General features: G+C 35.1%; 1 protein-coding gene and 4 pseudogenes across 1 annotated transcript; 2 read left to right on the forward strand and 3 right to left on the reverse strand.

Moving 5' to 3' along the window:
- Positions 1-9,393: 9,393 nt before the first annotated feature.
- On the reverse strand, positions 9,394-10,335 carry LOC130831804 (putative olfactory receptor 2B3). Its single transcript, XM_057700210.1, has one exon. It carries the CDS (start codon positions 10,333-10,335, stop codon positions 9,394-9,396), a length of 942 nt encoding a protein of 313 aa, XP_057556193.1.
- Positions 10,336-14,407: 4,072 nt separating this feature from the next.
- Positions 14,408-15,204, forward strand: LOC130832097 (developmental pluripotency-associated protein 4-like; annotated as a pseudogene).
- A 6,030-nt stretch (positions 15,205-21,234) lies between these two features.
- Positions 21,235-22,181, forward strand: LOC130830833 (olfactory receptor 2H2-like; annotated as a pseudogene).
- Positions 22,182-27,184: 5,003 nt separating this feature from the next.
- Positions 27,185-28,121, reverse strand: LOC130831597 (olfactory receptor 2W1-like; annotated as a pseudogene).
- A 6,860-nt stretch (positions 28,122-34,981) lies between these two features.
- Positions 34,982-35,923, reverse strand: LOC130830795 (olfactory receptor 2W1-like; annotated as a pseudogene).
- Positions 35,924-60,064: the final 24,141 nt, after the last annotated feature.

Raw genomic sequence — 60,064 nt, forward strand, 5'->3', positions numbered from 1 at the left:
CTTCTTGCCTCAGTATGTCCTTTGTTGATGTGTAATGTGCCTAGGAATCCCCAGTGCAACAGTGTTTGCCAAGCAGAGGTCCACACTTACTGCTCCCTGGTGCTGCTGCTCTACGATCCTGTGTCCAAGTTTCTTAGTTTGAGCTCCAATATTCTGGGCCCCCAATTACAAGAATAGGCTTTGTTTTTTTTCCTTCATTCTGAGTCCCTGTTTTAAAGAATTGGCTTTCTTCTTATCAGATCCAATTCTTATTCATTTGTCTTGTAGATATTCATTGATTTTTTTATTAGGTGTCTACTATGTAATAGATTCTGAGTATATAATGATACATAAGACCTATAAAATCAACATGATGGCACTTACAGTCAAATGGTGGATAGAGATAATAACCAAAATATTTTTAAATTATAATCTTAATGGAGAGAGACTTGCTCTTCAACTCCTGCCTAGGGCTGATTTTAATGCCACATGCCTTTTGACTTTTGAATGTCATCCACCAAAGGTTTATTTATTGATGCTTTTTAGCTATTGCTTATAAGTGTGCACTGCTGTAGTTTGTTTCACTGAAATCAGGGATATAAATTTTTGACTCTCTTGTATAAATTGTCTAATCATATGTGTCTCCCATCTGCTGATGCCTATTTCATGTATAGATGGAACTAGTATCAGCCCCTATTCCCTCACATTTTCCTCCACTGATGAACTGTATCACTTGTTTCTGATTTGGAGATTTCATACCAAAACTTTTTAAACTTGAATTTTTATTTGGAAAGTTAAAAAAGTGTTTAGTAACTCAAACCAACACTAAACTAGTCAGAAATATTAACAACACAGTTACTTTGAGGATGTAAACATAATTTCTCACTGTCAATAACAGAACAATGGTTATATAATCATTTTGTTGTCCTTCCACTCAATTCAAGGATTAAAGTGAGTAATTGAGAATAAGTCTAAAAGGATAGAGGTTGTTTTGTGACATTTTACTTTAAGATTGTAGAGCTGGAGCTGCTCTAGGGAATGACTAAGTTCATGGTGTAGACATAGTAATGAGTACCCGAGGTTGAGAGTTGGTAACTACATTGGAGATAGAAACAGAGATGCTGGCATACTCAAAAATTCATCTTACTTTTGACACAGGTTGGAATGATACCAGGGACTTTAGTATAGAGGAAAACTGTGCACCTGATGCCAAAATGTAAATGCATGAGAGGGAGAGAGGTCATGATAACAGTAAATGACTGCAGTAAGAAGGGAAGCAACACAATTCCTCAGACTTTAGAATTCATAAGATTCACATGATGTACTTGTTAAAAATTAAAATACTTGTGTTTAATACTCAGGATTTCTGATTGAAAACATCTAATTGTGCTCTATGATGGGCATTTTAAATAACACTGTAGGTGATTCTGATGCAGGCTGTCTAGGACCGCATTGTGGGAAACTCCAGTCTAGATAGTTGCTCAGCCAAAATGACATAAGTGACAAACAAAGCCATGTATTTTAAAAATAGGAGCAAAGGGAAGAATGGTCTAGAAGTAGAATAAAGACAATAGCTCAAATCCCACATTATGAAGTATTGAGTGTGAAGTATTATGTTCTCATAAGGGAATTGAGGATGAAATAGTGTCTTCAGGAGAGGGTCTCAATTCAGTTACTGCTAGGAAATACAGAAGATTTTAAATAAACCCTTTGAGGATATAGGTGACTTTATTAATTATGGAACAGGGGATTCCAATGGTATACTGGAAGGTTTGGGGAGGGATAAAGGCAGGTATGTGGGAAAGGAAAGGGATTCTACAATGGGAATAATAGCATGGAGAAATAGATGACTAAGACATTTATTTGGGGAGATGACTAAAGAAAGTGATGAGAGGCACTGTGGACTTAGCTATGCACTTATTTTTAGACACTCATTTTTTTCACTCTAATCACACATTTTTATGGAATGTATACTAAGAGCCAGTTATAAAATCATAAACAAATCTGAAAAAATTGATGCCTTCATAGACATTCTAGATAATAGTCAACATTTCCTTGGATAAATAACTAATTCAGGAAAAGGCTGACTATATTACGGATTCAGGCATTCTGTTCCTTTGAAATTTCTAGAATGGGGTGTGGCCAGCACCTGAAATATAGCATCATTTTCTTTTTCTTTAAAGATGTATTTATTTATTACTGTTTTTATTTTTGGCTGCTTTGGTCTTTGATGCTGCTCACAAGCTTTCTCTAGTTATGGCTAGCGGGGGCTACTCTTCATTGCAGTCCAAGGGCTTCTCATTGTGGTGGCTTCTCTTGTTGCAGAGCACGGGCTCTTGGCATGAAGGCTTCAGGAGTTGTGGTGCAAGGGCTCAGTAGTTGTGGCTCAAGGGCTCTAGAGCACAGTAGTTATGGTGCATGGGCTTAGTTGCTCCATGGCATACAGGATCTTCCCAGCTCAGGGACTAAACCCATGTCCCCTGCATTGGCAGGCAGATTCTTAACCACCAGGGAAGTCCTAGCATCATTTTCTGGCACACGTGTTGTAGATGATAGCAGATTGAACCTTCTGATGGTTGCCATGATAAATTTTGAGAATATGTTGGCCTGTAACCCACCTGAGGTCATGAACATAGGACTATGTATTTGCCACAGGGCAGGAATACACGTTTTTGTAAAGTTCAGCTGTGAGAGGCTCTTGGCGGGTGAAAATGTGTCAAAGTCTGACATGACTACTAATCACCACCAACCTAAAACCCATCATCAGTGGTGTGTGCATGTGTGTGTGCCTGTGTGTGTTTGCATGACTGCCTTTTTTGTGGGTAACTATGGAAATGCAAATATATATGAAAGATGTAGCAGTTAAAAACATGGCTATTATAAAAATTATAACACTATTTTGCCCCTTTTCAGCCTATCCTTCAACAACAATAAAATCATTCCACAAATACAGTCAAGTACATATTCCATCTGCCTTTGAATGTTTTTGGAGTTTAATATCTGTTAATATCTTGTTCATACTTAAAACCAGATTCAACTGTTAACAACTCTTACACTCTCCCTGTTATTTCTTCTCCAATAACATATCATGTCTTCCTCAATGCATTTTATTCTTTTATCAGTGTGCTACCTAGATAATTGTATCAAAATTGTCATTTCTGTGTCACTAGCCCTTGAGAATAGAGGCATCTTACTCATACAGTGTGACCAGTGACAAAATGTTTCAACCTATTGATAAAGATTTTGAATTGAACTATAAGGAAAATGTAAAATCCATAAAGATAGGAAGATGACTTCATTGAATAGGAGTGATGAATGAGGATTCTGCAGTTCACAGAACTCTATATTTGAATCAGAGAGGAGGATAAAAATTTGAGCCTGTTGCTAAGTCTGGAAATAACTTTGCCTAAATGTTTCTATGTCATGTTTGGTATGTTCCAAATGCAGGTATCTAGTAAAGAATAATGACAGGTAAATTAGGGGAAAAATAGATGGTGATACCAAAACCCCCCAAAACTTAAATTTCAGTGATGAAGAAAAATTTAAAGATAGCGTGAAGGAAAAAGTGTGTGAAATCATGAAGTTATGTCAATTTTTACCTGTCTCATGTGTAATCTTCAGTCAGGTTCTGAAAATTAACTTCTCATACAGTGTCTAAGAGACATGATAGTCCCCTGAGGGCACAGTTTTTAACTCTTTATTTGAGATAATTTATACATAATTAAATTCTCAGATATTAAGTGCAGCTTGCAATCAATTTTGACAAATCCATATCGAAACAGAACATTTCTAATACCCTCCCAAATTCTACTGTACTCTCTCCCAGTCCCTCCTAACCTCATAAAAACCAATAATATAATTTCTATTACTATAAGTTAATTTTATCTATTCTAGAGCCTCATAAAAATTGAATCACACCTTATGTTTAGTTTGTGTTTTTTTTCCTTTCACTTAGTATAATACTCTTGAGACTCATTCATGTTGATCAGATCATTTCTTTCACTGCTGAGTAATAAAGTATTCCATATATCCCACCATTAATTTATCCTGTTGATGAACATCTGGGTTGTTTTCTGTTTTTGATATTATAAATGAAGCTCAAATGAACATTCTTTTTAAAGAAGTTTTTAGAGAAGTTCTATGTTTACAGAAATTGAGAGGAAGATACAGAGATTTCCCATATACCCCTTGCCCCCACTCATGCATAGCCTCCCTCATTATCAATGTGACTTATCAGAATGGTACATTTTTTTTTAACAGGGATAAACTTACATTCATACATCATAATTGCCCAAATCCAAAGCTTACCATAGGGTTCACTCTTGGGGGATGTACATTCTATGGTTTGGACAAGTGTTTGGTGATATATACCCATCATTATAGTATCACACAAACTATTTTCATAGCCCTAAAAACTCTTTTCATCTCTGTCTCCACCACACCCCTGGCAACCACTGATTTTATTTTGTCCCCATAGTTTTGCCTTTTCCAGAATGTCATATAGTTAGAATAATACAATATGTACTAAACATTCTCATTTAACATATTTTTTGGTCAACACATATTTTCCTTTCTTTTTTTAAAAAATTAATTTTGGATTTATTTCACGGTAGCTGTAAGCTGAGTTCTTATAACCTGGCATTTTAGTATACAGAGGATATGCTGTGCTACAAAACAAGATGGTTTAAGATTAAAACAAAACAAAACAAGACTAAGGAAAGCAGAAAACCCATGTGATTTGTGATTTAAAAATAAAAGGATCTTAAATCGCTCACGCAGCCAAAGCTGTAGCTTCTCAGCTTGAATTTTTCCTGACAGCTATGCTTTTATGTATTATCAGATTACTTTAATTTTTTCTTATTTTGAAGTCTTGTTGATTCAATATTATGTAGTTTCAAGTGTGCAACATAGAGATTCAATATTTTGTAAGATATATTCCATTTAAAGTTATTATAAAATATTGACTATGTTCCCTGTGCTGTACAATATATCCTTTTGGCTTATTTATTTTTTGCAAAGTAGTTTGTACTTCTTAATTCCTCACCCCTACCTTGCCCCTCCCCTGTCCCCACTCCCCATTGGTAACTAGTTTTTTCTCTACATCTGTGGGTCTGTTTCTGTTGTGTTATATTCATACTTTACTTTTATTCTTTAGATTCTGCATATAAGTAAAAAAATACAGTATTTGTCTTTCTCCAACATTTCGCTAAACATAGGAAGAAACACACACACTCCAGGTATGGCTTACCTCTTCTGATCAGCCAGTGCTGCTGTCTGAGGGTTTTTACAGTGTTTCATTCAGCAGCTTGAGCTCCCACATACCTTGTGTCAAAGGACCCAAGTATTAGCAAAGGACGTGTGGAAGTAAACACATGACCATGGAAACCACTGGCCATATAATATACTGCACCTTCATGAAGTAACCTATTAAAGTCGTGGAGTGACATGTTGAAGACACACCTAAAATGTCAGCTCAGATGCCATGCCATTCTTCAGGAGCCAGTGCATACTTTAAGTATATTTATATAGTTCTGTGTTCTCATTAGGAGTCACGTGGGCTAGGAACCAAGGAGTGGAAGCAGCATTTTCCCCACTTACCGTGACTTCTAGTGACTCACTTGAAAATGTGTGTTTCTTATCTCCACAATTATGAGCTCTGCAAGAAGACATACAGAGGACCAAAAAGCACATGAAAAGATTCTCAGTATCACTAATTATTAGGGAAATGCAGGTCAAAACTATGAGACATCACCTCACACCAGTCAGAATGGCCATCATCAAAAAATCTACAGACAATAAATGCTAGAGAGGGTGTGGACAGAAGGGCACCCTCCTATACTGTTGGTGGGAATGTAAACAACTGGTATAGCTGCTATGGAGAACAGTATGGATATTCCTTAAAAAACTAAAAATAGAGCTACCATATGATCCAGCAATCCCACTACTGGGCATATATTTAGAGAAAACCATAATTATAAAAGATGCGTGCACCCCAATGCTCATTGCAGCACTATTTACAATAGCCAGGACATGGAAGCAACCTAAATGTCCATTAACAGAGGCATGGATAAAGGAGATGTGGTACATATATACAATGGAATATTACTCAGCCATGAAAAGGAATGAAGTGATGCCATTTGTAGCAACATGGATGGACCTATAGATTGTCATACTGAGTGAAGTAAGTCAGACAAAGGCAAATATCATATGATATCACTTATATGTGGAATCTAAAAAAAGGGTACAAATGAACTTATCTACAAAACAGAAATATAATTATAGATGTAGAAAACAAACTTATGGTTACCAGGGGGTTGGTGGGGGAGGGATAAATTGGAAGATTGGCCTTGACATATACATACTACTATATATAAAGCAGATAACTAATAAGGACCTACTGTATAGCACAAGGAACTCTACTCTGTACTCTGTAATGACCTATATGGAAAAGAATCTTTAAAAAAGTGGATGTATGTACATGTATAACTGGTTCATTTTGCTGTACACCTGAAACTAACACAACATTGTAAACCAACTATATGCCAATAAAAATTAAAAAAAAAAAGAAGCACAGAAAGTACACTAAGAAATATACCTTTTTATCCAATTATAATGGTAAATGACCAAGTGCAATGAGCTTGACTTAAGAAAAGGATAGTGATCAGGGGCTCAGACACCTCTAAATCATCCACAGGGTTAACCACAGAGACCAGTAGCAGTTCTCACTAAGGCTGAAGGGAATACAGAATAGATAGTAGAAGAAGGAGATGATGAATCTAGTTCGTGGACATAAGACCAGCTGCCGTGGTGGTAAGATCATGCAGTGTTGGTCCTCTTCTAAGTTTCCCCAAGATATAGAGGCCCACTTGAATCTCATAGGAGCTTCTCCCAGAGCGCATACAAAGAACTGGATCTGAGCAGTGAAAGGAATAGATCGTGTTGGAAGTCATAATACATTGCTCAGATCCTTGATAATATAGTACCCCTACAACACAGAAAGATGTGGTCTTAGATAAGAGTACTGGGAGATGGTCAAACTTGAAATTAATAAAAGTACTATTTTTTTTAGGCAAAGAGCCTAAGGAATTTTAGTGGCACAGAAATGTGGAAATTAGGTCTACATGAAGAATCAGTAATCCTGAAATACAAGTATAACAAAATATTAAAGCTATATTGGATAATGCATAAATGTAGAAATTTTTTTTTTAATGTGACTAAGTAATCTATGAATTAAAGAAGACACTGGCAGAACTTGAAGGACTTATATTGGCCAAACAATGGACAATTTGGGCATAAAAATAAAATTGCAATATCAAATAGGAATTTATAAGTACATAGTGATATAAAAAAGTGAATAAATAAAGAAGGGCAATGGAAAAAGTGTATTGAAGAAACTTGACAGGAGTGCATAAAGATAGATGAGATAATAAGTTAGGTATAGATTAATGATGGTGGTACCAGGAACGTGAAGATGGAAAGGACTGGAGAGGTGGGAGGTAGCAAAGAGGAATAATTGATATGACTTGGTAATGGTTTTGATATGAAAAATTTTGGTCTAAGATATGGTTAATGGTTTCTGATTTGCATATGTAAACAACAGATGAATCCATTTACTAAAATAGCGAGCTTTAGAAGAGGGCTTTGTGGCAAAGGGAGAGCAGGTGTCAGCGTTTGGATGTGTTAAATTTGAAATACTTATCATATATTCAAGAATAGATGGCAATAGTACATATAGGTTTGGAAAATTTTAAAAGGCACATATACTAGAGATGTAATTGTTTCCATTTTTTTTTAGTATCTTGAATTTCTTATTACTTCTGTTGAGAAAAACAACTTTTAAAACACCATATATTTAAAGTCTTTCCCCTTCTCATTTATTTGAAGTGTCACATTTAGTAAATACATGATTATTATATGAGCCGTATTCTGTACTTGAGTTTTTAGTTATTTTTTACTGCTTCTGTTAGCCTTTGTGCTAAGATTATTATGCTTTCAATTCTGGATAAAGTCAAAACTTTTCAGTTATTGTCTCCAGGCCCTTTTTGTATGTGTTTTGTACTCTATGTTTTAACCATTTTAAATTACTTGTATTGGGACTTCCTAGGTGGCGCAGTGGCTAAGCATCCACCTGCCAATGCTGAGAACATGGGTTTGATGCCTGCTCCAGGAAGATCCCACATGCCGCGGAGCAACTAAGCCCGCAACACCACAACTATTGAGCCTGTGCTTTAGAGCCCATAAGCCACAACTATTGAGCCCATGTGCCGCAACTACTGAAGCCCACGTATCTAGAGCCCATGCTCCGCAACAAGAGAAGCTACGGCAATGAGGAGCCCGCACACTGCAATGAAGAGTAGCCCCTGCTCGTTGCAACTAGACAAAGCCCGTGTGCAGAAACAAAGACCCAACACAGCCAATAAAAAAAAAATTAATTAAATTACTTGTATTTTCTGAAAAGCTTTGTTTTGTAACCCTTTCTCTGTTGGCGAAAATGTTGTCCCATCTGTGTCCTTACATTACTAACTGCAAGTAATCATTTAAGTGTCTGAGTTTAAGGGTTGTTTCATCCAGGAACTAGAATATTTCTTCAGTAGAGGAGCTGTGATTTTTTCCCCCTCTGGTCTAGTGCTATCTAGTTATCAATAAATAGCTATTAAGTGACTGCCCAATTAAAACATAAATACAGAAAAATTTGAAAATGTTTCCTACTAGTATTTCTATAAATAGACAGCATTATTATTTAGAGGAGATCCTGCAAGCTTGGGACAAATAAAGATTTGACAAAAGGAGAAAAAAAAAAGGAAAATTTCAATCCATAGGGAATAAAGGGATGAATTAAAAATACAGTTGGAAATGAAACTCAACTGACATGTCAAGTTTCTAGCATGAGGTGTACACCTTAGTGTAAAGCCAGTTAGATTTGAGACAGACTACATGCTTCGAACAGTTCTGAAAGGTGCATATAATGGATTTTAGCAAGAAGTGTAAAGGTGTGAAGTGATTGAGGACTTGGGTGCTGATGGGAAAATTTTTGGCTTTGGATCACTGGTTGTTTAATTACAAAGATGGGGAAATCCTCAACTAAAGTGGGAGACAAAATGATTGTAGAACAAGTAGTATACAATGGGAAGGTAAAGCATTCAAGTGTCCTGGCTAATCTGACATTGATAGGAGCAATCAGCATGACTTGACCTCCAGGAACAGAGTGCATTGACAGAACTCCTGGAAAGCAAAGTTTTTAATTTAGAAAAGATATCTTATGGTCTCAGCTTTGCTCCTGGGACAGAGGAAGATTTTTCTAACCATTGGTAGAAGTCGATGAAATCATAAAAACCTAACCAGTACAAGAATCAATACAAACATTATAACCATTCAAAGTGAGTTAGTCTCAGAAGTTTCTCACAACATTACTTTCTATTTCTTATAGAAAAAGATTATTGGCATCACCCTCTTGAAGGCATCCTTCATATCTTTATTTCTGAGGCTATAGATGAGGGGGTTCAAAGTGGGTGTGATGATTCCATAGAAGAGGGAAACCATCTTTCCCCAGTCCTTAGAAGTGGATGAAGGTGGTTGTAGATACATGTAGATGCTTGTTCCAAAAAAGAGAGACACCACAACCATGTGGGACCCACATGTCCCAAAAGCTTTTTGCCGTCCTTCCGCTGATCTGATTCTCAATACTGTTTGAGCTATGAAGCCATAGGAGATGAGGATCAATGTCACTGGAATTAGCAGAATTAATACACTGAAGAAAAAGAGCTCAGCAACAATAGGCTTTGTGTCAGCACATGACAACTTGAGAAGGGCAGGAACCTCACAGAAAAAGTGGTCCACTTCTTGATGACCACAGCGTGGCATGTTAAGGGTCAAGGAGGACTGCAACACCGAGTTGCTGAAGCCAGTGATCCAGGAGAAGGCTATCATCCTCAAGCAGAACCAAGGATTCATGATGACTACATAGTGGAGGGGTCTGCAAATCGCCACATACCTGTCAAAGGACATAACAGCAAGGAGGAGACACTCAGTAGCACCCAGGGCCAGGAAGATGATGAGCTGGGCTACACAGCCAGCATAGCTGATGGTCTTTTTGTTGAGACTAATGTTTGTCAACATATGAGGGACTGTACTTGTGGTATAACAGAGATCTAAGGTGGACAGATTAGTGAGAAAGAAATACATAGGAGTATGAAGCTTGGAATCCAGAATGCACACCACCATGATGGACACATTGCCAAAGATGGTGGTTGTGTATGATATTAATAGAAGCACAAAAAGGGGCATTTGTAGCCAGGGCTTGTCTGAAAATCCAAGCAGTATAAACTCTTTTGGGGAGCTCTCATTTGCCCAATTCATGATGGCATACTTGTTTTTCATTCCTAAAAAAATATAAAATAGAAAAGTGGTCAATAGATAATTATTGATTACTGTTACTGTAACAGAACTGAATTTAGGATAATTATGGTGAATGATTCAATGCCAAATGTAATTTATAGTCAATTAAATAGAACCCTGTGAAATACAATATGGTTATCACATGGTTAGAAAGTGGATCTAATTTTAGTAGTTATGTTTGACTTTATGAATTAAATCATCACATTTAAATGCCAAGAATATAAACTTGTATGCATAAAACAGGGGCAGTTGTATGTGCTCAATACATTTCAATTCCTCTCCCTTTTCTTACCCTTCTAAATTATCTTAATAAGCATTTTGAGAATAAATGCTGTTTTTAATCCAATAACTTTTAATTCAAACTAAAATGCTGAGTAATATAGAGGTTATAAGGGTATCATGTAAATCTGAACTTGATCTAAAGAAATTCTGGTTATTTTAGTAGTATGTTCTTGGGACATTTTGCGTTCTCTCTTTCTCTTAAATGACATGTATGGACATCCATTCCCACAAAGAGCTATCATGAATCTTAGATACTTTGTTTCATGGTAAAAAAATTATGGCTTACTTGTGATTTATAATGATGATCACAGGTGACATCTTCCCGCATCTTAAAATATCTTGATGAAAATTGTAAAATGAATAATCTAATTGGTGGCTTTAACATGTCACAGACACTGCTAAGTGTCTGAAATGATTCTTTCTCATTCTCAGCAAAACCCTGATAAATAGGTATGATCTAAATTTTATTGCTACTGTGACTTATTGAGAATAAATAATTTCCACATTCAGTAATCTTGAAGCCAAGACTCAAAACCAAGATTTAAAGGCCATTCTTTTTTTTGTATATACCTTAATTCCACCTAAATATACAGATAGCACAAGAGGAGGACACAAAAGTGGTTATCAATGGAAACAGGAACCAAAAATCAAATAAAGTTGATTTTATTCAGTCTGGAAATCAGTTATTTAGTTATGTGACCTAAGGGCACCTAAATTCCTTCAGTCTACTTTACATGTTTAAATGCAAGGTCTTTGGTTAGACTTAGCCCATTTGAATTTACAAGCATAAAAATAGAGAGTGCTGCTAGATTGTCTTAAGAAAGAAGACAAAATAAGGATTAACATATTTTATACCAGAGTGGAATGCTGTTTTCCCTGAGTGAGAAATGCTGGTATATGAACTATAACTTTAGCATGAGATGGCTACATGAGAATAATAGAGATGGTTCTAAGATTTGTAGTTCTTTCCATTATATGTAGTTGTAATTTTGGCTTTTTAGCTACAGATATACATTATTATTTAGTAAATACCAATAATTTACTTCTAGTTGAAAAATGGAAAAGGATGTAAGATTTGACTTATTTGTGTGTACATATAAATTTTAAATTTCCACATGAAAATATTCATGTACATCGATAAAGAATAAATGCAAGATCAAAAAATGTGCAGTGTTTATGGAAAAATGGTTGATGTATTAAAATATAAATAATTATTACCAAATAATTATGAGAAAAGACCAAAACTCAACAAAAAGAGAGCAATGGGTATAAAAAAACAGATTGGGGAAGAAAAAAATATGAAGCAAAGATGAAAGTAGAAAAGATATGCAACTTTCTCATCATTAAAGAAATAAATCAAAACAGGGAAGTATAATAGTACATTTATATCTCTTCACTAGGTAATGTTTAAAAGTATCACCTTAAAAGTTAGTTTTTCAGAACACTGCCTCTGTAGCTAGAATATCCCAGCATTTAGTATCTGAGCTGTATGATTCTGGGCAAATTGCTGAACATCCTTGCATTCAAAATTCAAAAATTCTGTATTGATAGTAAGAGAGTTATTGTATAGCTTTAATCTAGCAGTTCAGCACATCTGAACTTAGGACAGTGCTGGAAACATAGCAAGCATTTAACGAATGTGAACTAGTTATCACTAATAGCGTCAATAGTATTAATCATTATCAGTAAAAATTAATAGTAATAATGTATCATTATCTCTGCTTGCTATGTTTATGAAAAAACAGACAATCAAATTATTATTGGTGGTGCCAAAGCTTATTAAAATTTTATAATATTATAGTATGAAATGATTAAATGTACATATCCTTTTATCTTTGTTTCTAGCATAATACTGAGAACATATTTTCCCAGTAAATGATAGTGAAGTCAATGATTAGTGAGAGATACTGAGTTGCCTGAAGGGCATGAGAGATAAGAACACTTTACTCAGCAGATATCTTTTTCCTACCTCTATTTTTTTCACATCTCTCCTCTTTCCCACATTTTGTATGGCTCTGGTGTCAGCTCATTCATCAGTTCCTCTTTTACATTATCACATCAGTTCCTCTTTTACATTATCAGGAAAATGAACTTACCCTTTGAAAAGGACATGTTCATTCCACTGTCATCATAATTCTTCTCCTATTTCTATAGCCTCTACTAATCAAATGAAATCTTAAATATGCCTAATTATTATTATTATTTTTGCTTAAAAAAAACCCACTGACTTTTTTTTAAAAATGTTTTTTGTATGGTGATATAATGGGCCAACATTCATTCAAAGGAGTGAAATGACAACAAGGATTTTTGGAATCACTGAAAATATTTGACATTTATTTCAAGATTCCCAGGAAACAAATTGAACTCTGGTTACTTAATGTGATGCAACCCAGAGGCAGGGATGTGTATGAAATGATCTTGAGAGACCCTTCCCACTCATGGTAATAACATAATTCTCTGCAGTAGACATCACTCACCTTTTTTCCCTAGTGTCAAAAAGATGTCCACACCATTCTTTGTGCCATGTTTTGAAGGAAGTTTGGTCCAAAGACAGGATGAAAAATGCAATGACTTTTTGAGATTTCACCCCTTGTGAAATTCTTATTCAGCTACATTTTGCCCCTTGAGAATGAAATTAGCACAGAACTGGACTGCATCAAAAACATATAATATGAGAAAAGTCCATATGATGAGGAAAAAGTGTGTTATAGACGTCTTCAGTCACGAGGTGTTTTTGATTGACACTAGCTCTTTTCACCAAGTTCCTAACACAATGAGAAACTGATTTTATAGATATCAGCAACATTGGTCAAGTCATGGAGAGAGGGTTGTACCTTTAAATAAAGGGCTTACCATTCATACAATGCTGTGTACTCTTGGAGCCCTAGGGATTCCAGAGTCTCTCAAGTTTAATTGGTCATTGTGTCCAGAGTGGAAATATGTGAACTCTATTCCCAACTGTACTGGTAGCATAATACTGGCACATAGGTGGTTCACAAATTTTAAAAACTAGATTGAAAATAATAGTCATGAAACATGAGCCATGAAAAATAAGTTTGGAATTGTTTAATCAGGAAAGCATAAGGTTGAATGAACTTACAGAACCCATTCTTTTAAATGGTCTCAGGGTCAAATACTGAGTCCACTGACAGTATATATGGGAAAATAGTATTTCTATTGTTCATTGATTTTGTGATGAATGTGTTTGGACTAAACCTACTAGAGATCTGCAGGTTAAAACTATATCATACCAAGTCACAGCATATGTTAGCACATAAATTTAAGGTTAGCATGAAATCACTGGGGCAGAACTACAGCTGACTTTTGAACAACATGGGTTTGAACTGCAAGGTCGACTTATACACAGATATTTTTCAATAAATATATAAAAATATATGTATAGAACATCATGTGAAAGATTTGTGTTGAAGAGGATAACCTATCATGTAGGCATGAGTGATATTTAATATAAAAGTAATAATACATTAATTTTCTTATTGTTTATAACTTTGCTTTAAAAGAATTACATTACCATACAGTTTGCCTCTTTTTCTCTTTCATAATCAGAGAAACTATGTTTCAGCCTATCATCACAGGTAAGTAGTTTTTTAAAAAAAAGTAACCATGTTCCCAATACTGTATTATGAATACGACTGTAATAATGTATGCCATAAAAAAGAGCAATCTTGGGCCAGGGACCATTTCAGAAATAAGGAGAGTCTTCATTTTATCAACCTTGAGCTTTCTGAGCATGGAGAATGCAAACAACAACAAGTGCAACTCCACAAAGAAGTCAGAGGAAGAATATATGAGCTGCAAATTCAAACTTACATCAGTAGAAGCCAAAGAGGGACAGGGGGCTTCTGGTGAACCAGATATACCAGAAAAAGAAGACACTGATTCATCCTGTAGCTTCTATACTGCCACCTGTCAACCTGATTTATAGGCACATTGTGCCCACTTGATGCTAGCAATTAAAACTGAGCATCAAAGGCCTGAAACTAGATGGGTATAAACGACCCTGTGAATGTGCTTACCCTCGTCAAAAAAACATCCCCGCCAAAGCAGAGGAGGCCAGGATCCTATCACCATCGAGAAGTAAATTAGAGATGGACAAGGGGAAACTACCTCTGGAATGTTCTGATAAAAAGATATCTTCTGAAGAGGCTAGTCCTCCTGAGGAGGGAGCACCTGCCCTTGAAGGAGCTCCTGCTCTTGAGGGAGTTGTCTCAACTACTGCCCCTGAATGGGAAGCTGTGTTTGCCTCCAGGAGCAGAATGACAGTTGGGGCCGTGAAGATGGAGTCAGTGTAATCACTGTGGTGTCCAGTGGTAGGTGGTCCATGGGAGAAGTCTCCCTGCTAACACAGAGGGATGGGTTCATTTACAATTTCATGCCGGACAAGCTTGGGTACCTGAAAAACAAAGGAGGGTGTCTGCACTCTTCTTGCTACCTGCCAGCAATTTTTCACCCCCACACCTGGAGGACAATATGCTGTGCCCTGAGTGTGTACACAGGAATAAGGTATTAATGAAAAACCTGCAGTGAGATCACAATACCAGTTAAAGGGATACAGCTATGATTATAATTGATGACAGAGAAGTGACTACAATCACCTCCACACTGCCATTTGATGGCTGCACTCTGGGCTGCTCTACACTCTCCATGCTTCCTGCTTACAGGGTGCACAGCTTACAGAGCTGAGTGAAAAAAAGCCTGTGAACTGACGGGAAACAAAAGTGGAAGTGGCTATCTCTGCAAAGATTCCCAGCCCTGAGGGAGCAGAGGAGAAAGGAGATGGGGACATTTTAAAAATACTATTTCACTGAATGGAATTAATTTACTTGAAAGTGCCTCAAGTAAATTTCTACATTGGGCAAGATGGGGCTTACAGGCAAAAGTTGAAATTTGGTTATGTACACCTTAACCAAGTATTCAAACTTATCATCGCCAGGAATGGTACAAGCAGAAGTGTGTTTCCTGATGTGATACAATATATCACTGATAATATTCTTGCCCAAAAGAATCTATTCTCAAGGAAGCAATCAGTCCTGATTAAGTGAGCTTACCTTGTTTTGGGTAGCAGTTACTAAGATGCACCCATATGTAAATATTCACAGAGCTATGCACTTAAGATGTCTGTATTTTACTTATACGAGGGTGAGTCAAAAATTATCTGCATTCTGGATGTAGAATTTATAGAAGTTTTAATATAATCAGAGTGCAGATATTTTTTGACTCACCCTCGTATGTAAGTTATATATAATTTTTTTGAGTGTCCTGGATTGAGTGATAAATTAGAGTGCCTCTGGTAAAAAGGCAACTAGAGGCACTTCCTAGATGGTGCAGTAGTTAAGAATCCACCTGCCAATGCAGGGGACATGGGTTCGATCCCTGCTGCAGGAAGATCCCACATGCCATGGAGCAACTAAGCCCGTGAGCCACAACTATTGAGCCCATGTGTTGCAACTACTGAAGCCCACACGCCTAGAGCCCATGCTCTGCAACAAGAGAAGCCATGGCAATGAGGAGCCTGTGCACGACAATGAAGAGTAGCCCCCACTCACTGAAACCAAAAGAAAGCCCACGCACAGCAAAAAAAAAAAAAAGACCCAACACAGCCAATAAAACAAATTAATTAATTAATTAATTAAAAAAAGGCAACTAGAAAATTTTGAAATTAAATCTTTTATTTTAAAATAAAATAATTGTGTATGTGAAAAAAAATAAATGTGCCATAAATGTTTTATAATGATTCATTTACTAACGTATAGGCTGGGCTACTGTGAAGCAATTGTATCAATTATACTAGGCTAACATAAATCCATTATCTAGCTCCATTTTTGTTATCAATGCATGAGTCATTATACCTTTAAATAAATATGAATTTATTTTTAACATTATCTTTTTAATTTTTTATTTCTAGTAATATATATATCTACAGTGTTTTGTATCACATAAGATATTAATGTAGATACTGACAGACAGATGATTCACTTTGTAAACAGAGGATGTAAACTTATGGTATCGACACAGTACAGTACTGTAAATGTATTTTCTCTTCCTTATGATTTTCTTAAAAACATTTTCTTTTCTCTAGCTTCCTTTATTGTAAGAATACATTACATAATACATAAAATGTGTTAATAAACTGTTTATATTCTCAGTAAGGCTTCTGGTCAACAGTAGGCTAGTCATAGTTAAGTATGGGGAGTCAAAAGCCATGGATTTTTGAGTGAGTGAGGGGGTCAGCACTGCTAACCTCTGCATTTTTCAAGGGTCAGACAGGATGTGAGAATCTCTTTAAATGCTTCCATGGAAGCTTACTTGCTTTTATAGCATTCCCTAGTTAGTGGTTCTCAAAGTTGCTCCCTGGACCTGCTTCATCATCATCAACTAGGACTTTATTAGAAATGTCAATTCTTGGGCCTCACTCCAGACCTAGGGAATCATAAACTCTGGGTGTAGGGCCAGAAATCTACATTTTAACAAGCAGTTTGAGAACCTTAGCCCTAGGTTGATAATTGGCTGGCTAATTGGAGCATACTATTCTATTTTACAGGGCTTCCAGGATAGTCAAGGAAAGCCAGCAATGTTGACAATTATCTAAGTATCATTACCCTCATATCTTTCAAGGGCCAGATGTACCACATACCCCAATGCTTCTCCTTCTACCTGTTTAGTATGCCAAACCACAATAGGTAAGACTATTAGTAATAGTGATTTTAGAACATGTTGAGTTACCACTATTCCATTTACCCCATCAGTGGAGGGCTTGTCACAATTTGACTGGTGAATGATTTATTTTCTGAATACATTTCTAAGCTTCTGCTTTCAAAGACTGCTTCCAGGCCAATTCTATTTAGGTTGCCTAGAAAGCAGAGCTTGAGAATGGAAATTAGATTCAAACAACTGACTTGGGGAGTAATTTCAAGAATAATGAGCGAGGGACAGGAAAAGGGAGACAGATAAGAAAAAAGACAATATAAGGGTGTATTAGTCATGTTGTGTGCAATGGGAGATCAGTACTCCTGGGACCTCTTGGAAAACATATAAGATTTTTTCACATGAAGGGAGGTTTGCTGAAACACTTATCCACTTGCTACCATCCTCCCTTGTTTGAAGTGCATTTCGGGGCAGCACTTGTCTTTGTGCCAAGTGGGCTCCCACAGTATTAGACAAGGCCTTGGGGCAAAGCAGGAAGACACATACAGCATGCTTGAGCTAAGTCACTGTCAGGGTGTGTGAAATGAATCTGAGTTCACACAGAACTGTCCATGGAAGCTCTGCTAAAATCAGTGGTGGACTGTGGAGTTGAGATACACTTCACTAGAGGCATCTATTTTAGAAGGTGAGATGTAAATATTGTATCCCACATTTGCAGGCACAAGAATTGGGATGAACTGACTTTCCACAAAAATGTCTCTAGATACTGTTCTGAGAAGCAGAAAAGGTGAGCTAAAAGAAAAGCACAGAGAAAATTGATGTTTGTGAGAAGACAATCTCAACAGAAGTAGAGATGAAGAGAGTTCTTATAGTATTTTTCATAGTGAATATCAGCTAAACAGTAAATCTCTCCTCCTACCCAAGAATCTTTTGAGAATAGTTGATCCAGGACAGGGCAGGGGATACACCTCTTCCAATGATTTGTAATTAGAAAGGAGCTTAGAAGATAGATGCAGAAAATACAAATATATAGATACAAATATAGGTAGATATGTACATATAGGACATAGTTTTTAAAAAAGAAAGAAAAACCAGGGAAGGTAGAACCATCCAGCTTTATACAAAGAAAACAAACCAAAAGTTACTGAAAGTGGATAAAAGTCACAGGATGGAATAGGAGGCATCCTGATTTTGAAGATGAGAAAATCTACAAGACTCTGAGATTCTTTAAAACATCAACTTGTTTCTCCTAATAAACATTGAACTCAAATTCATAATCAAAGTGCTAACATTTCAACTCTAATTTGCAAAAGTTTACAGAAAATAAAGGAACAATGGCACAGTAAAGAGAATAGACTCAGAGAGTATACGTGGATTTTCTAAAATACATGTCATTGTAAAGAAAAACTCTAAGTAAAATAAAAATATGAGACATGAAAGAGCTTGTGCATCTTAATCTCCTTCAAAATATTTGTGCTTCTGAGTTCTTATAGACTAATATCCTGTAAGCATGAGAACTATTGATTGAGAGAACTTCAAATAAGTCTATTTCTAGTGTTTAGATAAAGTCAAATGTGATTCATGATAGGTGGGTAAGAGTAGGGTGGATAGATAGAAAACAATAGGACCAGAATATTCAGAAAGTATCTTCCAGCAAGCTGTATAAAAGCAAGAACATATACTGATGTAAAAAGCTGCATGATATCATCATGTTGTTGAAACTGCATTAGACTAAGATTAAGAATTCACCCCATGACTATATAATAGGTTGTAAATATCAGGTCATGTCAAAATTTTTCTTAGAATCTTGGCTTGAGTGGTCCATTTAACACAATGAATTATTTTTCTATGATTTTAAATGTTTCCAACGCTATTTCCAAGCATTTGATTTTCTCTAGTTCCCATTATATTTTAGGATTCTTTAAAATGATAAAAAATGTATAGCATAATTGTTGATAAAATATAGGAAGATGACTCAGGCATACTTTACCACCTGATAATTTTTTTTTGTGAGGATTAAATAAGCTAATCCACTTAGCCAATTGTCAGCTGCAGGATAAGAACTCAGTCAAGCATAGCAATGCTGCTGCTGCTTATTACCAATGTCAGTTTCATTTATGGATCTCTAAATAAAATTTCTTTCTATTCATTGATTATATGTACATTTTCTTAAATCTACGTTTGTGGAATGATTTGGTAAATAAGGGATAGATTATAAATAAAATGCTGGAAATAGCATCTGGAATTTGCCATCAGAATTTTGATAATTTAGTCCAGTTCTCTAGTGTTTGGTAAACTGGAAAATGTTTTGGAAAAGGAATATTTTTATTTAAGTGTTGGCATAAGTAAGACTTTATCAAACATATTGATTTGGATGAGAGAAAGAAGCCCAAGAGTTTACATTTCTTGGAAGGATATGCAGTTAAAGGAGTCACTGAAGGGCATAGATTTGTAAAATCTTTTTCAAATCATTAATGTTGATTATTTTCCTTCAGTGAGTCTTGTTGGGAGATTCTCTTGGCAAAAGCTTATTGCAAATGAAAATGCTTGGAAATGTAAAAAGTACTGTATAAAAGTTGAAGAGCTGACTGATTTTCATTATGCTACATAAGTAGGAAAACTGGTAGGGAACAGAGAGGCAGGAAATTAAAAGAATAAAGTACAGAATTTAAAAAAAATTAACAACAGAAAAAAGGGGAAAGAAGAAGGAAAAGGAACTATGGTGCCACTTTTCTTTAGTATGTTAAGAAAATATTGCCAGTGATTGAGTAGAAATAATATTTCCTCAAATCTTTTTTAATCTACTGGAAAAATAAATAGTAGATGGCACATGTTTCAAATTTGTTTTGTAAACTCAGGTTTAATGGGAAGAAAAAGATTTTAAAAGCAGATATGTCTGCACTGTAATATAAAGACAGATAAACTGGTGAGAAGTGGGTACAATTACCTTTCAATTCTTTGCAAAGAAGAAAATATAGACATATGACATTTCTTTTTTCTAAATGATATAATATACTCTCTGTAAAACTTTGCTCCTACATTTTGAGGTTTTGCACCTAGAACAATCAATTTAACAGTATCCTCATCAGGATCATGATAAGTAACAAACATTGAGCAGTTACTATGGGCCAGGAACTCTCTTCATATTTAGTCTTTTCAGCAAGCATGGGTAGGTTGTGTGATTCCCCACCTTCCCTCCTTTTTTCAAACAGATAATCTAAGGAAAGAACTAAGATAAGAACAGCAAGTTTAAATAACTTCCTTAGATCACATACCATAAAGTGGCCGAGAAAGAATTCAAGCTCAGAAATCAAGAGAGATAGTGGAAAAGTGGAATGAAGAAGAGAAAGGGAGGAGAAGGAGAGAGGAATGAAAACCGAAAGACTGGAGAAGTTAAGGGGAGAGGGAGAAACATGGGAGAAAGATATTCAGATAAATTGAGATACAATGACACAGAGAAATAAGAGAACAAAATAAATAGACAGAAAGAGAATATGATTAAACAGTAGTTTATATTAAAAAATCTATGCAATAAATGTGGTAAATGTATAATCTTTGAGAGCAAAGGTAAAATGATCTCATATTTAGCAAAGATAGTTTGACTAGTAGGTGTTCAGTATGTTTTTAAATAATATTTATAATGCAGAGTCCTAATCAGATACAAAATATGAAGAAGATGAGAAAGAGGAATAGAAAAATAGAGAAAATGAATGATGGGTATGAAAGGTTAAAATGGGTTACTAAATCTTGTATTACTTTTAAATATAAGAGGCAAAAATCTCACCCTTGAGTAGAAAGGAATCAAATAATTCATACTGACCCTCTCCTGTCTCTGTACTGGAACCATCACAGGACTTTGAGCAACTACTTTTGAACCATCCCCTGAAGAGACGATTGCTCCAGAAGCTATCTATGTTCACAATTTGCAATGACAGCCACAGCCTCCTTTCATCCTACTGGGCTTCTCTGACAAGCCGTATTTGGAGGAGATACTTTCTTGGGTAATTCCGATCTTTTATTGCTTCACTGTTACAGGCAATTTGGTCATAATTCTTGTCTCCTTGAAGGATCCAAAACTACATATCCCAATGTATTTCTTTCTTTCCAACCTTTCCCTGCTAGATCTCTGTTTCACCAGCAGCTGTGTTCCACAGATGTTGGTTAATTTCTGGGGTCCAGAGAAGACCATCAGCTACATTGGCTGTGCCATTCAGCTCTATGTCTTCTTGTGGCTTGGGACCACTGAATGTGTCCTTCTTGTGGTCATGGCTCTGGACCGCTATGTAGCGGTGTGTCACCCACTACAGTACACCACTTTCATGCACCCAAAACTTTGTCTGCAGCTGGCCATGCTTGCATGGGGGACTGGCCTCATTCAGTCTGTGATCCAGTCTCCTTCTACTCTCCAGTTACCCTTCTGTTCCCACCAGAGGGTGGATGACATTGTGTGTGAAGTCCCAGCCCTCATTCAGGTCTCCAGTGCAGACACCATCTACATTGAAATCCAGATACTCATAGCCAGTATCGTTCTCCTGGTGGTGCCCTTGGTCATTATCCTTTCCTCTTATGGTGCTATTGCTAAGGCTGTGCTGAGAATCAAGTCAACTGCAGGGAAGAAGAAAGCATTTGGCACCTGTACTTCTCATCTTCTTGTGGTCTCCCTCTTCTATGGCACTGTCACAGCTGTCTATCTTCAACCCAAGAGTCGCTATGCTCATGAACAGGGCAAGTTTCTCACCCTTTTCTACACAGTTGTAACCCCAACTCTTAACCCACTCATCTACAGTCTAAGGAACAAGGAGGTAAAGGGGGCACTAATAAGACTCGGGAGGAGGACCTGGCATATTCAGAATAACTAAAGATGTCAACATATGTAGGACTTCTGCTTAACCTGAGAAGAGAGGATAACCTCATCATAAAAATATTAAGATATACCCCCCAACCCTAAAGTAGTAGAGAAAGAGCTGCCTTTTGTTCAAGCTGATATTTCAGTTCCATTCATCAACCATTGATTAAGCCTTTTCTTCATGGTACTTATCTAGGCACAGTATGGTATAGAAATGAATATATTTCATAGTCATATTAAAGAGCACATAATATAGTTGAATTGGGGCAACAAAAGAAACACAAATGTACAAAATAAAAGACTAAGTAATATGTTCATACCTTTCCACTTATTTTTCCTTCGTTCTCTCTATTTTCCTCCAAACCCAACCACTATTTTCATCCAAACGTTAGTCCCAACAAGGCTCCTAACATTTTCAGAGACTTTTTAAGAAATACTCATGTAATCTAATTGATGGCTCTTGATTCTGAGTTAGTCTTGCCTCCTTGACTCAGTATGTCCTTTGCTGATGTGTAATATGCCTAGAAATCCCCAGTGCAACAGTGTTTGCCAAGCAGAAGTTCACACTTATTGCTCCCTGGTGTTGCTGCTCTACAATCCTGTGTCCAAATTTCTTAGTTTGAGCCCCAATATTCTGAGCCTCCAATTATAGGAATAGACTTCTTTTTTTTCCCCTTCATTCTGAGTCTCTGTCATAATGAAATGGCTTTATTTTTATCAGATCCAATTCCTATTCATCCATCTTATAGATATTTATTGATTTTTTATTGGGCATCTATTTTGTACCAGATCCTGGGTATGTAATGGTAGATAAGACGCAAAAAATCATCAACATCATGGAGCTTATTGTCAAATGGTGCATCGAGATATTAACCAAAATATTTTTAATTTATCATTTTAATGGAGAGAGACTTGTTCTTCAGCTCCTGCCTAGGGCTGATTACTATGCCACATGCCATTTGACTTTTGAATGTCATCCACCAAAGATTTATTTATTGATGCTTTTTAGCTACTGCTTATCAGTGTTTACTACTCCAGTTTATTTCACTGAAATTATGGATATAAATGGTTGACTCTCCTGTATGATTGTCTAATCAACTGGGCCTCCCATCTGCTGATGCCTATTTCATGTGTAGGTGGAATTAGTATGACAACCTATTCCATCCCATTTTCCTGTGCTGATGAGCTGTATTACTTGTTTCTGATTTGGAGATTTCATATCAAAAATTTTTTAAACTTGAATTCTTATTTGCAAACTTAGAAAAATATTGGGTTACTCCAACCAACATTAAACTGGTCAGAAATATTAACAGCAAAATTACTTTGAGGTTGTAACTTAATTTCTCACTGTCAATAACAGAACAATGGTTATATAATCATTTTGTTATCCATCCACTCAATTCAAGGATTAAAGGGAGTAATCGAGAATAAGTCTAAAAGGACAGAGGTTGTTTTGTGACATTTTACTTTAAGATTGTAGAGCTGGAGCAGCTCTAGGGAATGATGAAATTTATGATGTGGACATAGTAATGAGTATCTGAGGTTGAAAGGTGTAACTACTTTGAAGATAGAAACAGGGATGCTGGCATATTCAAAAGTTCATCTTACTTTTGACATAGACTGCAATGATAACAGGGCCTTTAGTATAGAGGAAAACTGTGCATCTAATTCCAAAATGTAAATGCATAAGAGGGAGAGAGGCTATGATACCAGTAGACGATATCAGCACAAAGGGAACACAGTTTCTCAAACTTTAGAATTCATAAGATTCACTTGGCGTACTTGTTAAAAATTAAAGTACTTGTATTTAATACTCAGAATTTCTGATTTAAAACATATGATTGTGCCCTGGGATGAGCATTTTAAATAGCATCATAGGTGAATCTGATACAGGCTGTCTAGGACCATATCATGGGAAATTCCAGTCTAAATAGTTGCTCAGTCAAATTGACACAAACTTCAAATGAACCCATGTATTTTAAAAATAGAAGTGAAGGGAAGAATGATCTAGAAGTAGAATAAAACCAATAGCTCAAATCCCACATTCTCAAGTATTGAGGATGGGATTATTTTTTCATAAGGGAGTTGTGGTTGAAACAGAGTCTTCAAGAGGTGGTTTCTGGAGTTTCCCTGGTGGCACAGTGGTTAAGAATCCTCCTGCCAATGCAGGGGACATGGGTTCGATCCCTGAGCCAGGAAGATTCCCACATGCCATGGAACAACTAAACCCGTGCACCACAACTACTGAGCCTGTGCTCTAGAGTGCACAGGCCACAACTATTGAGCCCAAGTGCCGCAACTACTGAAGCCAAGAGAAGCCACTGCAATGAGAAGCCCTCACACCTCAATGAAAGGTAGCCCCCACTCTCCCCAACTATAGAAAGCCTGCATGCAGCAATGAAGACCCAATGCAGCCAATAAATAAAAAATAAAATAAGTAAATAAATTAAAAAAAGAGATGGTTTCAATTCCGTTAATGCTGGGAGGTATAGAAAATGTTAAGTAAATCATTTGAGGATAGAGATGAATTATTAATTATGGAACAGGAGATCCCAATGGTACATTGGAAGGTTTGGGAAGGGATAAGGGCAGGTATGTGGGAAAGGAAAGGGATTTCACTTTGGGAATAACACCATGGAAAAATATAGATGACCGAAATACATTTACATTTTGGGATATGGCTGAAGAAACTGTAGTGAGAGGCACTGTGGACTTGGCTATGTACCTACTTATTTGTTGACATCAATTTTTTTCACCTGAATCACAAATTTTTATGAAATGTGTACTGAGAGCCAGCACTGTTATTAAGTCATAAACAAGTCAGAAAATATTAACTTCTTCATAGATATTCTACATAATAGTCAAGATTTCCTTGGATAAGTGACTAATTCAGGAAAGGCTGACTATATTACGGATTCAGGCATTCTGTCCTTTGAAATTTCTAGAATGGGGTGCAGCCAGTACCTGAATTATAGCATCATTTTCTGGCGCATGTGTTGTAGATGACAGCAGATTGAGCCTTCTGATGGTTGCCATGATAAATTTTGAGTATATATTGGCCTGTAACCCACCTGAGGTCATGAACATAGGATTATGTATTTGCTGCAGGGCAGGAATACACGTTTTTGTGAAGTTCAGCTGTGAGAGGCTGTTGTCAGGTAAAAGAAAGTCTCAAAATCTGTTATGGGTACTAATTACCACTAGTCTGAAATGCATCATCAGTGGTGTGTATTATGTGTGTGCCTGTGTGTGTTTGCACGTCTGCCTTTTTTGTCTGTAGCCATGGAAATGCAAATATATATGGAAAAAGCACTTAAAAATGTGGCTATTATAAAAGTTATGACTATTTTCAGATGGACAGTAGGAGAATTCAAAAAGAGCAGCATTTGAAAGAGCAATAAGAACAATAACAGCAAAAGTTACTACTGATCAGAGAAGTATTTATGAGCATAGAATCCACAGCTTTCTAACAATTGGGCTTAAATTTACCTTTTGGATTTCTACTCTCTTACCAAGATAGCTTATACTTTAACAATGATATAATCATTCCACAAATACACTAAAGTGCATATTCCATCTGCCTCTGAATGTTATTGGATCTTTGTATCTGTTAATATATTGTTCATACTTAAAGCAAGATTCAACTGTTAAAAACTCTCCCATGCTCTTATTTCTCCCCCAATAAAATGTATTATGCCCTCCTCAGTGTATTTTATTCTTTTATCAATGTGCTGCCTAGATACTTTCATCAAAATTCACATGCTTCTGTGACACTAGCACTTGAGAATAGAGGCATTTTACTCATACTGTGTGGCCAGTGCCAAAATGTTTCAACCTATCAATAGACCTATTGAACTATAAGGAAAATCCTTAAAGAATGGAAGATTACTTCATTGAATAGGAATGATGAATGAAGATTTTTGTTTTACTTTTTAACTATTTTTAAAATTGAAGTATAGTTAATTTACAATGCCGTGTTAGTTTCAGGTATACAGCCTAGTGATTCAAATATATATATATACACACACACACATACACACATATGTTTTTTAGGTTCTTTTCCATTATAATTATTACAAGATATTGAATATAGTTCCCTGTGCTGTATAGCAAGTCCCTGTTTATCTATTTTACATATAGTAGTGTGTATATGTTAATCTCAAACTCCTATTTTCTCTCTTCCCCCATCCCCTTTGGTAACCAAAAGTTTGTTTTCTATGTCTATGAGTATATTTCTATTTTGTAAATAAGTTCATTTGTATCATTTTTTAAGATTTCACATTAAAGTAATGTCATATGATATTTGTCTTTGTCTGACTTACTTCACTTAGTATGATAATCTCCAGGCCCATCCACATTGCTGCAAATGGAATCACTTCATTCTTTTTTTTATGGCTGAGTAATAACAACTGTGTGTGTGTGTGTGTGTGTGTGTGTACCACAGCTTCTTCATTCATCTGTTGAACATTTAGGTTGCTTCCATGTCTTGGCTATTGTAAATAATGCTGCTGTGAACATTGGGGTGCACATATCTTTTCAAATTTGAGTTTTCTCCAGGAACATGCCCAGATTATATGGTAGCTCAATTTTTAGTTTTTTAAGGAACACTTCATACTGATTTCCATAGTGGCTGCACCAATTTACTTTCCCAGTGTAGGAGGGCTCCTTTTGCTCCTCATTCTCTCTGACATTATTTGTAGACTTTTAAATGATGGCCATTCTGACTGGTATGCCGTGATACCTCATTGTAATTTTGATTTGCATTCCTCTAATAATTGGTGATGTTGAGCTTCTTTTCATGTGCCTGTTGGCCATTAGCTAGTGATTTTGAAAGACATTTTTAGTTTGGAATCAACTTTTGGTGATACAGGACACAGACACCAAAATATAAGCAAACATTTTAGGTATTATTTTCACTTTCAGGTAATGACGGCTACTAAATATGTTCACAATGATTTAAAGATTACAGGGGACAAATTTCTTTATTGGAAATGCTTTGCGAGTAGAATTAGTGTCCTATTGTTTCTCAGAACCTTTTTCTTTTCCAATCAGCCTCTTCATGGCCCCCTTGAACTCCTGATTTCTTAGTGTATAGATCAGTGGGTTCAAGCTGGGAGTAACAATGGAATAAAAGATACTGAGAAGTTTACCCTCATCCTGATTTGGACTGTTTCCTGGCTGGATGTACATGTAGATAACAGTCTCATAGAAGATGGATACCACAATGAGATGGGATGAACAGGTCCCAAATGCTTTTTGTCTCCCTGTTGCAGACTTGATCTTGAGCACAGCCACAGCAATGAAACCATATGAAACCAGAATGAGAAGAAGAGGAACAAGAACTATAATCAGGCACATGGCAAATGTGGTTACCTCCATGGCTGTGGTGTCCACACATGCAACTTTGACCATTGCAGATATTTCACAGAAATAGTGATCCAGATGGTGGTGTCCACATCAAGGAAGACTCATAACATAGGGAGAAAGTATCATGCAATTGATGATACCAATTAGCCAGGTCATGGCCACCAGGCCTTGACAGAGTTGGGGATTCATTATGGTCATATAGTGTAGAAGCTTGCAGATAGCATTGAATCTGTCATAAGACATCACAGCCAGAAGCATGCATTCAACTGTGTATAGTCACATCAATGAAAAGTTGAAAGGCACAGCCACCAAAAGAGATTTTTTTGCCTTTACCCCAAACGTTGACCAACATCTGTGGGACTATATTTGTGGTGTAACAGAGATCCACGATGGACAAATTTCTAAGGAAGAAGTACACAGTAGTTTGGAGATATTCATCTAGTAATGGAAGCAGGATGATGGCAATATTTCCTATCAAGGCAAAGGTGTAGAAGAAAAAGACAACCCCAGAGATCATCATCTCCAGCTGAGGCTGCCCAGGGAATCCAAGGAGCATAAATCCACCAAAGTAGCTATCATTGACCATTTTCCTATTTTCTTAATATTAGCTGTGAAAATAAAATATCGTACTGGAAGACATAGTGAGTATAATTTTATACAATATTACTGGTATATATTGCTAAGAAAAACATTGCGCAATAAAAAGTTGGTATTTTATATCTCATAATTATTCTATTTTTTCCTATTTATCCAATTAGTTATAACATTTATTTCAAGGGTAATTTGTCTATAGTGTCCCTATCCTCAATTTCTTTGTATACTTCTATATCAAGGCAAAAAACTGCAAAAGTCTCAGCGGAAAATCCTGAGAAAAATGGTTGAATGAAACCAGACGGACTTCCCGTTATAAATCATGATGCTGGAAAGTGTGTTAGGAATATGTAATAAATTATTGCCTCCTTCATCCAAGGGTTCACAGAAAATTAAGGTTTCATAACTTTTATGCCTTTTTTTCTAATACTCAAGCTGCAAAGTTTCAATACTTCTATCCATTTTCACCCTGCTATATAAATCTCCTGATCTTATATTTTAAAATGCAAACTCTTTCAACTAAAAACTTGTATTTTCAAATGTTATTTGCCTTTTCCCACCCCTCCCTGGAACCAGCATTCTCCTTCTTTCATTGCAGATACCAGTTTTTTCATCCATACTTTTGACTTCATCTTCTATCATTCCCTATGGAGTACTTCTTTTAAAATGTGTCCACTTCTTAATTTTATTCCCAATCTCTAATATTCATTTGCGTCCTTTCGTTCATTTTACAAAAGCTCCAGTTCTATTACTCATGCACTTAAGATGTTAAAACACTTCAGCAAAGGGAACTGTGTTATTTTTGTGTTTATATCCCTAGTGACTTTTCTCAGGATTAGAACAGAAAAAAAAATCTGTAAACATTCTATTTTTGTTCAAAGAAACTTTGATGACCACACATGGACCTTTCTTTTCATATCCAAAAAAAAAAACTACTGTCTTTTTTCAAATGCAGTCCAAATACTCTACTAAATAAAGTTCTCTCAAGCACACAAATGAATTCCTAGTCTCTAAACCAGTGGTCTCTCCTAATTATTTTTCTGCTTGAATTCTCTGTGACAGGTTAATACTCATATCTTCTATATTAGTGCTGTCCTCTGCCTTCACAAATAGTTTTTTTCAGTTTTTCACTAGCATTTCCCCCACTGCAACTTCCACTCCTTTCCTCCTTTCTCCCTGCATCTGTATTCAGAGTTCTATAATGGGATCCCCTTTCTCCCATATTTGCTCTATCTGTATTGCTTCACTTACTTATTTTACACACATAACTAAGAATTCTATTTTTTCTGGTCCATTTATCTTTTGTAGCTTCAAATATACACTTTTAGCTAATTTGTGAGCATTTCCACTGGGTTTTACTCCCATATCGATCATTTATGCAATATTGAATTCATTATATTTTATCACTTAAAACAAATGTTAACTCTTTCACAGACTTAAAAACTTTTTATTCCTGTAGCTGTCTCAAGGTATCTCCTAGGTTCTTAACAAACGTTTGTTAAAATGAATTTATGAATTTTGGGGGTAGAAATTAAAAACACAAATACTCATTTTCATGTGAAATAAACTTAGGGTTTAATGTATGTCTCAAACTTAGAAGGAAAGAAAATTGATATAAAAGCCAGAAGCTTTTTTGCAAATTTCTTTAAATTGGAGAATCTTGTAAAATATTTTAAAGACAACATAATGTCTTTCCCCACTTACCCTAATTAAGCTTAGTGAGCTTTTCTGTGGTGGTGATTTAACCAAGGATTTTCTGGAGAAAAAAAAATCTAACTTTTCTAAAGTAGGAAGTGTTTCTTTCTCTCTTTATCTAAATAAGACTGAATATGTAATTCTTCATTACTTAAGCATTATACCATTCTTCTCACTTGCTGTTGGGATCCTACACGATTGTGGCAGGAGGCAGTCCCTGCCTGTCATCTTTTGCAGTTCATGTACTCATTCAAAAAGAATCTTCTTATTAATATGTTTCAAGAAAAAGAAATCTTCAGTGTGAAACATAGCAAGTAGTTTTCTCTGAACAGCAATGATAAAATTTGTTGAGACTGGCAAGACTGTGGGGACACTGGGTTACTCATTAGCAATTCATGTGTATTGAAAATTATCCAAGGAATAAGATTATTAAAAAAAATCTCCGAGGAGAAGTTCCCATAGTTAACCAACTCCTTTTCAACTTTGTGTGGGAATTAAAATCATCATACTTATTATAAATAATATTAATACAAGATCAAATAAGTAACTACAACAGTTTTACAAGGCAAATACATTTCTATATGTGGTTTCATTAATGAAATACTTTTATTGATGGCATTATTACTCCACTTTATGTGGAAGAACATTGCTTGTCTAGAAGTTATAGATTATAACAGGTAACAGAGATGATGAACAATACGGACAAGACACACAAACCTACATATAATAATTATGTTTTATCTTTTCTATTACCTCAAATTTGTATAAGAAGGACATGTCTAAAAACTGAAAAAGACCACCATTTTGGAGTTACTTAACTTCAATGAAGTATTAGTTAATCAGGTAAAATTATCAGCCATCTATGAAAGAAATCCTATGATATGTAGCAGAGAAAATGTATCATGATAAAGTTGTGTTTATTCCAGAAAAGCAGGAGAAGGCTTAATATTTGAAATCAGGTAATATGACTCACCACACTAATTGAATAAAATCAGAAAAAAATTCATATGATCATCTTTATAGATGAAGATAATACATAATAAAATTATCATCTTACAAAAATCTATAATTTTGGATGAGTAAGTGTTTTATTCACAATTTAAATTATAATTCACATTTAATTGCATGAAGAAACAAGGATCTTATAGTGAGATAATTCAGGATTACTAAAAATCTATTTTTTTATAAAAATTCCTTTTAACACAAACGCAGCAAATCATTAAATTCAGTTGAAATATTAAATGCTTTCCTCTTGGGTCAGTGAATGGGAAAAAGATAATCACTTCTAATTATTATTCTACTGGACTATTCTACTGGAGAACCTGACCAATGCAATAAGAAAATAAAACTATAAAAAAAGTATTAGAAAGGAAGAAATAATTTGTCATTACTTGCAGATAGCATGATAAAATATCTTAAAAGATCTAAAGGATCTATGATAAATTATTAGAATTAATAAATTTGCTTAGCAAAGACATTTGATATGAGGTGAAAGTAATCTTTGAATGTAAGGAACATAAGGCATACACAGCTGATAAAGAGTAGCAACATAAAACCTATCACATTGATAAGAAGACAGCCCTCAGAATGGGAGAAAATATTTGCCAATGAAGTAACTGACAAAGGATTAATCTCCAAAATATACAAGCAGCTCATGCAGCTTCATACCAAAAAAGCAAATAACCCAATCCACAAATGAGTGGAAGACCTAAATAGACATTTCTCCAAAGAAGACATGCAGATGGCTAACAAACACATGAAAAGATGCTCAACATCACTCATCATTAGAGAAATGCAAGTCAAAGCTACGAGGTATCACCTCACTCCGGTCAGAATGGCCATCATCAAAAAATCTAGAAACAATAAATGTTGGAGAGGGTGTGGAGAAAAGGGAACCCTCCTGCACTGTTGGTGGGAATGTAAGTTGGTAGAGCCACTATGGAAAACAGTATGGAGGTGCCTTAAAAAACTAAAAATAGAGCTACCATATGACCCAGCAATCCCACTACTGGGCATATACCCTGAGAAAATCATAATCCAAAAAGAAACATGTACCACAATGTTCATGGCAGCACTATTTACAATAACCAGGACATGGAAGCAACCTAAATGCCCATCAACAGATGAATGGATAAAGAAGATGTGGCGTATATATACAATGGAATATTACTCAGCCATAAAAAGGAATGAAATAAGTTATTTGTAATGAGGTGGATGGACCTAGAGTCTGTCATGCAGAGCTAAGTGAGCCAGAAAGAGAAAGACAATACCATATGCTAACTCATATACATGGTATCTAAAAAAATGGTACTGATGAACCCAGTGATAGGGCAAGAATAAAGATGCAGTTGTAGAGAATGGACTTGAGGACATGGGGTTGGGGACGAAGGGGAAGCTGGGATGAAGTGAGAGAGTAGTATTGACATATATACACTACCAAATGTAAAACAGATAGCTAGTGGGAAACTGCTGCATAACACAGGGAGATCAACTTGATGATGGGTGATGACTTGGAGGGATGGGATAGGGAGGGTGGGAGGGAGTCGTGGGAGGGAGGGGATATGGGAATATATGTATAAATACAGCTGATTCACTTTGTTATACAGCAAAAACTGGCACCACAGCATAAAGCAAATATATTCCAATAAATAACTTTAAAATGTGAAAAAAACCTATCACATTTTTTATACAGTAATAGCGAAATAATGAAAACTCTCCCTTTGATATTAAGAACAAGACAAGCATGCTCACAAATGCTCTTTTTTCATCAATCACAGATCTAACTCTACAGTAATTTAAGTAAAAGAAATGGAAGTTATGAAAGTTGAAAAGGAAAAAAATAAAATAATGTTTACTGATAACATTGTGTATATGTAGATAACCTAAAATACTCTACGGATAAATTCTTAGAATTAGTAAGTATATTTGGTAAAACCTAAATACAGTGTCAATAAGTGAAGTTTATTTTATTTTGCCAGTAGTTAAAATAAAAATTAACATTTAAAGGTGCAACTTATGATAGAATTAAAAAAATGCATGAAATATTTAGGAATAAAACTATAAAAAGAGCTTTGGAACATATATATTAACATTAATACATATATAATTATGTTATTCAGACTATAATTTTTATGAACAGAAAGTACTGAAATGCTTATATATGGATGAATCTTTTTTTTTAAAGCTCTTTATTGGAATATAATTGCTTTACACTCTTGTACCAGTTTTTGAGGTACACCAAAGTGAATCAGCTATATTTATACATATATCCCCATATCCCTTTCCTCTCGTGACTCCCTCCCACTGTCCCTATCCCACCCCTCTAAGTCATCACCTATGTGGGTGAATCTTAAAAATATGATGTTATTTGAAAGAAGTCAGGCACAAGAAAACCCAATTATACAAAATTTTTAAAGCATTAAAATTATAGCATTGTTTAAAGATGCATACTTAGGTAAACCACACATAAAGCAAAGGAAGAAACGGAGGTCTGCATATGCATGATGATGATTACCGCTAGGCGGGGGGGGGGGGGGCGGGGGGGTGAGGGTTATAGTCAGAAAGGGACACCTCGGGCATCTCTCAGTGGATTTTTCTAAAACTTGATCCAGCCTTTACATCAAAGTTTATTGCACAACAGTTTTTTAAGCTGTACATTCATGTTCTTTCAGTCTGAAAAATTTCCTTCTATACTTTTAGTAACTTCCTGCCTTCTGCGTTTTATTCCTCTTCTCTCTTTTGTATTGTTGAAGATTTATTCTTTGGATGTTGGAATTCCTGGAAAACGTGGCATTCTTCACAGTCCTAAACGTACTAAATATATATTTCAAGATGCTCGATGTCTCCTTCCTCAAGAGATTTAGAAAAAAACTTCTGAAAGCAGTGCCATTAGCTGGGAAATTGATGAAAAGTGACTGCAGAACTTAAATAGTTACTCTTAATGTCTCAGAATTCATGATGCTTCAAAACAGCTATTGAACCAGTTTTACTTTAGCTATCCCAATGGGAATGTATAGACTTCAGAAATCTATTAAATTCATTTCCCATGCTCACGACTACTAAGACAACAAAATAAAATATTCTTAATTGTTCACTGTATTTAAACCTTAACCTCTCTCTCTCTCTCAAGGGAGAGGGTGGTATGAGAAGTAGAATAAATTGTTCTAGCTTTTTTTTTTTTAAAACAAAACCTCTTTGGTATGAGTAGAATTGTATGACTGTGTACTTACCATGGTATGATTAGAGATGCAGCAAGAAAATGTGATATTGGATAGTGGATGAGAAATAAAAAGGAAGTGATCCAAGAAATCTTAACTTTCTCCCTAAATATGGAAAGAATTATAATTTAATCAAAATGATGGAGAAATTATTTTTAACACTTTCAAGAAAGACAAAGAGAAGGGGAGATTTCAGTGGTCATTAAAAATCACCTTTCCATGTGCCAGTTTTTCCCAAGCACCCAGAGCAGGAATTTCTGTTTTTCTCTAAACAAGGCATCCATGCTGGCCCCCAAAATAAGTGATGTCCATGCTGGCCCCCAAAATAAGTGGTAAAGATTTGGAAAACCAGTGGCAAAGATAAAAGCATTAGTATCTTAAAGATGGTTACTGGCATGTGACATAAAATGTCTTTCTCCTTGTGATCACAAGAATTGGGTTCTTTTTGAGTAATTATATGGGCAGAGGAAAATATCAGAGGAAAGAAATTTTTGATGTAGTCAATTAACACTGTATCACAGTTAAGGTGATTGATAACTAGAACTCGGTCTTCTTGGTTAACAGTGGTTTTATTGTTGTCAGTAAAGTACTACTTTTAGGCCCTTAAAATCATGAGAATATTTAGTTAGCATCATCAAAGGAAAATATTACAATTAATTGAGGAATGTCAGTAAAATTTGAACATATATAATCTAAAAGAATCAGTGCATAATGTAAGTTAATTTGTGTGTTGGAATCTCAGTTTGAAACATTTAAAATATGGATTTTTGTATATGTATCATGTGTTAGTCGTTCAATAAATGCATTGGATTTGATGATAATTTTTATTGTATGTTTCCTGAGTATTTCCCTCAGGTGATGACCAGAAAATAATTTTCTACATTTAAAGGTTGTAAAGGACATATTTCCATATTGGAAATTTCCGGGAGGAAGGATCAGTCTACTATTGTTTCCACAGAACTTTTTGTTTTCCCAATAAGCCTCTTCATAGCCCCCTTGAATTCCTTATTCCTTAGTGTATAGATCAGTGGGTTCATGCCAGGAATAACAATGGAATAAAAGATACTGAGAAGTTTACCCTCATCTTGAGATGGACTTTTTCCTGGCTGTATGTACATGTAGATAACAGTCCCGTAGAAGATGGATACCACAATGAGATGGGATGAACAGGTCCCAAATGCTTTTTGTCTCCCTGTTGCAGACTTGATCTTGAGCACAGCCACAGCAATGAAACCATAAGAAACCAGAATGAGAAGAAGCGGTGTGAGGAAAATTAAAAAACACAATGCAAATAAGGTTTCTTCCATGGCTGTGGTATCCACACATGCAATTTTGACCATTGCAGATATTTCACAGAAATAGTGATCCAGGTGGTGGTTTCCACATCGAGGAAGACTCATAGCATAGGGAGAAAGTATCATACAATTGATGATACCAATTAGCCAGGTCATGGCCACCAGGCCTCGACAGAGTTGGGGATTCATTATGGTCATATAGTGTAGAGGCTTGCAGACAGCACTGAACCTGTCATAAGGCATCACAGCCAGAAGCATGCATTCGCCTGTGCATAATGTCACATCAATGAAAAGTTGAAAGGCACATGGCTGTCAAAAGAGATTTTTTTGTCTTTACCCCAAACATTAACCAACATCTGCAGGACTATATTTGTGGTATAAGAGAGGTCCAAAATGGACAGACTTCTAAGGAAGAAGTACATGGGAGTTTGAAGATGGTCATCCAGGAAAGACAGCAGGATAATGGCCATATTTCCCAGGAGGGCAATGGTGTAGAAGAAAAATACAACCCAAGAAATAGTCATCTCCAGCTGAGGCTGTCCTGTGAATCCAAAGAATATAAATCCACCAACGTAGCTGTTGTTGATCATTCTTTTTCTTTTTTTCTTAATAGCAATTTTGAAGGTAGAGTAATCAACATAATAGGAATCATATGAGTATATTCAGAAACTTCACTACCAGATTCCAATCATGAATTACATAATGACATGGATAACAGTTTTATTGTCAAACGTAAATGTGATTTTTACAAAGGTAAAGATAATATAAAATTTAAGGAATGATAGCAAAAGTGATAGATTGTTGAATATCAAATGAAATGTCCAAATGTGGATTATATGGGAAAGATTGATTGATAAAACCTAGAAACTACATCAATTACTAGAGCGTATAGAAGAGAACTTTGTTCAATTTAAATATTTATATGATCTTACAGACAAAGTTGGCCTTAATTTCTAAAGCCAATATGTATTCTCAATTATCTTAACTCCTTGAGTTTATCTGTCATTCAGTAATACTATTTCATTTTTTAAATCATTCTACTTTCTTCTAAAGCAAGATATTACTTTTATCACTATTATATATATCACTATATTACTTCTTTTAAGTTCACTCTTTACCTTCACTTTCCTTCACTGCATCTTCTCATCCATTTCTCCTCCCCTCCAACCATCTCCCATGTTCTCTAACCAATTTCTGCTTTTCTCTTTGCTTCATTGATCTTCATTCTGATAGCTCCGGTCACTAGCTCTGGAAAGATAACTCTGCCATGTATCTTTACTAATTCAACTTTCCTTTTCTACTTTCAGATAGGCAGTTTTACCAGTGTACTCAACATCAACAAATAGGTTGAGATCAACACCTCACAGGTTTACAACTCATTTCACATGTCATAGTTCAAAACTGAGTTCATGATTTTTACTCCTGCAACAAATCACATTGCCTCTTTTAATGTGGTACACATTTATTTTATTAGATGTATCTTCCTTAAAGTATATAGTAGGTGCTTAATAAATGTTTGTTAAAGATTATGAAATAGATTATGAGATAAATATTTAATCACAAACACGAGAGTTGAGAGGTATAACTACTTTTATTTTTAGGGTCTCCACTTCAACAGATATTAACTTAAAGATCAGTACATGTCCTAGATGACATGGTAAGAAGAACAATTGGTATGAAAGCCAGAAGGTTGTATCCAAATCATTTTGATTTTGAGAAACTCCTAGTAATATTACCCAAGACAACTTAATTTCCCCTCCACTTACCTTTATTCAGTTAAGTAAAGTTTTCAGTACTGATGATTCAGCCAAGAAAACAATTGGAAAAAAACGTTATTTTCTAAAATACAAGATTAATATTTTTTAATTAAATGTAAACAGAGTAGAACTATCACTTGATTTCCACTGCTTCTGCCCAATTATCACTATGAACCTTCATGCTTGTGGAAGGAGGCTGCCCCTGCCTCTCACCATTCCCAGTTCATAGGCCCAGTTAATAAGAATAGTTTTGTCTCCTCCAGTGTAAAAGAATCCAACGAGACACACCTGCACTGTGAATGAAAGCTAATTAGTTTTCCCTTAAGAGAAATGATGAAATTTGTTGAACAATGATGAAATACCTTGGGATCCTGAGTATCTCAAGCAATTAATGTGTATTGATAATTGCTCAGAAACACAAAAGCAAAGCAAAGCAGAGCAAAGCAAAACAAAACAAAATAAATATCCCTAAGAGAAGTTCTCAGTTTCCAAAGTCAGCTACCTTTCTTAATTTTGGATTGAGACTAAAACCATCATTTCTATTATTCTTATAAATTAGGCTAATGAGTAAAAACAATTACAGTGGTTTTGTATTGTGTTTTATTAGTCACACACATTTTTTGTATATCATGTCATTCACTGATCCTTAAAACCTTTTGAATGGATGTTATTATTTCTTTTTTTATGTGGATCAAAACCAGGTATCATACAAGTTTTGTGACGAGACCTGCATGACCAAGTAATAAATAGGTGAAGCACTCAAGTCTACATTTTCTGACTCCATGACTTGTTTTTTAGTTGAACATATCTTAAAAGTAATCTAAAGTTTTGAAATAAATGTAATGGACAAAGATATTTATGATTTCAGCATAGAATAGCAGTTGATGACCCTAGCAGCAATATACCAAATGAATGAGAGGAGAAATAAATAATGAATATAAGAGTAACAGACATACCAGTGATAATGATTTGATAGAGGTAAGCTTAGAAACATAGTGTCAAATTTAGAAATGTTGCCTCTTCCATTCATAACACATTATACAATGTAACCTATTGTAACTAACACTAGACATGGATTCCAAAAACTGCTTTGGTTAGTTTCCCTTCCTGGAGGTTTATTTTATGGGTGCATAGGCATCAGTTCTGTAATGATCTTAGAGACCCATCATAAATAAAAGTACAAATTTCAGTGCTCTTATAGTTGAATAAAATAACTGTCTTACCAGTTCTCCTCTCAGAAATAAGCCCAAAATTAATAAGTAGAACAAAAACACAATAATCTAAGACACATTTGAAAATCAGAATCATTAAATAGTATTTTCTGAAACTAGAATAATCAATGTCCATCACAACTGAACTCTAACTGAAAAAGCCAACTTCTTCTAAGCAAGTGGGAAGCCCTGGAGACAAAAACAACAAAACAACAACAGTAAAGAAGAGAAGAAGGAGAAGGAGGCAGAGGCAGAGAGGGAGAGGGAGAGGGAGAAAAAGAAAAAAAAGAAAAAGAAAAAGAAGAAAATACCACAGCTATCTGTCTCTTGTCACAAGAACAGGAGCAAAGAATGAAGGTTGGCAATATAAATTAGCCTGGATCTCAATATGGCATCTAGGAAAAGCAGAAATAGAAATCTCAGAGGCAAGTCACTTTTGAAGCAAGTGGTCTATTGTTGAAAGAGTGAAGAGGACAGACTTTGCATTATAGCATATCTAGAGTGGAAAATCTCAACTTTTTTATTGAGATGTAATTGACACATAACGTTATAGTAGATTCAGGTGTACCATATAATGATTTAATATTTGTATACATTGTAAAATGTCCACCACATAAGTCTAATTAATATCTATCACTGCACATAGTTACAAATTTTTTTCCTTGTGATGAAAACTTTTAAGATCTTTTAAATATACAATGCAGTATTATTAACTGTAGTCATGGTGCTGTACATTTCTACAACTTATTCATTTTATAACTGGAAAAATCTCAATTTATTGAGGAAAAGTAAAGGCCAAAATAGCTCTCATACACATTTGACCTGTGTCACAGTATTTTTGCTGGTCTAGAACAAGGATTTGCCTCTTATCCAACACGAATCTCCTACACATAGTTGATCTAGAAAAAAAATCCTGAAATAGTTCATGATGAATACTCAGAAGAGAGCCAGGATTTTATACAAATGACCTATTACTGGCCATACGCAAAACTAAAAGATGAAACCAAGAAAGTAATAGGAAAAGGACTGGCACATGACGGACACGCATTACAAAATATGATGCTGGAGGAAAGAACTGTAAGCAAACATAATGTCATTATTGTAAAAAGCCAACCATAAAATTGTGACTGACACAATGAAACTATAACACAAAATAAAAGTGCAAAAATTCAGAAAATATATGGCAAGATAGCAGATGGGAATGTATCATGAACTGGTAGAAATCAAGCCAGAAATATAAGGAAAAAATAAAAAGAAGAAATAAAAACCAAAATTGTAAAAATAGGAAAGGATAATAGACACAACTGAAATCAAAGAAGTAAATAAAGAATGCAGGATTGTTAAAAACAAGAAAAAATAATCAAGAAAGCATAGAATCAACATTATAATAGGTAAACTGTGCTTTACGAGTTATAAAAGAAGATATGTAGATCAACAGAGTAAATAATTCTCACTTTATTACAACTAGAAAAGCACATTTAGTGGTAAAAGCCCTAGTAAAATTACTGGACTTAAAAGATAATAATCTTCTTTAAAAATTGAAGAATAGTTGATTTACAATGTTGTGTTAGTCTCAGGTGTACAGCAAAGTGATTCATATATGTATATAAATATATATATTTATATATAAATATATACAGTTTTTCAAATTCTTTTCCATTATAGTTTATTACAAGATATTGAATATAGTACCCTATGTTATACAGTAGGTCCTTGTTTTTTATATATTTTGTATATAGTAGCATGTATATGTGAATCCCAATCTCCTAATTTATCCCTTCCTCCCCCCCCACCTCCTCCTTCCCTTTTGGTAACCATAAGTTTGTTTTCTAAGCCTGTGAATCTATTTCTGTTTTGTAAATAAGTTCATTTGTATCTTTTTTTATAAGATTCCACATATAAGTGATATCGTATGATATGTCTTTAACTGATTTACTTCACTTACTATGACAATTTCTAGGTCCATCCTTGTTGCTGCAAATAGCATTACTTCATCTTTTTTTTTTTAATGGCTGAGTAATATTCCATTGTATGTATACCATGTCTTCATCATCCATTCATCTATCAATGAACATTTAGGTTGCTTCCATGTCTTGGCTATTGTAAATTGTGCTGCTATGAGTGTTTGGGTACATGTATTTTTCAAATCAGAGTTTTTGTATTTTCCTGATATATGCCCAAAAGTGGGATTGCTGTATGGTATGGTAACTCTATTTTTAGTATTTTTAAGGAACTTCCATACTGTTCTCCATATGGCTGCACCAATTTACATTTCTACCAACAGTGTAGGAGGGTTCCCTTTTCTCCTCACCCTTTCCAGCATTTATTATTTGTGACTGGCTGGAATGAGGTGATGCATGATTGTAGCTTTGATTTGCATTTCTGTGATAATTAGAGATACTGAGTGTCTTTTTACGTGCCTGTTGGCCATCTGTATCTCTTTGGAGAAGTGTCTATTTAGCTCTTCTGCCCATTTTTTTGATTGGGTCGTTTGTTTTTTTTTTTTTTTTTTTGCTGTTGAGCTGTATGCGCTGTTTGTATATTTTGGAAATTAATCCCTTGTCGGTAGTATAATTTGCACATATTTTCTCCGCGTTCGTAGGTTGTCTTTTCATTCTGTTTATGGTTTCCTTTGTTGTGAAAAAGCTTTTAAATTTAATTAGGTTCCATTTGTTTATTTTTATTTGTATTTCCATTATTCTAGGAGATGGATCCAAAAAGATACTGCTGTGATTTACATCAAAGAGTGTCCTTCCTATGTTTTCCCCTAGGAATTTTATAGTACCTGGTATTACATTTAGGTTTTTAATCCATTTTGAGTTTATTTTTGATTACGGTGTTAGAGAATGTTCTAATTTCATTGTTTTACAGGTAGCTCTCTAGTTTTCCCAACACTACTTATTGAAGAAACTGTCTTTTCTCCTTTGTATATTCTTGCCTACTGAGTCATAAATTAATTGACCACACATGTGTGGGTTTATTTCTGGGCTTTCTATCTTGTTCCACGGATCTATGTGTCTGTTTTTGCGCCAGCATCATACTATTTTTTATTTTTTTTTATTTTTTTGGGGATACACCAGGTTCAATCATCTGTTTTTATACACATATCCCCATATTCCCTCCCTTCCTTGACTCCCCCGCCTCGAGTCCCCCCCACCCTCCCCGCCCCAGTCCTCTAAGGCATCTTCCATCCTCGAGTTGGACTCCCTTTGTTATACAACAACTTCCCACTGACTCTTTTACAGTTGGTAGTATATATATGTCTGTGCTACTCTCTCGCTTCGTCTCAGTTTCCCCTTCACCCCCCGCCCCCTCCCATACCTCGTGTTCTCCAGTCCATTCTCTGTATCTGCATCCTTGTTCTTGTCACTGAGTTCATCAGTACCATTTTTAGATTCCGTATATGTGAGTTAGCATACAATATTTGTCCTTCTCTTTCTGACTTACTTCACTATGTATGACAGATTGTAGTTCTATCCACCTCATTACATATAGCTCCATCTCATCCCTTTTTATAGCTGAGTAATATTCCATTGTATATATATGCCACATCTTCTGTATCCATTCATTTGTTGATGGGCATTTAGGTTGCTTCCATGTCCTGGCTATTGTAAAGAGTGCTGCAATAAACATGATGGTACAAGTTTCTTTTGGGATTATGGTTTTCTTTGGGTATATGCCCAGGAGTGGGATTACTGGATCATATGGTAGTTCTATTTGTAGTTTTTGAAGGAACCTCCAAATTGTTTTCCATAGTGGCTGTACCAACTTACAGTCCCACCAACAGTGCAGGAGAGTTCCCTTTTCTCCACACCCTCTCCAACATTTGTTGTTTCCAGATTTTGTGATGATGGCCATTCTGATTGGTGTGAGGTGATACCTCATTGTGGCTTTGACTTGCATTTCTCTGATGATGAGTGATGTGGAGCATCTTTTCATGTGTGTGTTGGCCATCTGTATGTCTTCTTTGGAAAAATGTCTATTTAGGTCTTCTGCCCATTTGTGGATTGGGTTATTTGCTTTTTTGGTATGAAGCTGCATGAGCTGCTTGTATATTTTGGAGGTTAATCCTTTGTCCGTTGTTTCATAGGCAACGATTTTTTCCCATTCTGAGGGTTGCCTTTTAGTCTTGTTTATGGTTTCTTTTGCTGTGCAAAAGCTTTTAAGTTTCATGAGGTCCCATTCATTTATTCTTGATTTTATTTCCATGATTCTAGGAGGTGAGTCAAAAAGGATGTTGCTTTGATGTATGTCATAGAGTGTTCTGCCTATGTTTTCCTCTAGGAGTTTTATAGTGTCTGGCCTTACATGTAAGTCTTTAATCCATTTGGAGTTGATTTTTGTGTATGGTGTTAGGAAGTGTTCTAATTTCATTCTTTTACATGTTGCTGTCCAATTTTCCCAGCACCACTTATTGAAGAGGCTGTCTTTTTTCCATTGTATACTCGTGCCTCCTTTGTCAAAGATAAGGTGCCCATATGTGTTTGGGCTTACTTCTGAGTTCTCTATTCTATACCATTGATCATCCTTTCTATTTTTGTGCCAGTACCATACTGTCTTGATCACTATGGCCTTGTAGTATAGTTTGAAGTCAGGAAGCCTGATTCCACCAACTCCATTTTTCCTTCTCAAGATTGCTTTGGCTATTCGGGGTCTTTTGCATGTCCATACAAATCATAAGATTTCTTGCTCTAGTTCTGTGAAAAATGCCATTGGTAATTTGATAGGGATTGCATTGAATCTGTAAATTGCTTTGGGTAGTACAGTCATTTTCACGATGTTGATTCTTCAAATCCAGGAACATTGTATGTCCCTCCATCTGTTTGTGTCATCTTTGATTTCCTTCATCAATGTCTTAAAGTTTTCTGCATACAGATCTTTTGCCTCCTTAGGCAGGTTTATTCCTAGGTATTTGATTCTTTTGGTTGCAATGGTGAATGGGAGAGTTTCCTTAATTTCTCTTTCTGCTCTTCCATTGTTAGTGTATAGGAATGCAAGAGGTTTCTGTGCATTAATTTTGTATCCTGCTACTTTACTAAACTCATCAATTAGTGCTAGCAGTTTTCTGGTAGAGTCTTTAGGGTTTTCTATATATAATATCATGTCATCTGCAAAGAGTGACAATTTTACTTCTTCTTTTCCAGTTTGGATTCCTTTGATTTCTTTTTCTTCTCTGATTGCTGTGGCTAACACTTCCAAAACTATGTTGAATAACAGTAGTGAGAGTGGACACCCTTGTCTTGTTCCTGTTCTTAGAGGGAATTCTTCCAGTTTTTCTCCATTGAGAACGATGTTGGCTTTTGGTTTGTCATATATGGCTTTTATTATGTTGAGGTAATGTCCTTCTATGCCCATTTTCTGGGGAGCTTTTATCATAAATTGATGTTGAACTTTTCAAAAGCTTTTTCTGCATCTATTGAAATGATCATATGGTTTTTATCCTTCAATTTGTTGATATGATGTATCACGTTGATTGATTTGCGTATATTGAAGAATCCTTGCATCCCAGGGATAAACCCCACTTGGTCATGGTGTATGATTTTTTTAATGTGCTGTTGCAGTCTGTTAGCTAGTATTTTGTTGAGGATTTTTGCATCTATATTCATCAGTGATATTGGTCTGTAGTTTTCTTTTTTTGTGACATCTTTGCCTGCTTTTGGTATCAGGGTGATAGTAGCCTCGTAGAATGAGTTTGGGAGTGCTCCGCCTTCTGCAATATTTTGGAAGAGTTTGAGAAAGATAGGTGTTAACTCTTCTCGAAATGTTTGATAGAATTCGCCCGTGAATCCATCTGGTCCTGGGCTTTTGTGTGTTGGGAGATTTTTGATCACTGCCTCAATTTCTGTACTTGTGATTGGTCTGTTCATGGTTTCTATTTCTTCCTGGTTCAGTCTTGGAAGATTGTATTTTTCTAAGAATGTATCCATTTCTTCTAGGTTATCCAATTGATTGGCATATAGTTGCTTGTAGTAGTCTCTCATGATCTTTTGTATTTCTGAGGTGTCCGTTGTTACTTCTCCTTTTTCATTTCTAATTCTGTTGATTTGCATTTTCTCCCCTTTTTTCTTGATGAGTCTGGCTAATGGTTTATCAATTTTGTTAATCTTCTCAAAGAACCAGATTTTAGTTTTATTTATTTTTGCTATGGTTTCCTTCCTTTCTTTTTCATTTATTTCTGCTCTGATCTTTATGATTTCTTTCCTTCTGCTCCCTTTGGGGTTTCTTTGTTCTTCTTTCTCTAGTTGTTTGAGGTGTAAGGTTAGGTTGTTTATTCGATCATTTTCTTGTTTCTTAAGGTAGGACTGTATTGCTATAAACTTCCCTCTTAGAACTGCTTTTGTTGCTTCCCATAGGTTTTGGGTTGTTGTGTTTTCATTGTCATTTGTTTCTAGATATTTTTTGATTTCCTCTTTGATTTCTTTAGTGATTCCGTGGTTGTTTAATAGTGAATTGTTTAGCCTCCATGTGTTTGTATTTTTTGCAGTTTTTTTCCTGTAATTGATATCTAGTCTCATGGCGTTGTGGTCTGAGAAGATGCTTGATATGATTTCAATTTTCTTGAATTTGCTGAGGTTTGATTTGTGACCCAAGATGTGATCTATCCTGGAAAATGTTCCGTGTGCACTTGAGAAGAACGTGTAGTCTGTTGTTTTTGGATGGAATGTCCTATAAATATCAATGAAGTTGAGATGGTCTAATGTGTCATTTAAAGCTTGTGTGTCTTTATTTATTTTCTGCTTGGATGATCTGTCCATTGATGTAAGTGGGGTGTTCAAGTCTCCCACTATTATTGTGTTCCTGTCGATGTCCCCTTTTATAGCTGTTAGCATTTGCCTTATGTATTGAGGTGCTCCTATATTGGGGGCATAGATATTTACCATTGTGATATGTTCTTGGATGGATCCCTTGATCATTATGTAGTGTCCTTCCTTGTCTCTTTTAATAGTCTTTACTTTCAAGTCTAATTTGTCTGATATGAGTATTGCTACTCCAGCTTTCTTTTGACTTCCATTGGCATGGAATATCTTTTTCCATCCCTTCACTTTCAGTCTATATGTATCCCTTGGTCTGAAGTGGGTTTCTTGTAGGCAGCATATAGAAGGGTCTTGTTTTTGGATCCATTCAGCCAGTCTGTGTCTTTTGGTTGGAGCATTTAATCCATTTACATTTAAAGTGATTATTGACATGTGTGTTCCAATGACCATTTTCTGAATTGTTTTGGGTTTGTATTTGTAGGTGTTTTCCTTTTCTTGTGTTTCCTACTTAGAGAAGTTCCTTTAGCACTTATTGTAGGGTTGGTTTGGTGGTGCTGAATTCTCTTAACTTTTGCTTGTCTGGAAAGCTTTTGATTTCTCCCTCAAATCTGAATGAGATTCTTGCTGGGTAGAGTATTCTTGGCTGTAGGTTTCTCTCTTTCAGGACTTTCAGTATATCCTGCCATTCCCTTCTGGCCTGCAGAGTTTCTGTAGAAAGGTCAGCTGTTATCCTGATGGGTTTTCCCTTATATGTTGTTTGTTGCTTTTCTCTTGTGGCTTTTAATATTTTTTCTTTGTGTTTAATTGTCATTAGTTTGATTAATATGTGCCTTGGTGTATTTCTCCTTGGGTTTATTCTGTGTGGGACTCTCTGTGCTTCTTGGACTTGGTGAATTATTTCCTTTCCCATGTTGGGGAAGTTTTCCACTAGAACCTCTTCAAATATTTTCTCAGACCCTTTCTTGTTTTCTTCTTCTTCTGGGATGCCTATAATTCGAATGTTGGTACGTTTAAGGTTATCACTGAGGTCTCTGAGGGTGTCTTCTAATCTTTTTATTTTTTTTTTCTTTTTCCTGCTCTGTGGCAGTTATTTCCCCCATTCTTTCTTCCAACTCACTTATTCATTCTTCTGCCTCAGTCATTCTGCTGGTTATAGCATCTAGAGTATTTTTAATTTCAGTTATTTTGTTATCCATTGCTGTTTGTTTTTCTGAGTTCTTATGAACTGTTTCTTGTACTTTCTCTATTTTGTTATCGAGATTTTGTATCATTTTTACTATCATTACTCTAAATTCTTTTTCAGGCATTTTTCCTATTTCCTCCTCATTTATTTGGTCTTGTGGGTATTTTTCCTGCTCCTTTGCCTGCATGGTGTTTCTTTGTTTCCTCATGGTTGTCCAAACTTTTGGGGTTGCTTGTCCTGGCGATAGAGGTGTTTATAGAAGACTGTCCAAGCCTCAGACTAATGTCCAAGTATTGGATTAAATGAATATTAAGTCTAGGAAACACATACATGTATAAGACACACAATTACTGAATCTGTTAGGACATAAGGCTCTAGAAAGACCTGACAGAACCCCAGTGTGCTATCAGATATTCAAAGAGAAACCTAGCAGAAATTGACAACTGAAACAGAACAAATCAGAGACAAAAGCAAAAGCAAACAAACAACAAATAACACCCTACACATACAAACATCAATCCAGGGAGATTTTGTAAGCTAGGATCAAATATAGAAATGAGCTGGAGTACCACCAGAGAGAATGGAGATTCTCAGAATGTAATTAGACAACTGTACTAAGAACTAAGATAAAGACAAAAGCCTAATATTAAATACCAAGGCAGTGCGTCATCTGGAGAATAGAGCAAGGAGTCTGAGCAGACCGACAGTGTTGCTTATAGGTATGTTAAGATAAAATAAACTAAAATGGCTGGAAGAAAGGGGAACAGAAGAGCATAATGTGGTAGGAAATATGCAAATAAAAAGAAAGGAATAGAAATGTATAAAAGATAGGGATGAAAGGAAAGTATGAGAGATATTTTGTCCGTACTACCAAAAACTTAGCTAGGTATAGAATTATATAAAAAGGCAAAAAAGAAAAAAAAAAAAAGAATAAAAAATATCATTAAAAAATTATGTTATAAAACTTGTAGATCCCTTAGGGCTAAGATCGTATTTAATAAATCAAAAAAAAAAAAAAAAAAAAAAAAGAGAGAAAGAAAAAAAAAAAAATTCCAGAACTGATCCCAGAATGGACCAGTTCAATAGGTATTGATACTACTATTTCTGTTTCCTTAGCGTCCCAGCTTTAAGTGTCCTTCTCCTTGCCTTGGTTTTTTTTTTTTTTTTTTTTTGCGTTATTCTGTGACCAGCAGAGGTTCCTTTATTGTTCGTCTGTAAGCCTCGGTGTGTGGGGAGGGAGAGGGTACAATAGTGGCTCCTTCTCCTGGGAGTGAGTGAGCAGTGGCGCACTGTTGTTTCAGTCAGGCTTGGAGGTGCCTGTTGCAGAGGGCGCTGGTGGCTCAGGCGTACAAAGAAAGTCTTAGAGTTGGGCCTCTCTCGGGGTTTTTTTCTTTTTGATGCTGGTTTTTTTTTTTTTTTTTTTTTTTCTCTCGGCAGCCTCCCTGCTGCTGATGTTCCAAGGAGTTTTAATCTAGCCCCGCCCGAGTGCCTGAGGGTGCTTGTTATCCCTGAGCTCCTTAGGTGGCCCGCAGGGCGTCTCTCCACTGCCTGTTGCTGAGTCGCCGAAAGAGAGAGAGGCTACGCGCGTGGCTCCTCCCCCCCGCCCGGTAGCCTGCAGCCTCCAGCCGCCATCATGGCCGGGCAGCTCTCAGGGACGGGCACTCCTCTCCGCGGACCTCCTCCCTCCTGTCCTCTCGGTCCGTCACCCTACCGGCAACAATGTTTCTCACCCTGAACCAGCTCTCCGGTTCCCACGCTCCCGCTCCTGGACCCTCCGTTCAGCCGCGGTTGGATGCCTCAGTCAGGGAACGCTGAGCTGCGCTGCGGAACCTCCGTATGTTTCTCACTCCCTCCCGTCTGCCACAGCTCCGCCGCTTCACTCTCTTTGAGCCCTCGTAGATGCCTCCCTACCGGCTATGTCGGGCTCCCCGCAGTCCTTTCTGGTGTCCGAGGCCGTCTGCTGGTGTTCAGCTGGTTCTCTGTGGGAATTACTGCATCCTTCCGTGCATTCCCAATGCATCTGTGGAGAGGGATGCACTCCACGTCTCTCTACTTCACCGCCATCTTTATCCCCCCATCATACTATTTTGATTAGTGTAACTTCTTGAACAGTCAGATTAAAGGATTTATCATTTGAAAGGTAAAAGTCAGCCAGTGTTCTTCATAGCAATGCTGGAAGGCAGTGGAACAAAGCTTACAAGTATTTAAATGAAGATGTGTGAGCTAATAATTTTGTTCCCATAAATACTCTCCTTTAAACATAAAGAGAACAACAACAGCTGAAAGGAAACAGCACAATTAATAAGAAAATCAGCAAGATAATAGAATAGAAAATTAATGTACAGAAATCCATTTTCTTCACACACATTAACAACATGTTAGAAAAGATAATGTAAAAGATTACATTTAAAATAGCAAAACAAAAACTGTAAAAGGTCTAGCAAAACTTTACAGGAAATGTGGAAGACATTAATAATGAAAACTTTAATTAAACTATTGAAAGAAACAGGACTTGAAAATATGGAAAAATCATACTGTGTTCTTAGTCAAGAGAAATTCCTTTAGAAACTTGAAATAATTGAGGTCACTTATCTATTAGTCAGAATCTAGAAGCCATAAAATGAAAATAAAACAAAACAAAACAAAACTTTCAGATCAAGTAAGTAATTACTTTGAAACATACAGAAGACAAATGATCAATTGGGAATTACAGTTCTACGAATAGCTCCTAAACATATAAAAATGTTTGCTGTTTATATCAAAGCTAAAGCACTAATTTCCATCAAAGATAAAAAGTTCCTAAAACTGATAAGAAAATCCCCTCCAAATAATAAGTAAAGTATGAGTATAGTTTTGAGAAAAATAATTCTTTTAAAATTATATATTCCTCATTCACACCCAAAATAAGAATGATAGGGAGAGACAAACTTTTAGGCTCTAGGTGGGACAATCTCTGCACTCTGTTGACACTGACACACTCAGGTGTTTCAGTGCAGGTTAGTGCAGCCACTGTGTAGGGCAATTTGCCAACATTTCTCTACTGTAAAATTCATTTGCATAACTTTAGGCCATTATCTTTTTTCTTAAATATCTTTTTCTCATGGAGTTCTTATTTACATATTCTGAAAACTTGTCCTTTATTAGTTGCATGTATTGCAGAAATCTTCTCCCAGGTTGTGGAGATTGTCTTAGTATTGTAACTTTTCATAAATCATTATAATAACCATAGTTCTATTCATTGTAGGTTAATGTATCAATAGGGTTCTTTATGTGTATACTTTTTGCTTTTTAAGATATTCTCAGATAATAAATATATTCTCCTTTACCTAATTCTAAAAATTAAAAAATATATCTCATTTCTATGTAATTATTAACCTACAATATATTTGTGTTTATAATATAAGGTAGAGATCCAATATTATTTTTTTCTCCAAATGGTTAAAATTTATCTCTTGTGCCATGCAAGATGAGTTTCTTAGAAAATAATCATTTTTATACACTTGTAGATGGAGGGTAGGTTGGTATAAAAATATTTCAGGTTTTCAGCATTATTCATCAATATGCAAAATTTATGTGATCTTTGACTTAAAATTCATGTTAAGCACCCAACTGAAAGAAATACTGTCACATACACAGCAATATATATTCACAAACTTGCTTACTGCAGACTTTGTAAAAGCAAAAAATTGGAAAGAACCAAAATGCCAATCATCATTGCTAGAGTAAATAATCCATTTAGATAGGAATTGTAGAATATCATTCTGCATTAAATGAATAAGGAAGATCTCTATGTACAGACATAGAATAATTTCCAGACATATTGGTAAATGAAGAAAGGTAGTTGTGGGAAAAAAAATATATCTTCTGTGATAAAATTTGTTTTTTCAAAATGTACATGTAAACTTGAGTCTCTTTGTGTATGTCTGTCTGTGGGGGTGTCAGGGAGGAGAGGGGAAGGGAGAGAGAAACCTGGTTATATCCAAGAAATTAAATTGCATTGGAAGTGAAATTGAAGCAAAGGAGGACATATTTTTACATTTGATATTTTTTTAATAAAGTAGACATATACTTGCACAGTTAACAGTAAAATAATGAAATTGGAACACTTACTAACACCATAAACAAAAATAAACTCAAAATGGATCAAAGACCTAAATCTAAAGCCAGACACTGTAAAACTCTCAGAGGAAATCATAGGCAGAACACTCTATGACAGAAATCAAAGCAAGATCCTTTTTGACCCACTTCCTAGAATCATGAGAATAAAATAAAAAATAAACAAATGGGACCTAATGAAACTTAAAAGCTTTTACACAGTGAAAAAACCATAAACAAGACAAGAAGACAGCCTTCAGAATGGGAGAAAATATTTGCCAATGAAGCAATGGACAAAGGATTAATCTCCAAAATATACAAGCAGCTCATGCAGCTTAATACCAAAAAAGCAAATAACCCAATCCACAAATGGGCAGAAGACCTAAATAGACATTTTTCCAAAGAAGAGAAGCAGATGCCTAACAAACACATGAAAAGATGCTCAACATCACTCATCATTAGAGAAATGCAAGTCAAAGCCACAATGAGGTATCACCTCACACCACTCAGAATGGCCATTATCAAAGAATCTAGAAACAACAAATGTTGGAGAGGGTGTGGAGAAAAGGGAACTTTCCTACACTGTTGGTGGGAATGTAAGTTGGTACAGTTACTAAGGAAAACAGTATGGAGTTTCCTTAAAAAACTAAAAGTAGAACTGCCATATGAATCAGCAATCCCACTACTGGGCTTATACCCTGAGAAAATCATAATCCAAAAAGAAACATGTACCACAATGTTCATTGTAGCACTATTTACAATAGGTAGGACATGGAAGCAACCTAAATGCCCATCAACAGATGAATGGATAAAGAAGAAGTGGCGTATATATACAATGGAATATTACTCAGCCATAAAAAGGAATGAAAGTAAGTTATTTGTAGTGAGGTGGATGGACCTAGCTTCGGTCATACAGAGCGAAGTAAGCCAGAAAGAGAAAAACAAATACTGTATGCTAACTCATATATATGATATCTAAAAAAATGGTACTGATGAACCTAGTGATAGGGCAAGAGTAAAGGTGCAGTTGTAGAGAATGGACTTGAGGACATGGGGTTGGGGGTGAAGGGGAAGCTGGGATGAAGTGAGAGAGTAGTACTGACATATATATACTACCAAATGTAAAACAGATAGCTAGTGGGAAATTGCTGCATAACACAGGGAAATGAACTTGATGATGGGCGATGACTTGGAGGGATGGGATAGGGAGGGTGGGAGGGAGTCACGGGAGGGAGGGGATATGGGAATATATGTATAAATACAGCTGATTCACTTTGTTATACAGCAAAAACCGGCACAACACTGTAAAGCAATTATATTCCAATAAAGAACTTTTAAAAAAACAGTAAAAATATTTTTGTTTTTGGAGAGAACAAGTTGTGGTACAGGAGGCCTCTAAGAATCCACCACGTCAGACCTAAGGCTTGATCTCATCAGCTCCCTCTTAGGTTGTCTTCCTGCTAGTCTTCAAATCTTCCATTTTACTTTTCTCCACAGAGGTGCTCCTGGTTGTGCCTGCCATCCAAAGTCTAAGTTCCAAAGTATCCTGGATGCCCTTAGAGAGGTCTTACTTCCTCACCCCAGCCTAAATAGTCCTATCTCTCTATTCCTGCTGTGCTCATCCAGATTTAGCCACTGAATTCAGATACTTCCCTTTATGTGACAAAATATCTCTGGAAGTGTTATGGTTAATTTCCAAAGATATAAAAATTTCCTTGCCATGTTATTATTATTGATTTATTAATTTAATTCTGTTACAGTCGGATAACTGTTCTGTATGATTTCTGTTCTTCAGATCTTACTGTGTTTTTTGTTTGGTTTTTTTGTGGCTCATTATACAGGCTATTTTGGTGAATGCCGTATGTGTTTTGTTAAAAAAAAAAAAAGAATGTACTCTACTATTGAGTGAGGTGTTTGATGCATTTCAATTAGTTCAAGTTTGCTGAGCGGTTTTCAAATACATTCTATATCATCATTATTACTTTTTGTCTAGTTGTTCTACTCATTACTGAAAGGAATGTGTTCATAGCTCCAAATAGGTTTGTACATTTCTCTATTTGTCCTTTGATATTTTCAGCTTCTGCTTCATGAAGTTTTAGGCTCTGTTATTAGTTGCACACACACTTGTGAGTGTTATGTATTGAAGATGTACTGATGTATTGATGATTTAATCTTTATATGATACTCTACTTTTAGAGTGCTCCTCGAGTTTCAGTCTACTTTGATAAGAATATAACTAAACTTACATTTAATGGTTTGTGTTTGCATGGTATTTTTTGCTAATGATTTTACTTTCAGTTTATTTGTGTTTTAATTTTTAAAGTGTACTTCTTTAAAACAGGATATAGATGAGCCTTGCTATTTATTAAACATAACAACATCTGACTTTAGTTTGGACAGATTTTTCTATTTTAATCTAAGTAACTTACAGTATGGTTGGGTTCAAGTCTATAATTGTGTTGTTTATTTTCTATTTGCCCCAACTATTCTGTTTTTGTTTTATTTCTCCTTTGCTGCCTTCTTTTGGGTGAATTGATTACTTTTTACCATTTCACTTTATCTTCTTCATTAACTTCTTAGACTGCTTTGTGTCTTTTTTTGAAGTTGCTTTAGTGGTTAAAAGACATTTTTAATTGATTAAAATGCACCATCAGACAATTGTATTCCAATCCAGAAACAACATAAGAAAACTAGAGCAATATAATTCCATGTCCTTCTCCCTTCCTTGTGCTCTTATTGTCCTTCATATGTTTATTTTATTTCGATACATGCTGTGTACTACACAACACATTTTTCCACTATACATTTTTATCATTTTTGTTTTAAACAGTCAATTGTCTAAACAAATTTATACATGCACACATAAAAGAAACAAATCTTTGATATATTTATCCACATATTAATACTTTCTTGTGTATTTCATTTGTTCTGTATGTTCAGACTCCCCTTTAGTCTGAAAGGCTTCTTGAACTTTTCTTGTAGTGCTGTTCTCCAGCAGATGAATTATTTTAAACTTTTTTAAAATCTGAAAATGTCTTCATGTTGCCTCCATTTGAAGAATGTTTTCACTGGGTATAATATTCTAGGTTGATAGCTTTTTCTAGCACCTTAAATATGACATTTTATTTTGGCGTTTGGCTTTCATTGTTTCTGATGATGTCACTCATAGTTATCATTATTACCCTGTATTCAATGTTTCCTTTTCTCTGACTTCTTTTAAGCTTTTCTCTTTGTTTTCAGTTTTCATCAGTTAAATGCAAGGTGTCTACATGTGCTTTTATTTTTATTTATCTTGTTTTGGGTTTGGTGAGTTTTTAAAACTTGTGGTGGTGTCATTATTCAATTTTGTAAAATTCCAAACCATTATTATCTTTTCAAATAATCTTTCTATTTCTTTCTTTCTCTTGTCATGTTATGGTACTTCAGTTACTCATATGTTAGAGGAGTTGATGTATCCTACAGAACATGGATGGGCTGTGTTTTTGTTTTCTGGTATTGTATTTTTTATATCTAACATTTCCACTTTTTTGTATAATACTATGTCTTTGATGAATTTCCCCATCTGTTCATAAATATTGTCTGCTTTTACCACTAAAATATTAAACATATTTGTTACAGTTTTTTAAAAGTCCTCATAATCATCAGGAAAGTGCAAATTAAATCGTAATGAGATATCCCTTACATACAAATAGAAAGAATACTTTTTTCAAAAGTTGACATTTCCAAGTGAAGAGGCTGTAGAGGAAATAAATGCTTAGAAATGCTGGAGAGTGTCAATTATTTTAACAACTTTGGAAACTGGTTGGCAATTTTTAAGAAAAATGAATATACTCAATACCATTTAAATCAGAAATTTCACTCCAAGGTATAAACCCAAAGAAATGTATAAAATTGTTTGCTGAAAGACATATATAATAATATATATATGGACACTGCTTGTAATAGCCTTCCCAAGATACTATCCAAATGTAGGAAATAAAAAAAAATTGTATTACATTCATAAATGTACAAGTATGTGGTAATGAGAATGAATGAACTAATGGTACATGTAAAAATATAGATGAATCTTACAGACATAATGTTGAGACACAAAATTGTACATCCTAGATGAGTTCAGTTATTTAAATTTCAAAACCAAGCAAGTATGACTTATGGTTTTGGTAATCAAAACAGTGAGGGGATAGTGACTAGGAAGAGGCACAAGAGGACCTTCTGACCTGGTGGATATATTCTCTCTCATTTCCATGTGCCACTTACGGGAGTCTTTCCACTCTGTAAAAATTCATTGAGCTAGACATTTATGACTTTTTCATTTTTCTGAATGTTTTACTACAATAGAAAAAAAAATGTAATAAGAAAAGTCAAACCACAAATTACAACAAAAAAATTCCTCTTCATATTGTTGCCAAAGGGCCAATCCCCTAATATATAAAAAGCTCCTCCAAACCAAGAAGAAACTTACAAGCCCATAGTTAAATGGGCAACAGCATCATCAAATATGGGCAGCTATTTATGCCTCTAAACATACAGAAAGAATATCAGCCTCATTCATAATAACAGAAATACAAAATAAAATGGCACTAAGATACCATTTCTTAACTATCAGGTTGAAAAATAAATCCAAAAGTTTGACAACATACTATACTGGTGAAGTTCTGAATTATCAAATGATGTAATTCATATTAAGCTTTAATTAAAAGGTGCTGAGCACAAAGTAAGCACTACATGTTCATTTTAAGATTCATGAGTTTACATACATATGGTAGATTTATGTAGAGTTCATTTGCTTTGTAAGCAGTTTATGATGCTATTTTTTTGTATTTTCCCTATGGTCTAAGCTCCTTTCTCCATTAGTTTTGTTTAATTGCAACTGGGAGATTGATTCCCCAAGGTCAAAATTTCTAGCATGCTCCATCCTAAAGTCACTACATTCCCTGAGGAGTAAAAGATAAAGACACCCTGGGTATCCTTGTATTCTTTCAAATATGGCATAAAAGATGAGTAGAGAGATGAGATGAGATGAAATATTGTGATGAGATTTAGACACAAAGAAGGTTGCACTAGGAAGAACTAGAGAGGGTGAAACTTCTTAGAAGTTGAACAGTGTGGCAAAATTGAGAGGTAAGTAACACAACAGAACCTCTGAGACATTTCTTTCAGGGAAAAAGAAACCTTAGTTCCAAAAGAAAAGTTATGTTAACTCTTTTTTTTAAAGAACTTTTATTGAGATACAGTTAACATACAATAAACTGCATATATTTAGAGTGTACAATTTGGTATTTTTTTTCTTATTAGTAATGTATATATGGCAATCCCACTCTACCAATTTATTCCCCCCCAACCCTCCCCCCTTGGTTTCTGTATGTTTGTTCTCTACATCTGTGTCTCTGTTTCTGCCTTGCAAACTGGTTGATCTGTACTATTTTTCTGTATTTTGCATATATGTGTTAATATACGATATTTATTTTTCTCTTTCTGACTCACTTAACTCTGTATGACAGTCTCTAGGTCCATGATGTTAACCCTTTATGCTATTCTTGGTCTTAGAAAATGTTGCTTAGAAGACTGTCATTTTGACAATCAGTGAGTTTGTTTATGGAGACTGAGATTACAGATAATAGCAGAAGGGAGAGGTACAATCATGGCATGTGAATTAAAATAATTTTATTTAAAATAAAATTTATTCTGAATTAAAGCAAAAGGAATAGTGATACTTAAATATTTGAATAGCAAGACTGCGTAAATTATTTAGTTTAGGTGGATAATTCTTTCTTTTTTAATTTCTAAGCTTGTTCATTATGGGAAGAGTTAATTGACAGATTAGGAAAATTATTCTGGGTAATTCTTCTAAAGCATGAACAGATCTCTTCCCCCAAACCAATGTAGATTTGGTAAGAAACCTTCTTAGAGGTTTGGGAAATGACCTAAATAATCAAGTGGATGAGCCCCTATTTACCAAGGAAACATATTTCTACATATTTGTAATTTGTAATCTGGAAAGGATTACCAGTGGATTTAGGGGTGGTACAAATTCATTTCAGCAACACAGCAACAGAGTACAAAAAGTTTGCTGATGCGCACCTTGCAATAGCTTCAATGAGTTTATTATTATGCCAGTTAGCATAAATGGTATAAAGAGATATAGCACTTGTTTCCAGGACCAATTTGATTATGCATCTTGTTCACAATAATGACATACTATCAAAGATAAAGGAAAACAAGTTTTTGTATACTATTTTATCCTAAGAAAGTGTACAGTAACAAGGTATATACTAAGTATAATATATACTAAGAAAGAATGAGGAAAAATGTTTTGAAAAATTGTTGTGAGATATTTGTTTAGATTAAGTAGGATTAAAAATATTTTCTGAATACATCTTCAGCTTTATTTACCATGTGACAGTCTTCAGAATGTGTTCCTATATAATTAAAGCTATTCTTAATAATTATTCTTTCCAGGAAACATTAAAATCAGAATCCCTTCCTTCCTTTCTTCCATCCTCCTGTCCTTCCTTCCTTCCTGGCTTCCAAAAGAGGTAGCGAATAATATCCTTTGAAGAGGTAGAAATTACAGCTGGACACAGACCAAATTTTGAACTAGGTGAAATCTGGCTTTAATGACTTCATTTCTGTTTTCATTGTCTTGATCCCCTTTATGATTCCTCCTCAGTTTGGAAAGTTTTCTACACTGTCCAAATAACCACCCATGCATAGAATGTTTCCTATGCTGTAAAATGACCTCTTCTTTCCATAAGAGTGACTCTCATATTCATATCAAACAAATAACAATATGAATGGTGAATGATGTATGTATGGAAACAGAATACATTTTATCAGGATACTACATTAATCCAAAGGGTTTAAACTTTCATTTTTCCTTACTTCCTGTCAGATAAATCTGCATATTTGTATTATGGATTTGACTAACCATAAAAAAATTGATGACTGAAGTAAAATTTTTTAGTCATCATGGAACGATAACTACATGATAAAAAACAATCAATTAGAATTTAAATATTTTATTTTATTCATCTTTCTGCTGTTTTACATCAGCTCAGTGAATTTCCATAGCAACCCCATGTGACAGTTACTTGAGTCAATTGCCCAGGAACATAAAATTAATATTATGTAAAGGGAATATATACAGTCTTTACTCTCAGTAACTGCCTCTTAAATGATTTAATCATGAGTCCTGAGAGGGACTATTTAAAGCACAATCAGTATATTGTATGGCAATGGGAAGATCAGAACAGGAACTCAAGAGTTCTTGTATACATTGTCAGTGGTTAAGAATCCCCTTGCCAATGCAGGGGACATGGGTTCAAACCCACATACTGCAGAGCAACTAAGCCCGTGCACCACAGCTACTGAGCCTGTTCTCTAGAGTCCGCAAGCCACAAGTACTGAGCTCATGTGCTGCATCTGCTGTAGACCAGATGCCTAGAGCCCAGTGCTCCACAATGAAAGAAGCCACTGCAATGATAAGTCTGGGCACTGCAAGGTAGAGTAGTGCTGGCTCACTGGAACTAGAAAAAGCCTGTGAGTAGCAATGAAGACCCAATGCAGCAAAAAAATATATAAAATTAAATTAAATTAAAATAAAATAAAAAGTTCTGGTATATATTATAGCAAGAGCATTTAGTATAACTTAATAAAGACCATTTAGTATAACCAGAATGAAGTAGGATTAAACAAGCAATGCTCCTTGGAGGAAGTGCTTTGTTTAATAACATTTATTATATATTTGCTTATTATAAGAAGAATGCTTAATCACTGAATAAATTTTGGAAAAGTGGAACATAATTATATAATGAAAATTAATAATAATCTCAAACCCAGGGATAATTCCAATTATCATTTTTGCAGTATATTCCCTTTCTTTTACATGCATAATTTACATGTATTTAAGCAATATGCAAAGAATATGTCATATTTTATATTATGCCTGTTTCATATACAAAATATTGTGATAATATTGAATAAACATTGCATATATGTAATTAATTTTATTGACTGTATAATAATCTAATCAATAGATATATTCAAAATTTCTCTATTCTGAAACATAAAGATTATTTCACTAAGGTTATTTTTTCTAATTTTTTAAATGTAAGTATACCAGTGATGCCTATCTTAGCATGCAAATATTTATGTGCATTGATTTTATATCTAGAGTGTTTTCTTAAGGAGAAATTGATAGATGATATTATTAGTATCATTTAAAAATAACATTCCTGCATTCTTTTAAATTATTGGTGATGTTTAAAAATTTTCAGCATGAAATATTTTATTTACATTTACATACTAATCTTTTGAAATTCCACCTTTAGTAATTATTTGCTTTATGAACTTAATTTTAATAGGATTTTTAATAATTAGATCTCAGGATAGCATTATGTACAAATTATGTCAAAATGTTTTATTCTTCCTAGTCTTTTTACTTCTTATTTAATGTTATTATTTCACTGTGCTAGCTGGTAGACCAGCTCACTGTTCTTTCCAGGGCACGATCCTGTTTTGCTTAATGTACTTTGCCATTTCTAAGTTCAGACAAGGGTATCCTTGAATCCCATGGATATTGAAGATAACAGATTTCCTATCTTTATTAGCTAATGCCTAATATGATAAATAAAATACTGTATTAAGTGAATGTTTATTCACACACTACAGGTTTATTAATTAATCCTTGTGGCCACATACGATAGTGTTTAAATTCACAGGATTTACTCAGAGGTGGAGATAAGGAGTGTGATGCCTACACTACCATTCACTACCAATGTAATTACAGGCCTATTATTTAAACTTTCTGAAACTTAGTATCCTTGTCTATAGAATGGACATAATTTGTGGGTTTTTGAGGGTTAAATGAGGTGCTGTATAAAGTACTTATAAAAGTCCTGTGTTCATAGAATCACTTCATGAATAATTATTATAGTTATTTTAAAAACAATACTTATATTTATATGATGCATTGTATATAGTTCAAAGTTTGAATAAAACATTTTCAGTTGAATTATATACTTGTTTTATACGGAGGAAAATACATACAGACAGTGTGTGTGTGCGGGCGTGTGTGTGTATGCATGATCATATATTTGGTAATTGTAACATCCAGGACTCACACCAGAGAGTTTGTATAATATTCTTCACAGCTTTTTCCATTGCTACATGCAGTCCACTGTATAGATATATTTTCCAGTAATCAGAAAATTACATGATACTGAAGCTTTATTACAGGAAAGCCTATTTATGAGAATTTTTAAACTTAGAAGTGTGGCTAAATGGAGGGAATAGTAAAACTACCCATGGAAACCACAAACTTTTTTTAGTTCATGCTATTTGATATACATATATACTATTTGGTATAAATGTGTTCAACATAAGTAAAATAAGTGAAAAATTTTGTGCTACTAGTCCTACTTATAACTCCTACTATTTATCCCTTGGCTAAATATCATAATAAATTAATTCCATAAGTGATTGTCTTTGGTCCCTGGAATCTTATCCCACATTAACTAAATTACAATAAGCAGAAAGGAGATATATGGTAATCAGAAAGGAGAATTTATCTTCTCTAGCTGATAGTGCCTTTCAAAGGTGGTAATTTTCATCTGCTATAATAGAAATGCCTTAAAATCAGCAAGGAAATGAAAACTGAAAAAAATTAAGTTAAAAAATATACTGAGTGAATTAGAAATTTAATGACATCTGCTATAATACAAATACCTTA

This window comes from Hippopotamus amphibius, chromosome 11 (assembly GCF_030028045.1).
Source record: "Hippopotamus amphibius kiboko isolate mHipAmp2 chromosome 11, mHipAmp2.hap2, whole genome shotgun sequence".
NCBI classification, from domain to species: domain Eukaryota; kingdom Metazoa; phylum Chordata; class Mammalia; order Artiodactyla; family Hippopotamidae; genus Hippopotamus; species Hippopotamus amphibius.

Coding starts and splice junctions, on each gene's coding strand:
- LOC130831804 (XM_057700210.1), bottom strand. CDS start 10,335: ATGAATTGGGCAAATGAGAGCTCCCCAAAAGAGTTTATACTGCTTGGA.